Here is a 66,330-nt window from a genome sequence, read left to right as displayed (position 1 = left end):
ACATCCTTGTGCCCTGCTTCCTTGAGAGCAGCTGTTAGTTCCTCATCAGATATGTCCTCTCCAAATGGCCCAATGACTCCAGAACACATTGTCTGGTTCAAAGGAAGACGACACTTCACACTCCATGAGCCAAGTTTATTTACACGTAGAAGTTGATTCAGATCATTAGGGGCATCCTCTTTCACAGTCACCACAAGGAGCTGGCGTCTGGAGTTCTTAGTAAAGTGGCTAATGCCCACTTGACCAAATGGTGATTTAGCCAGAGCTGTGCTAATAGCAATATCATTAGAGAAGAACTTACTCAATGGGCGAGCGCCAGGGCCATCAGGATCTGCAACAGGTTCTATGATAATTACTTTATTGTTAGAGTCAGGATGATTTGGGATTGGCATGGATGCGTGTTGCTGAGATTCAAATTTATCATTGGCATTCAGAAGGTTGTTGTTATAGCTTTCCAGCCTAGGTAGGAAGCCCTCAAATGTATCTGTGTCGACAGTGTCGTTAACATGTAAGTCGTCCATGTCATGTACCTCAACCTCTGGCTCTGCACTAGGTAGGACAGTGTCATTGGGGCTGAGAGGCGGCATTTGAGACCAGGTCGGTATTGCACTTCCAGAGAGATTAGGCTTAGAGAGTGATGCAGATTGAGAGTTGGTCTCGGAGCAGTCAGATGATACTGAAGCAGTATCACCCTGTTCCTTTTTCCTGCGTTTGGGCATTTTATCCGTTTTTTGTGTAATTTGACGGATTCAACTATTAATGCAATGAAAAATTCAACTATCAATGCAATAATCTCAATTAACTATTCGTCGTCAGATGTCGATAAATGGGCAGAAAAACTTACACACGTCCGTTGTCGTCCGTAGCTTCAACCGGAATCCTAGGCGAAGTCTCACGCACTCCCGGACAAGCAGCAAAAGCTGGTGCTCTTATTCTATTGCACCGGAAAAATTATAGTTCGCTTGAATATATTGTCTGTTTGATTTTTATTTTTACGTGCTTATTATAATAAATAAATTCAACTTGTTTACGATTGAGCCTCGTCACGGAACAAAACAAGCAGCATATTTCAACACCTGTGTTATAAGCATAATAATTAAAATTTATTGCTTACAGTTTAAAAAAAATAATAATAATTAAAAAGCAAAATTTGTTCAAATTATAATTTGTTATTTTTTATTATTAATTTATTACGCTTGTATTGAATAAATAAATGAAAAATAAATAAACTAATATAGAAATAAAAAACAGTAGGATGCTTTTAAATTAACTAAACTAAGCTCTGATTTAGCAAAATTGAAGGCCAATAGAATACAAATTTAATTAAGGTTCACCTAAATTTGCCAATGGAAAATAAGGTTTGGTTAATATCCCGGATTTTTAATAAAAAATTGAACGACTATTCAACACATCACAATCTGAATTACTTTCCAATATATCATCGTACATCATCATTTGCCCAGTATAATGATTTATCTATTCGCAAATTGCAAATAAAAAATTATTTCCCCGACATCCTGAAATTTCACTGAAGAAATGTCCGTAGTTATGGTCGACCTCCATAATATGTGGTAGATCTGTAGTGGATGAACCTAATAATATGTAATTTGAAATGGATTTAAATGTAAATTAACAGTTTGAATACCGCCTTAATTGTATTCATGCGCTGGAATTTGAACAGTGTAGATCTTTCTGTTTTGAAGATGTTGATAAATTAACTCCATGTCATGCTCTAATGCTCAACGCTTTTTCACAGGCCTTTCTCCTTTTATCTTGTATTCACGAATACCTAATAAACTATTCAAACTCGTCCACTACCTATTATCCTTCATGTAGGGAAGCGTTACCAAGACCTTCGATTGCACACGTAACTCTAGCGTCAAATCATAAGTAAATCTAGCGTCAAATCACACGTAACTCTAGCGTCAAATCATCGACAACCCTCACTCACTGCGTTATTCCGACCCATCCTCGGTACCTACCGCAGATTTAAGAAATCAATGATGAACACTTTTGATTAAGAAATCAATGGCGAACACTTTTAATTAAGAAATCAATGACGAACACTTTTAATTCCACAGTATTCGTTTTGCAAATAACTAGTCACTCATTTACACATCTCCTGTGTCTGTATTAATGTTATATTGAGCTACAACAACCGTAGCATTTAGCGTGTACAACAACTGAACGAATACAAGTAAGTAGGCCTAACGCTGCGGCTATTCTCATAGGTTGTTCAAGTATCTTTAATGAAATCCAAACGAACTTACTTGACAGCACACAAATTGCAAGACTTCGCTCTTCATTAAACTGATCCATGTTTATTTACTTAAGTTAGGATATCTGAATAATTGTCAATTAAATTTCATTTTTGGAAAGCATAACATTAGTCTTTCGATTCTTAAAAATGTATTCAGAGTGAAACTTGTATAAACTTATTGCTTCATAAGTGAAAAAAAAATTCATTAAGATCTTGTCATGAACAAATTGAAGCGCACGGCGCGCCGTTACGACGATTCGAGTGGCAGCTTAATTACAAATATAAGCGATATGAACAGTTTGTGGGTCTCACGATACAACGTGAGGCCTCTCAGTCCGTCCTTTAAATTCAGCAAGGTGTGTCCTCAATCTCGCCAGTCAGTCAGAACTCAGTAGTGAGAACCGTATGACATTCGTCCTAAGCACCTCGACCCAGTAAAATTATTCACCGATTTTCTACTAAAGGCAACACAGTTCATCTGATGATTCGCTAAGAGCTACAGTGTTACAGTTCCAAATCAATCCGAAATAATGTATTTATGGAACAATGCTCTAACTTGTAACGTGTTTTTCGCTCTCGTTTTAATAACCCTCTCAAATCGAATAAAAAACTTGCTTGTGGTCTCAAATCAGAACTATATAACCTAGCCTGAAGAAATCAAAAGTCTTCTCATGTAAAGTTTTATTCGCTAAAGTAAACGATACTGATGGATGCGACTGATTCTATGGAGCAGAGTTGCGGTTAAAATTAAATATATACTTGATTGCTGGTGGAAAGAAATTAGAGGATTGTATGACCAACGATAGATCTACATGAACAAATATGTAAAAATATTACTCAAAAAGTTCAAATGCAGAAGAGGTGTATGTACAAGTCAGCTCCAATTTATCAAATTAGTGATATATGAATTTAATAATAGAATGGAATACCACTTTGGCGTTCTCATAAATTTAACACTTATGACTTCTCGTTAACGAAAGGCATCCAAAATATTTTCATATTGATTATATCATTAATTCGCTGTAATCACAAGCAAACCATAAATATAAAGGTGAAGAACATTCCATAATAAATTTCTTATATTTTCGAAGAAAAGTTTGGTAGACAACTCAATCATTAGTTCATGTATAATCAAGAGACCGACGAAACGTAAACGGAAGATATAGAAACTTACTAGCACAAGTAGCACATGGATAGCCAGATAAAAGGGCGAATAAACGTAAAAAGACCTGTCTATCTGAACAAGTTTTTACAGTCTCAAATTATAACTCAAGTGTAATAAAAACGACTATGTTCAAAAGAGTATTTTCAATGAGTTTCATAATAAATTTTTATAAACAAAACGAACCAAAAAGATAAAAAATGTAACTCAGTACTCTCTGCAGTGAGTGACACAGAGCGCATTTTCTCATCGACGAAAACACGAAGTCACGAACGGACAGACAGACGGACGGATATGGCAAGCACAATAGTGCATTTTTTCATAAATGAAAAAATGCGTTAAAAATTGTCAAGATTTAATATATTAAATAATGTAATTATGATATCGTGCATTTGAAAGTTGATATGGGTTCTTACGCTCTGCTGCACTGAATTTTTCGAAGTCAGCTGGACAGGATTATCAAAATACCGCAAAGTACACGTAGCGACTAACGTGTTTCGTAAGTGCAGCTAAGTGGACGTAACTTGAGACGGAAGGAATATGAAAACATATCCGCGCTTATGCTACGGCCAAGAAGTTGTGCTTATCTTTTTGCCTGCTTTGTGTTTGTGGTTATGCGAGTTACGCACAACTACTGAGTGGGTGAAATGTTTCAATTCATAGATTTAGTAACAACATGCGAATTTGAGAAGAATTCTGATGAATAATTTTACGAATAATATGTGATGGTGCTATAGGTGAACAAATTTCTATAATGTACGTTTGTCCTATGGATTCATTTGCCTCGCATGCGACTTGTAAATTTAAAGCGAATGTTATGCAGCATATGCTAGTACCTTACGATAGTTCACTTCGTTATCGTAAAATATCTCTAAACAATGTCAAATAAAAATTCTATATGACTTGAATAGCGTTTAGCCGACCATTGTTTCTAACTCCAAAGATTAAATTACTCTATGACTCCCATTGATTCACGCACGCGCCTAAACTTAAAAAGGTCTCTAGTTTGGTGTAGCGTTTTGCTGACCGTTTAAGACCAATTTCATGCGTGACAGTTATCAGTTAATCAACTAGCTGATATATTACACCCAGAAACCTTAAATAATTTCAGCTACTGCGCAGATGTAAAAGTCGCAAATATCTCGAGATCTGTGAAGTCCATTTGCGACAGTTTTGGTAAATAAACTATTTCAGAAAAGACTAAACCCACATGACAGAAATAGTTACCGCCACTGCTCGAGTGTAAAATAAACAAATTACTCAAGTGATGTGAAGTTTCCATTCTTCGTTTGCCACAGTTATAGCCTATAGGATAATTTACTAGTCCAGAAACAGCTAAACCTACTTACCTGAAATGACTACAGCCATTGCATAAGTGTTATATGAACAGATTTTTCGAGACCCTATTTAATTTCTGACAATTTTCGGTCAACTAAGTAGTTCAGAAAAAAATGAAACATTCATAACTGAATTTTTATAAAAACAGCAACTGAGTCATAAAGACAGCAACTGCGTAGCTATACAATTAACAAAATTTTCAAGTTATGTGAAGATCAAAGTCCATTTGCGGCAGTTTTCGGTTAAATAAATTATTTGAAATGAATAAACCCAACTACTTTTAATCATATCAGCCATTGCGTAGGTGTAAAATTAACATGTATCTTGAATTTAGTGGATACCACAGCTAGTTTGTATGTGACAGTTATCATTACATTAACTGATTCAGAAACAACTGAACATGTATACCTGCTTTTATTCCGCATGGCACAAGTGTAAAATTAAGATTTTTTCAAGTTGGTGAAGACCTAACTTCATTTGGACAGTTATTGGCTAGTTATTTAATTCAGAAGCAACGAAACCCACACTCCCGAAAATATTACAGCAACTGCGAATGTGTAAAATTAATATTTGTCAAGAGTTTGGTGGACACCCACTTTTATTCCTGACAATTACAGTATCTGCGAATTAAATAATTAAGATATGAATGATCACACCACATACATAAAATTATTGCTACCATGCACATGTGTAATGTTAATTAATTTCTCCAGCTTTGTGGAGACCCAATTTCATTGCTGACAGTTCTCGGTTCGTAATCTTTTCAATAAACTTATAAACCCGTGAAATTATTGAAGAAACTGCGTGTTATAAAATATAACGTATTTCTCGAGTTTGGTGAGTTATTTCTCGAGTTATCGGTTAATTAACAAATTCAGAAGCAGCCAAATCAACATACCTAAAAGTTTTACTGCCACTGCGTAGGGGCAAAATTATTCTCATGTTTGGTGATTATTTGGTGTCACTTACCCACATTCATAAGTGACAGTTATCGGCTAATTATCTAATTCATAAATGACCAAATTTGCATACCTCACACTAATTCAGCCACTGCCCAGGGTGATCCAAGATCAAAGTTGATCCGCGAAAGTTATTGCTGAAGTACCAATTTTTGGGAAGACTGAATACTAAATCATTATCATCACTGCTCTGCGCAGAATTGAACATAATTCTCGGCTTTGGTGGCTTATAACAGTTTTTGGTTATAACATAGGTAATAAATGCCTGGACCCACATTCCAGAAATTATTAGCATAACTGCGTCCATTCAAAATTAACGTTTATCATAAGTAATGCGACCCATCAGCTTAGTTCTCCCTGGCCGCTGGTTGGTGTGGAGAAAGAATGCTCGAACGCTCCTATACGAACTTCGTCTAATTGTAGCATAATTACGGATAATGCTGGGCCATTCCATTCCCAGCTTCTTTGCTGGAGGCTGGTGGTTTTGGCAAAGGATATGTTTTGGTTTGTGTAGGTGCAGCCGCTAGCGGTTAGCGTGATAGACCAGCAGAATTGTTGGAAGATGCGCTATTGGAGGAAGGATTCATGTCACTCCAAGAGGCGTGCGTTGGGCAATGTTGGTCTCCGACAGGCAACCCCTTCTATTTCGTCCGAGGCGTCTCTTCTCATCTCGGAATCATCCCGGGTTTCCACTGAAAGTTTAAAATAGCTTCGATTTTTATTGTTGATCGTAGAACAGCTTCTAGGATAATCTCGTCTGATCTCGAGTAGAAAATATTACGTGTCACAAATACTTATTTTGAACTGATTTTGTAGCTCGAAAAGTTTTCTATGAACAGATAATGAACTTACTTGGCGTTTTCTTGGCTTTCGATTTCATGATAATGTTTCTCTAAATATTGCCACTTACATAAGCTTTTTTTGGAAGATTTGCAAGTGCAACAAACCCAGCACACATGGTGTGCGGTCGTTCATTACTTCACGGCTCTTTTCAAAAATCGATGAGTATTTTCCGACTGCATAAGGCTAAATTTGCACATCCGGTTCCAATTCACGCGCTTAAATTCTGCGGATCGTATGCGTATAAGCAGAATTCTTGACTGTCTTAGAACATACTGCCATATATGCTTTATAAAATTCGTTATAAATGTACTTTAAAGGCTCAATTAATGAGTTTTTCGACTACTTTTTCTCGCGATAGCGAATTCATAATATCTTAGAAATCTAAATAAATATTTAATATAAAATTACTTCATTTTCGAATGAGCATCGCTGTAAATATTTTACGGTGAAAAATACACCAAACAGAGACCCAGGTATCAAGATCCGTTCGCGACAATGGCCTGCGTGATGGAATCATTTGTGAGAAGGGATCAATTTTTCCGATGCTGGCCGCCGGGGACGCTCTGCCCCGCCGCGTTTGGCTCGTTTAGTCGTAGCTCATGCGAGGTGCAGAGCGCACAAGAGCTTGTAAACCAACAAGAGCTCGTGGTTTGCGTCAAGTAAACAAGCCTGTAGATTGAACAGCTTTGGCTGCAGTCAGTGTCGTTTTAGTGCCAAGTGATAGCAGACGATTCCCAAACACACCCCAGGATTAGAGGCCCAGAAAACGAAGGGATTTCCCAAATATTCGTTGGCGCTCGAATAGAATGGTACGGCATGCTCATGCATGCTGGTAAACTTGCATAGATTCAACTCAAAGTTAAGAACAATGTGTGTGAAATCGATGTTTTTAGTAAAAAAATTACGCTTTAATTTAGTCCAACGGAATACATTTTAAGCACTCATGAGTAATTTTAAATGAGTTGTTTATTGGTTACAATTGCAGGGATTTATGAAATAGAACAATAGAATCGAGGCAACTTCATTCAGAAGGTTCTACTAAAAATATAACCTTGAATTTATGAAATATTATGAAAATTTTATACTTCAGTGTGTCCAGGAAGTTTCATCATATGCTGCAATAGATTCAATCGAAGAAGCGCGCTGCAGTTGGAGATTGTATGAGTGTCAGTGATGTGCTGGACAGGGTGAGCAACATAACGCAACGATGTTGGCGTCGTTCAATGCTTGATGAACTCGATATTTCTTGTTGAAAAATTTGCCAAATAATATTTTTACGAAGCAGAGGAGTTATTTTTTGCAGATTGTTCTTTCCTGTGGTGATGGTGATGCACTCTTTCCCTATTTTATGCTCGAAATCTCTTTCGCTCATTCCGTGATTTTGGTGAACTTTCGTTTAATTTGTTAATGCATATCTGTAAATGATCTTATCGTATTTTGGTTTTGAGTCCCGTCTCTCTCAGGGAATTCCTCGTTAGAATGATTTACTCTGATCGCTTCCAGTCACCTGTCCAGAATGACAGAGCGACCGTTCACGAATGATGAACGAACGACTTGCTCTCTGTTGTCGGGCGGATTACAACAATTTATAAATACTAAATATTCGAAGTTAGAGTGTGAAAGATTTTCCCTATAAATAAATGTTCGACTCTAATTAAATTTGTATAAACTTCTTGGTCGAGTATTAAAATAATTTTTGGTTGCAAAACTTTCTTCTAATTAAACTACCTCATGAAGCAACTCTAAATCTGTTGTATTATCACATCGGTCCTCGCCTGCGACTCCCCACAGGCGAGGTTCGGACCTAATCCGAACCCACAAGCAGAAGTATGAACAAAGTAATGTTTTCGCGCCTGTTGGGAGTCGCAGGCGAGGACTGATGTGATAATACAACAGATTTAGAGTTGCTTCATGAGGTAGTTTAATTAGAAGAAAGTTTTGCAACCAAAACGCATTTAAATACTCGACCAAGAAGCTTATACAAATTTAATTAGAGTCGAACAGGAAAAATCTTTCACACTCTGACTTCAAATATTTAGTATTTATAAATTGCTGTAATCCGACCGACAACAGAGAGCAAGCTAGATGGTCGTTCATCATTCGTGAACGGGCGCTCTGTGTGGGTTCGGACCGAATTTTCTCATTACAATTGTGAAACTTTTATTGATTTCCCTTATTTCATCCACATTTTTCGTGTCATTTCCAAAATCGTCATTCGTACTTCTGTTTCAGCCTGCTTAAACAATATCGTTGCATTACAAATAATCATTAAAAGTTTTTAACAGTCGATTCACAACAACTTAAATACTGGTTTTGTTTTGAAAATCAAGTACGAGTACTTAACTACAGTTAGGTTCACAAGAAAAATGTGATACACAAAAATTTGAGGATAGATATTCTGGCATACCTACTAATTTGTGATCAATTCTTCGGCATTTGTTGCTCGCAGCTCACTAGTTATGTTTACTCGCCCGAAGACTTACGATCTCACGATGTTTGCAGGAGCTTGCCCGCCTTACATCGTGTAGCTTTGGCCGCATCATGCAGCACAGACCAAGTGATTTTCTTTTTTAGAATTTTCGACATCAGCGTTGGTTGAACAGCTTAATTTGCATGCTGTAGACTTTCCGTCTCTCTCTCTCTTCATTTGGTATTTTTACTTCATAGCTGGTTGTGTGGCGTTGGAAATGTTCTCTTCAGATTGACCTTATGATGCTGTCTATACGGCGTTGCAGATGTACTCTCATTTTAGATTTGTTATCAATTGTGTAATAGTACATTTTTAAGAGAAAACGGAGTCACCTCCTTTCTTAGAGAGAATTTTGTATTACTTAAAGAAATTGTCCGAATATGCTGCTGCCGCACAGTTATATGCTGATAAAGAACATGCATTTCTTAAATGCAGATTATTGTCAATCATCCCTTATAATCGAGGTCAACTTTCGTTTTTGACATGTGCAGACTCCTTTGCCAATTCCATTTACTGTCAACGGGAAAATTTACATCGTCATTAACAATTCTCATTCATACGTTCGGTAATATCATTCATTTCATAATGTTAGGATGTTGCCACAACATAAGCCGCGATAATTCTACTTCATTTTTATGATATATACGATCTGCAAAAATTAAATTACATCGAAGCTCGGAAATTCATTAGCTTCTCTGTTTAATTAAGATTGACGCATGCGTCCAACCTGCTTTTGTCTTTTACAGTTCGCCTCGCTATGAAAAAAATGCACTCCATTGTAAAATTAGTCACGCGTCGCAGCCGTGTTTGTATAACTCGTCTAAAAACTAGGTAACACTTGGAGAGTGTCGACATGTTCGTCATAAAAACTAGATGGCACGTGGAGAGTGTCGACACGTTCGTCAAGACGGCCCTTATGAAAGTGCTCGTAAGAATAGAATGACGATGAAGGTTGCGTTGGACATGCCAAGGACTCGAAATGTGCATAACCGAAAACCGATTTCAGAATCATGACAGTGATTGCGTTGAGGTATGAGATGTGACCTGGGAAATCCAGATTACGTTTAGTGGCTGTTGCCTACACATATCGAACGACGAAACTTTTCATCGTTATTGTGTCGGTAAAATAAGATGAACTTTTTAATCTATTAGCATTAACGTCGAAAATAACAACAGTACTTCTGTCAAAATTTAATGAAAAATTTTTGTTGTTAAAAAGAATTGAATTAATTTGATGCCCTTTATGAAGCTAAAAAATAACACTGATGAAAAATTCCTTCTGACTCGATTTACTACTTTTTTTGAGAGGACAAAGATTCTATTGTATATAATTACTTTTAGTCTGTATATTTGCAAGATTCGGACGTTACATGTACAGGAATTATTACATGAAGGCTCAAAGATAATGATTTATGATGCGTGAAATAATTTTACTCGCTTGGATCAGAATGATAATGTTTACTCTTTTCCATACATATGTTGAAATAATAGAAGTTATTGCTAGAAGCACACTCTGATAATTTTTTGTTCATGTTTTCGTTATGGTTGCCTTTGAGTCTGTCCTAAAATGAAAAGACTACTATCACGAAAACTTGCGAATGTACCAACATATTTGCTTATATGCCCTAGGAGCTAATTCATCAATTTGAAAACATTTTGATCTAAATTCACAAATTGAAAAAGTGAAAACATATAGGGATTAATAAAGAATGTTTTCCACAATTATCACGTTCGTTTCAATAAAGTCATTTATTCATGAGAAAGGTTATCACCACAAAATTCAAAACAGAGCAGTGAACTTTCCCTTGATGATTTATCAAGAAAAAGTTCACTGCTCTTCTTGACGCTTCATCACCACCAACAGCGATGGAAAGGAGGACTTTTAGGATAAATCTGGTCGTGTTGTTCTTTCTTGAATTGAGCTGTGGAGCTTTGACAGGAATACAATAGCAACATTGTGGCGACCATCGCATTGTTGCAGCTCAATAGGTGAGACTCCATCATACTTTATAGCAACTCGACGAGATTTGCTCGCTCGACGAGAACAAATTTTTATGGCGAACTGGCGCTCTAAGTTGTTTGCAGTGAAACACCTTTGAGTATAATTTATAATAATTGTTTTTTTTTAATTGGCACGCTTGAATAGTGTTTTTCTTAATAAATTTTATAAAATGTAAGATAAAAAATGCTCGTGGGCCAAAACGAAAAAAGTTTTGACCAATTTGGAATGTTGTTGTTGTTGTTGTAGCAACGTCAACCACTAGTCCGTCCCGAGGCCGATGAAGCGCGCCACATCGATTGGCTGCGTCCAAAGATCGAGTGCCGAAAGTTGTGTCGGTTTGGCCGGGCAGTTGAACAAATGTTGTACGTCGTGTGGGCCGATTCCACAATCCGGACATACGTTGTTGACATTGGTGTCGATTCGGCTCATATAGCTGTTGAGCAGGTGGCACCATCCCGACCGTAGCTGGGCCAAAGTGGTCCTGGTTGCGCGCGGTAACCGACGTTCCTCCGCGGCGATGGGTGGTGGGTAGCCTCCGAGCATAACGTTCGGCTTGTAACCGGCTATTCCGTCTGCTACTGCTCGCCTGTGTATGTTCATCAGGCATTGTTTGTATTGTGTGTGATCGGCGTTGAGTACTTATATGTATTGACCAATTTCGTACAAGTATGATGTTACATCTTTCCTGATATTTCTTGGCGGTCGCGGTTGTGTGACGATGTTCCGATTCGGGTGTTGGGGTTGATGGCACGCTAATAGGTATTGACGGGACAGGAGGTCGTTGTGTTGTTTGACGGGTAGTAGTTTCGTTTCCGCATGCAGGTGATCTACGTCGGACATGAGGTGACAACCGGTGACGACTCGCAGCGCGGTGTTCTGCGCTGATTGTAGAGTTGTCCAATTCGACGAGCTCAACTGTGGCGTCCAAACAGGCGCAGCATAGTTGCGAATCTTAATTAGAAGCAAATATTCAACAAACCTCACAATTACGCCGTTGAAGATGCGTCGCGGTGAAGACTCCCTTTTCAAAGGCGGCAAGCACTGAACAATTTTTAGCGAAAGCCGCACAATAATTAAGTCTGCGCCGCCCTGAAGCCTTGTCTGTCCTGAAGCCTTGTCTGTCCTGAAGCCTTGTCTGTCCTGAAGCCTTGTCTGTCCTGAAGCCTTGTCTGTCCTGAAGCCTTGTCTGCCATTATTGCAAGATTTGCGCGTATTGTTCGTTTGTCGCCACACTGGCGTTCGTAATTGCAGGTCATCTGTGACAGGTAGCATTGCTGGGGCTCTCCTCATTTGATTTCGGTGCATTTAAAAATTTCTGAGGTCGGTGGCGCTTAAACGGGAAACTTTGAAGTTAAAATTTGTTAAAAAGTTGTTTGAGGGAAAAATTTTTGACTTCTCTTAAGCAGAGATATGTCGCACAATATTCCTGCAAATTTTAGTGCGCCGTATTTGGTGGGTTGAATTATTGTAATATTATGATGCCGCGCTCCTCTGCTCTTCATATGATACAAATAATTTTGATTGTGCCAATAAAGGAATGTAAAATAATCTATAAATTTCTCAAATGAAAAACCTGTTTATAATAATTAAATATGTATATGGAAATTTCATATTTATATTTTCATCATCTTTTTCATTTTTCTCGTCGTTTCGTTTGGTTTAGAGTTCCTCTGATTATAAGCAACAGTGGAAATACTTCACTTTCATTTAAACTCTTTGGTATTCCTCCCAGTAAATATCATTTAATAATCTTATTTCCTCATAAAGGCGGTTCACTTTATAATACTCTGACTAATCTCCCAGTAAATATCATTTAATTATCTAATTTCTTCATTAAGGCCTTTCATTTAATACTCCCCTCAGTAAATCCTCCCAAAAAACGAAATGAGGCATCTCGGGCTCTTCCATTAGAGCCCACTTCTGTCACACAACGCAATTGCTATTGCCAGCCACAACAATAAAGACAATTGCAAATGTTGTGAACGCAACATTCGCTTCAGATTCCATTAGTGTTCTGTCAACTGAAGAGTCGACATCTGAGCTAGCAGAAGGAAAATTTTTTGGTGAGATTCTTAGTTATCGTGTTTGAAGATTTGTCTGTATTAGTAAATGACCTTTGTACATATTTGTAATGCTATTATTTATGAAAATTACTGAAAAATTTTATAATTGTATTTTGAAAATACATACCTACTTTTTTTATTTATGAAAATTACTGAAAATTTTATTAATTGTATTGTGAAAATACATACTACATTTTTACCGGCTTCCTTACAGAAACTATATTGTACTATAGAATACAGAGATCAAAGAACACCCTGGATGACATGCGTTTCGAATATACCTCGAGTAGATAATAATCGCGCTTTGAAGCTACAAGTACGCAACAAAGTACCGGGCGCACAATTACAAAATTCATGCATGTATTTGCAAGCAATTGATGGGCCAGACATTTGCACATTATTGAAGGTGCCAGCACTACATTTGCCCGCAGTTGCGGGAGTCGGCACTACATTTACAGGCGATTGCAAGGACACAACATTTACACGCAGCCGTAAGTGCAGGACACACCTTTTACTAGTTGCATGTGTGGGACGCACATATTCTTAACCCTCCTGTAGTCTTGTCTTTCTTATTTTCCTCCCGTCAAAAAGACCCAAATTTCCTACCCTGAACCCAGAGGGCATAGGGCGTATACGGGAAATAAAGACAACATGAAGGGTCAAGCTTAACCGATAAGTTGTCATAACGTGACACGGATGCCGCCTGTCAATGTGAATGGGAGACGGATGTTGCGAAACAATAACATTAAATATGCAAGTAAGTCTTATAGTGTACTATTATCACCATTACTATTTTCATACACATAGTAATCGCCTAAGAGAAGACGAAAGATATAAGGTTGGGCATGATATTACACACGCTATAGCAATATTATAAGGAGACAACTATATAGGGACTATCAGGAGCAGCAGCAAGAGCACTAGTGCGAAGGGTGATCGAGGCAGGCGAGGGTGCCGTTTAGGCCGCAGCTCATTTCCTGAAGGATTTTTTTACCGTTCTTTAGATTATTTTGTGTATATTTGTCGTTGGAAAAACTAAGACAATGTGTGCGAAATCTGCCGAGAAACGAAATACTTCACATGATGATTTCGAAGAACTCAATTGTGAAATGAAAACTGCAGGTCTAACCCTTGCAATTCCCTCATAAAAATAATCGGTGCGTCTCTGCTCTAAAATTTTGTATACGTACGCAATATTTATCCTGTCCTAAGACTTTTTGCTGTAGGAAATATAACGGATAATGGACCAGTAGATAGAGTTGGAAAACGCAACTTCGAAAAATATCATTGCTGCATCAGATCAAAAGTTGTCCTGGAATGACTGAGCAATGATTTCGTCCGTGTTTTTTATTCAAAGCAGAAATATTCAATTGTAAACAAACTACGAAGCAATATAAATACACAATTATAAACATGCAACGTGGAATTCGCCTTGGCTGGTGCGTCTTTCTGATGAGGCGTTGGGATGGCCATGTTTATTCACCAAATTTTTTCCTCATAATTTACCTCGCTTTTGGTGAGGATATGTTCAACATAATATCGTGTAATTCATTATTTAGCCAACATTGATAAACGCCGAATATGCAGTTTTTAATTAAGCTGCATGGTTGCTTCCCATTAACCCCAATTCGACGATCACAGACAAAAAAAAAAATTAGCTTCACTCTCCCCAAACAAAATGAGTTAGCAGGAACCTCATTGCGGTTTATCTTCACGCACTCTTAATTCTTCTCTTTTTAGTTGGGAAATCCGAGGATTGGTTGATCGACTTGACGACAGCCAGGGCTAAAAATACCTCGAGACCATTCCCAGGAAAAGTCACACTCTTTTCAAAACCAGTGACTCAAATGGTCATGTATTTCTTTTTTTCAGCGGCACTCTTTCAAAAATTTTATTAAGCAATTAAAAAATCTTGGTTCTATTAAAGGGCTTTCAGGCCGAAATTTCAGGCACGAAGGGGCAGAGCAGTCAGGCAGAGAATAGGACACTCAAGTTCAGGCCACCGCGCGGCCAAGCCACAACTCTGATTCGCTCCAAGTTCTTTTGAAGATCTATTATTTTTTGTGGGTATAAAAGCTGCAAATTTAAGGGGTGGTTTAATGAAGCTAGTTTGAAGTGAAATATAATATTATAAATTTCTACTGACAGAATGGTTATTCAATTAGCTTGTGTGGTTTGGAAATTAGTGATTGTTATATTAAAGCAGAAAATTCCTGGAGACGCTCTCATAAGCGTGAAAGAGTGCTGTGAGAGTGCAAGAACTCGAGGTTCTCATTATTTCCTCGTTTGGGAAGATGATAACTGTTTTTAGTTTACGAGTTTCGGATACAACGCCTGGTATTTGAATTTTTAATTACACAAAATACATTATTACAAAAAAAACATAAAATTATAAAATTATTCAAATGTTTTTATTTTATCTCTATGTTCAATCACGTCTGTAAACGTACGTATTTATAATACAGTTATCATACATTTTTAAGTGATTCAGATGTTCCATACAGTTGGGGAAAGATGGGGCTTAACACAATCGTTGCATACTCATATATAGCTAAGAAACTAAATTTTTGTATAACCAAATAAGCAGAAATAAATGAATTTCGCATCATCTTTTAGTGTGAATTAAAGTATTTATTTCTTTTATTATTTACCTTTGACTAGATAATATGTTGCCCAAACAATCAATTAAAGGGTTCCAGAATGATTTTATTACGGCAAGAACAAAGATCGCCTTAGGAGGCTATCATTATGAATCACAGTTAATTCCTTCACCTCTCGAATTGGTAAACATTAAAGTAGAAAGTCAATAATTTCAGAGCATTTCTGATGCTTCGATAATTTGCGATACCTAAATTGTCGGAAGAAAATATATTGTTTTAGCTACGAGTACTTTCCATGGAAGAAAACCCAGCAAGCGAGGCCATCCAACGTTCCGAGTACATGACCTTATCTCCGAGGCTATCGCGACCCGAGGCCACGACGCCAAGAATATTAGCGGGTCTGAGCTAATATTGGTCGAGAGTAAATATAAGCAGCGTTCTACGTTTGCCGTGCTAGACGTGATGAAATAACGTCAATGCAGCTCGCAACACGACAAAGCTTTCGACATGGCAGGAGCCGAAGAAAAAATCGAGGTTGGGAATTCCATGTTGCTTTGACATTAGAGGTCACTTCGGTCAGTCAATTCTCCGAAATCTGGCGGTCACTAAGACACGTGAAAAAACGTAAACGAGCGTAAATTCTAAAACTGTATTTGAATTTACATTTATAGCCGAGTAAAACCACGTAGCTTTATTGAATGAACAGGACAATTTTAGGGCTCGAGCTCTAACGTTCGAAAATAAACGCCAATTTGTTATATCTTTCATTCCTAGGGCCCGCGTGCACCTCAAGTAACAAAGAAAAAGTTGCCCTCCTTACTGGGAGTAGGCCACAAGCTAGGAAAAGAACAGTGACTGTACGCACGAAGCTTGTGAACGGGAATTTCCGGGTACAAAAAAAGACGAAACTTGTGACATCAGCCTCCATTAGTGACATTTTTAAGGCAAATGACCGCAGATTGCCTTCGCGTTGTAGGACCCACGAAGATTGAATAAAAGTTAACGTTTCCTTTGATGATTTTGCTGAAGGTCTTGTGTAGTTTGGGAGCCATTCATTTGCCGAGATGACTCGCTAAATTCCAGGCGGCGTTGTCCTTATTCTTCCTGTACCGTGTCTGAAGAGTTCCCAGTTAACTAACAGGACATGAGAGTAATTAATGTTAAGGAATTCTGATTAGAAACTTATGATATATGCTTTACGGGTATAATATCTCTGGGCCAAAAAATGCTAATTTATAGATTTGACATCAAATGACATTATAGGAACAAAATATTTATGCAGAAACATTGAGGGCTTTTTTTAGTCATAGATTCTGTGTCATAGTCAAAACATAATCTATTTCCAGATCATAATTATCCAGAAACAGTTCTTATGTTGTGTAAATCTATATGCTATAACATGGGATTTTGTTGAAGCGATGTAACGCACCGAAATTCTTGGTTTTCGTTACTTAAGTTAACATAGAGATACAATTTTTCATTCTCTTTCATTTCATTTCATTTCATTCATCTTATATGCCATAACTTTTGTGCTGTGCATCATGCGTGCATGCATGCATGCGATACCGTCATGCATGCATGGACACATACCATTTTTCAGACTGGACATTCTTGATCGAGAATCATGTGATTGATGGTAATTGAGTAGATGTTAAACTCTTTTAATTAAAATTTTTTCTGTTAAATTCTATATATCTCTCGACGCCATCGCGGCAAAACGAATTCTCGAAGCAGCTCGGTTGTAAAATCAACCTAATACATCAATCTGTTGATAGGAAGTAGCTCAACAAATTATAAAACAATGATAAATAGGAGAGAAATGCAAGATATAACGGTGCTCTTTACTTATATTTATACGATTAAAATGGTTTCATGTTATATGGTGCGAATACTTGAAATACTTGAATACTTGAAATACGGATAAAGAAGAGTAGTTTTGCACGAACGAGTTTATCATTATAACGAAAATAGGGCAACGCACTGCATTTAAAATCACTTTGCTTTACTGAATGCTTTGGGCTGGTGCATGAGATATTTTTTGCACGACTCCGTAATTATACCTACAGATGACCACAGACAACTTAATTGCAAAGACGAGAAATTATTGCCAAACCAACGAATTCGGTTGGGACCGAAAATTTCTACTCGAAGCATTTATTTTATATAACTAGATGAACTTCTCACTTTCGTGTCTAGTGAAAAGGAAAATAAATAAATTATATCTTGAGAGGCTCGATGCACTGAAATTTTTTCGCTTGATGCTGACTAGATATCTTGAAGATCAAGATCGTTACCAAAAGAATCTTTGATCAAGCCTCATGTTCTTTTCAATAGTTTTCTTTGCTCTTCTCTATGAAGGTCTCGGCACGAGGACATTGCGTATTTGAATGATGCAATCAGGAACAGCTGAAGGTGTTCCAATGCTAACGGTGGTCAGTTGGTGCAACAGCAATGGTGCAGTTACAGGACCTTGTGAACTTAATTAAGTGTCTTATTTACTGTCCGCAGAAACCTTGCCTCGTATTGTTTCAAATCGTGAAAGAAATGTTGCCGAACTTTCAAAATTTTGAGAAAAAATTGCGCAAGAAGTATCTATTAAATTCATTTATGTCAGAAGTTTTCAAACAACAATCTTCTATATGTTTTACAACCTTTGGCAAATACTAAACTTATCACAACAAATAACAAAAAAATTTTCAATTTATTAATATTTCGAGTGGATAAGTTTGTGGCAAAATTGGAATCAAAACCAGTACGTAGGTGTTCGGTGATTTTAATGAGGATTGATGTGCAAAAACAATTGACTATAGGCCAATCCATGATCCACGTACTTGTATACAGTCAAGTTTGCAGAATTTGTAAAATTCTACCGTTTTAGTGACAGTGTAAGTAGGAAATGAGCTTCTATCTACATAATTCTCATTTATTTTTAGAAAATTATTTGTTTGCGATTATTATCCTTATATGATTTTAATCGTTTTCATGAAACCACGTTCCCTTCAACCATTAAAGTTTATTTCCAATACGAAATTTTTTGCGTGCAGAGCTGCTTCCCTTATCTTCCCGTAGCATGAAATGTGTGAATAATCTTGAATTTTTAGAGGCTAAGTTATATCTCCGTCTTAATGTTCGGTCTTTGGCTTCGTTTCACTTCTTGGCAGTACGTACCGTATGCAAAAGATATGAAATCAGTTCTCGTCCACGCATATTTGTAGTATCGCTTACCGCGAGTTAAATAGTCATAAGAAGTAATATCTGAGACTCACAAGTCCACTGACAAAGTCCGCGTTGGCTACGCCTGGTATATGACGTCTGCACATTCACATTCATCGCCATGCAATGCTGGATAATGGATAAGTTACTTTGCTCCTGCTCGCTTTTGACTAAGTTTGGATAATGACGTGAATTACGTGTTTATTATAAAAGTTGACAGGCCGAGACTGCATACTTCAAAACGACTTGCCAGAGGAAGATCGTATAAAAATAAAATGAAACCCTGCCCTATGATCTTATTTCGGGCAGGACCAGGGGTCGTAAAATGATCCTTTCGTAAAGCAAACCTATTTATTATACCATTGGTATTAGTAGAAAGGACTTCGATCTGTGTCGACTGTCGGGTTTCAATAAAAGTCATTCCTTTCACGATTATACTGTACTTCGCTAAGTCGGCAACCCGCGTGCATGCAGGGAGCGTGTCTTGATGTTTCTTCTCTCATCATCTATAGATTTTTATGCGAATTCACTACGTTTTTGCAGTGCTCAGGTCATACATCAAACCACAGTCGCACGACAAAGCGCATTTTCTCATTTATGGAAAAAAGGCGCTATTGTGCTCGTCATGTCCTTCCGTCCGTCTGTCCGTGACTTCACGGACGGACGAGAAAATACGCTCACTGTCACTGCAGTGAGTACTGATCTAATTTTTTCAAATCTGACGGTTAGCAAGTTGGTTTGATCATAAGGCAGGACGTCCGTAACTCGTGGCTCCGGTGTACGTACGAAATTTTACTCATTTCACTAACTCTGCTTGTATTTTTTCAGCATAAAAGACTTCATTATATACTTATAGCAATGAACTCTGTCTTTTTACATTGAAAAGTGAGCGTCCCCTAGCATTCGACGGCACGCATGATAATAAAATGTATATGTAGCGTAGCGGTATGTATAACCAATGAACAAGCTAAAGATAAATACTACGTGTAGATATTATCACATACGTTAAGGCATTTTTTCCTCAAAGAAATAGATTCATAGATAATTATGGCATTTATGAGCAAGTTCCTAGAGAGCTGAGCCAGTCGGAGCCTGAGCAGGGCGCGAGCGGCATCATAATTTGAGTTGCGGACGAGTTTACGTTAGGGCTAATGAAGATTACAGAAATATATTGACGTAAATAATATTCTATGGCCTAAATCTCAACGAACATGGGCTTAAACCTACATGATTTATGAATCGGTGATTTATGAGCGGAAACTGATGGCAGTATTGTTTTCTCGTAATTCCATCAATGATTTAAGAGGTAGGAAAATGAATTAATCTGATTGATGGTTTTCGCAAGTAGGGATGCAAGAAGAGCAGCATGGGCTGGAGCAGGAGCCAGAGGCTGAGATTTAGTGTCCATCACGAGACTTACGAGGGTCTCACGAGACATCATTATCAGCGATTACGGCGCACCTGGCAGCTTATCATAAATTGAACAAATTTACTTAGGACATGAAAAACGGAAGGGTACGGACGCCACGTACATGAATTATAATTTTGTTAATAGTTTCCGGAGCTGCTGTATCATCAGACATGTATCATTTATAAATGATGACATGGTATGTATTCACATGCATCCCCTGAGTTGACGTTCTATTCACGCGTCATAATTTTTTACAGAAGGAGAAGCTTAGGTCAACGTATTGGGCCACACCTATTTTTTCCGCATCGAAATCATTTGCTTGGAATCTATGAAATTCTCGAAAGTTCCACTGATGCATCCAATAGCAGAATTTATTTCTAATAAATTATTTTCTCTCATTTTTCCTTGGAAAGTGAACTACGGTGATATCAGGTAGTTAGCGAGCGATCTCTAGAAAACAGAGCTCGTTAGAAACCATAAGAAGTCAGTCCATGCACTCGGTTGGTCGCTTTCCTTTCCATTTATTTGGGCACGCTTGTTTGATCCACTTATTTGATGAATCGCACGAAATAATTGCATTTGACACCGGCAATGTGTTAAACAAAGCTAGTTGACAAATTGTGAACATTTGTACAGAGGTTTCGAGGAGATGAGTTATAAAGGTACTTCAAAGGGGACACTTTTTGAATGAAGTTTACATTTACATTTCAATACACGGTATCTGCAAGGTCGAGAAGGTCACCTTGTTTTAGTTCAACCATAAATATACTGACCTCGTAGGCTCGTGTGCAAGTTACTATGTGGTTCCGGTGCTGACATGCACCCGTCAAAAACTTGTTTGTCTATCCAAGATTGTGCGGCAAAAATGCATTGCAGTGAGTTTTATATTGGAAAATTTCCCAGTTTAAGCAATAAGAGAACACTTCAGCGCGAGAGTTTGGAAGTATGTTGAACTCGATTGTCTTCTCCGACTATGAATTTTCTTGAGGATTTTTCATATGTCAGAATTGTTCATTTGCAAATAAGATAATTTTTCTATGTTCCAGGAATTCATAAAATGATGTAAAAATGCTGGTGAGAATTGATTCTTAACTTGATTATGAACTTGTTATTGCTCCAAGAAACCCCACTTGTCAATCATCAAGACAGCTCATTCAGAAAAGAATGAAACATGATGGCTTCCAACAATTGGTTCGTATTTATGTAATATCCGCGAAATTACACCCGGTCCCACAATAATGGTTCATGAAAAATGCTACCTGTTCTTTGTTTTCATATTCTGCCGCATTCACCTAAGCTCATTATCACAAAAGGATATCAACTCCGCCACGCACACGACAGCATTTCTGCACCGGCTGCTGTACGATGTTAAGCAAAAGCCGCAGGACGTTCCTGCATGGAAGCTGGAGCAGGAGTCGCCGTTCGGCAGGACCTGGAATCTAGTTACCGGCGAGAAGCATGACTTGCAGGACGGAAGACAGTGGCAGCTGGAAGACAGCGAGGGCTCCTCAATCAGCACTCTGGATGTGCGCTGGAGAGACGTTAGGTCGGCGGCCCCGGAGGAAGCTCTCCCGAAGACAATTTCTTCTTCTCTTTTTTGCCCTCTTAACTCCTGTGAGGCCAGGTCGCCAGCGACCACGTCTGAAAGGTGAGGTTTCATGCATTTAAGTGCTTGTTTAATAATTTTTATTGCTAATTCATATTAAATTCAACCTTTAACAATTAAATTCAGCGTGAACTCGAAAAATTACGTCAATCGATTTCCATTATTAACGAAAGCCAATTGGAAGCATGCCGACTATAGCTGCGGATTAATTGTTCACTGACTCAACCTCCCATCTCCACTCTCTCTTAACGTCCTATTGAATAGCAAACGCGCATCAATTTATTCGATCAAATTAACTTTCTGTAGTTTGTTGCGTGGATACCAGAGGCGATCAGGTTCTGCCGTCGCTTACATGCATGTGAAGCAAGCTTAAGATTCAGAATAAGAAATCATTACAATCTCTTATTACTTAAAAAACGTTGGTATGGTATTTTTTGGAAATTTCCATCATGGATTTCCATCCCATACACGAAAAAATTATTCAACCCTGTGAACTAATAAAAAATAAAAACTGCGACACGAATTTGAAAGTGTAGATTGTGCAAAATTAATTCAAATGCATGAAGTACAAGTCGACGGAATAAAACATTATATTTTGCATGAGAGTGAAAGAAAAGGTTGACTAAAAGAATTAAAATGGCAACAAAGTCCAATGGTCGTACACTCGGGTATTGCTTCACGAGATGGCAATCAAGTCTGCGGAAAGACTGCGTATTAAAAATCCCATTTAAGTTGACTCGCATTTGGAAACTTTATGCATTGATTGCTTAGTAAAATTGCCGTGATTTTTGTATTATATGACAGACAGTTCGGTTCTTTCAAATAATGCTTATTCTGCTGCAGTTTTAGACGTTCGAAGAAATATCCTCAGTAACTGCCTCATCTGTACAGTTCGATTAATGGTTTAGTTCTGACGACTCACATCAGTGGGTCCAGCTCTCACCTTCACAAACGAGCATGAAATTTAGCAATTCAATTAATTCCTAAAACGATGAAATTGGTCTCTATTCAATCAGTAACGGTATTATATACACTGTATGTGTTATCTGGTAGTATCACACACGTGCATTAATGATCGGTCAAGCACTGGACTCACATTTTTCTCTGTGAGCGTAGGGGTCATGATCAATCATACATGGCATTAGGTGCGGTTATCCTCGCATTTCACCATCCTACGATACATATTTGACAACTGAACTGAACGATACATCAACGTTGCATTTGTGTTCCTCTCAGAGCGATACATCAATTCAAGATAACATTATTTTCTAGTCAATTTTATCCCAGCAGCCTTATAGTAAACTAATGATCACAAGTGTGTTGATGATGGTACCTAACTTATTGTTCACAGCGTTGCGTGCAAGTGTGACCCTCTATGTTCCTACTACGGAGACTGTTGCGAAGACTCAAAGTTCAGGGACCGAGGCGCGCTACGCCATCCCGACGCGGAGGACCGGGAGACGGAGCTGGGGCTCCCTCCGCCCCCGGACACTTGGTTGTGCCTGGAGTCGACGGGGGCCACGCTGCCCTATGAGGTTTATTGATGCATATATGAGTCGGAGAAAATATATGTTTATAGTATATTGTATAGAAAATATTATATGCATGTATGTATGTTGTATACGTTTCCATGCAAATGCGTATACGATTGATGAGGTTGAATGATTCGTATTTGCGGAAGTTGGTTCCGCTGGTGAGAGTAGAATTTCCGAAAGAGCGAGAAGGTTTGGGCTCATTCCCAAAAAACAATACTCGAGTTCTGAACTTCGAATAAGTAAAAAACATAACGCACCTAAAAACGTCTATTTATAGAATTCTTGTAACATTTGTTCAGTAACACTAATTTTGGCATTTGTTGAAGCAATTTGTTTTTTAAGTAATCGATTTGTATTACTTCCATATTAATTCAACCTGAAGAGTGTTGGTAAAACGTAATTTATTAACCTTGAAATTTAATAAATTACTAATTTAAATAATATGATATTTTAGTATACATATAATATATAACAATTTAAAACCATCTAAAAATAAGAAATAACCTACAGGGCGTGTACGCCGTGGACTCTTGTCCCGCTGAATCTTACCTGGAGGACGCGATGAGGTGTGAGCTGAACGTGGCGCCGGAGCAGTACAGCCCCGTCATGGACATCCCAGTGGCGTCAGCATCTGCCCACAACTTGGTCTACCGCAACGCCTTTTGTGCTCGCTGCCATAACGAAAACGTGTACTCTAGTCGCTTCGCAACGGTTGTCTGCTCGTACCCACTGAGAAACCGGCAGAATTTGTCTACAATGACGTATTTAAAAGGTCGCAGAATGTGGACTGGAGTCGTTAATACTTCTGACATACTTGAATGGGTTCCCTCAAATAACGTTAATGTAACTTGCGCGCTTGTGGCAAGACCGAAAGAAAAGATTGGCAGGTCTTGCGTCAGAAATGTCATCAATGTTTGTAAAAATTCAATCGAGTGTCCAAAATATCTCGGTATTGTGATGGACGCCAATGGCACCAAATTCAAGAACCGGGATTGCGCGATATGTAACGGCGTTCAGCTAAGTGACATTACGTGTCCTTTTACTGCAAACGTGGCGCGTTCAGTATCGCCGTATTATGGGTGGCATAGGCTAGTAGGTTTTGAGATGGAGCAAGGAGATTGTTCTAACACCGAAAACGTGAGTGATGATCAAAGTTTCTGTTCCACCGTTCAGTGCAATCCTGCTCAAGTGAACAACAGTTGCGACGTAGAAGTTATCAGAATAAAGTTACCTAAGCACGCTCCTTCTCACATCAGTTTCTACTGCCTCGCCATCACATACAGTATCAACAACGTGACGATACTCCTCAACAACCGCCTCTACGTCAACGAAACTAATGAAGAGTATCGCTATGGCGAGTACGAAGTGGCCGACGACGGGTACGTGAGAGTATGCCGATTCTCGGACCGTTGGACCACTTCCATGAAAATCTCCTTCCGCTGCTTCGTTTCCTTGTCCTCATTGGGGTTAATTTTACACATCTTCATATTTATTGCTTTACCTAAGCGCCGAAACACTCCAAGTAAAAATCTATGCTCTTTAAGCATTGCCCTTTTTGTTTCATACATTCTACTTGCTGCAGTATTTCCCTTAAATGATAACAGAGTCCTTTGCTATGCCTCATCTGTATTTTTGTATTATTCACTAATTAGTGTGTGTTTTTGGATGAACGTTCTAAGCATTGACATTTGCTGCACATTCCGGGCAACGCTGTTTACTGTGAAGTCGCACAGACTTTTCATCAAGTATTCTTTGTATGCATGGATCATGCCGCTGATCTTTGCGAGCACTGCTATCGCTGTGGATTTGCTCACGCCCAGACACTACTACTTGAGACCAGAGTTTGGAACTCTACATTGCTGGTTTAATAATAAGTGGGGCTTCTTCGTCTTTTATGTGCTCCCTTCGACGATCATTATGATCGTCAACATGGTCTTATACATAATTTCAGTGAGCAATATTTATCGGCAACACAGGGCGGGTTTAGCAGCTGCATCTACAATACAAAAACCTCAAGGTAAGGATGTGAAATCTAAAGTAACACGGACATACCCTCAGAAGCTTATAATCCCACCGCTGGAGCCTCCCGATAAAAGTCAACATCCAAACTTCGAATTCAAGCAATCAGTACTGGAACTTTTGAAATGTGATTCTCAAATCGCGTTAGACAAGTTCAAAGACAAGATGCAAAAGGGAATGGCTTCCCGCCGAGAGCTAAAAATCCGTCTTTTGCTCTATTGTAAATTAGCCTTGATAATGGGCATGACTTGGCTTGTGAGCTTCGTCGCCATAGCCATGAAATCCTCAATGGCCGAGCATATATTCATAATCATGAACGGACTGCAAGGCACTTCAATATTTTTAGCTTTCGATTGCAAGTGGAAGGTATGGAATGATCTCGTGAATAAGTTCTGCCTTGGTGATAAAAATGACCGCAGCAGTGCTGGAAGTTCTGTCAATTTCGCCAGCGTTATCGTTCAGAATACTTCTAATGTATCTAGGAACGTTTTACCTGCTCACGTACAAGACCTTTCTGGTGCAGGCGCAGAGGACACAGTCTTGTAATGAGCCTTACAGTTTCTTCAGTGTCTCAATTCGGAGCATGTAATGTCTCTCATTCACTCAATACGAAGACACCGAGAGATAGAACTATTCAGAAACTTATAGATTACTCACATTAGAATTAAAGTAATCAATTAGAAATAAATTAACCAATCTAATCCTTTTGTTGGTTGCAACATTACCAGTTCGATCAACGTTGAAACTCGTGAGCCTTTGTGCTATAGCTCACTGCATTGATATTTAGCGAGAAATCATTTAACCTTAAGTTTATTGATGCATATACCGTCGCAATCGCTATTCGCCTGCCAGTGCCCAATCTTTGTTACTAGAGTCACTGGACAAAAGGTTAAATTATAATTTCCTTTCATGATTTTCTAATTCTCGATGAGCCAATTAGCATTTACCTTGTCTTCGGGCGCTACAACAGATGGAAATGAACAAGTGACCAACCACGGAAGTCCTTGTGAATAAAGGAACTTATAATAAGGAGGATTTTACCAAAGCCCATGTCTAGGAGTCTGCCTTTATGTGTTGTTTTTTTCTACACAACTTTTACTTACGGAAAGAGTATAAGCATATGCATGATGAAGATGGGAATAATGCACAAGAAAGATGAGAGCGTGTTACTATAGACCATGACAATAACATAAGAAATTGTGTATATATTTATTAGAGAATGCATGTACTTGGTCGTTATTTCCTGGTATCTAAAATACGTGACGAACATTTAATCTACGACATGAGGAAAACTTTTACCCACTAAATTTTGAAGCAGTTCAGTGTTAGTTAACACTACAACATTTTTATAATTAAACGACTTCATAAATCAGAATCCCAATTAAATGTTGTCTCCGTTATTTAGTTAGCTTGGTTGCATGCCACTATCAAACATGAGCCACAACGTGGATGTATCAATCTCTGAAAATTGTTTGTGCAAAATTGTAATTCTCTGAGTGAAATTAGACGCCAAGTGTTATCTGAGATTAAATGTGAACGGGAGTATCGTATAACATCTCGTAAGTAAATAATAGCCATGGAAGCATTAAAATCTTTACAGCCATTGAAATGTGTCATTGAAGAAACATGATCTCCAGTTAAAATTACTGAAATGATGCTGCGTTTTATTCATTTCACCTATGAGGCATGCCATTAATTTGCTTCAGGCTTTGCGATTGACATTTATTTCAGCTTAATAACATCAAGAGAAGAACTGATTTTCCGCGTTACAATTTCTTACTCCCATCATCGATCTATTACCACGTTTTTCTTAGCTCGCTTTCGTGTCTGTGATGATCAAATCTTGCAATCGATATTTCACCAACTTAAAAATTTCCCATTAGCTAGCGCTCTAAAACTTTTAGGCAAGCTCAGCTCCCGATAACAATACAATAATCAATAATTTGTTGCACGTTTCCAGGCGTATAAACTCTAAAGGAACTCACAAGCAGGGGTTGGAACCTTTAATGCACGTCATCCTCGAGAGGATATTCGTGTTTAGACTGCGTATATCGATGATACGCTTCGTATCATCGATACGTACATCAAGTCAAGTAAATTGGCTCGCAACAACGTGTTTCGTGTGTAGCAACGGACTAAAAATGAGAAAATAAAATACTTAAAAAACTAAAAAGTAGAAAATAAAATGTCTAAAAAAAATTTTTAAATACCACGTTTTTCACGTGGACTCAAAAGTAGAAAATAATTTTTCGGCAGCTACTGATCTCTGTTTGCTTTCATTCTCTTGGTCTTTTGTATTTCAGTTAAAATATTTTACATCTAAAACGAAAAACGTGGGGCGCATCTTCATTTAGGCATGCCTTAATTTCAATTTTGAATTCAACCACTATTTCTAATTATATCAGCAATACACTTATCAAATGTTCAATGAACCATCATATTCATCATATCAAGTAATCACCAAACAATTATATGCGCCCCACGTTTTTCGTTTTAGATGTTGCAAAATATTTTAACTGAAGTACAAAAGACCAAGAGAATGAAAGCAAACAGAGATCAGTAGCTGCCGAAAAATTATTTTCTACTTTTGAGTCCACATGAAAAACGTGGTCTTTAAAAATTTTTTTTAGACATTTTATTTTAGTTTAACGATAATATGTTATAAATTAACAAATGAAATTCCATTCATATTACAAAGATTTAGTAATTACTTTTATGTTCACAACTAAAAATTTTACACCAACTAGCGCGCATAATTTTTACGTAAAAATGAGAATCAATTTGCTGAATGTGCACTAATGCAAAACTCTTCAGAAAATGTCGTGTGTGCCGGGCAGGACCTCTGGGTACGAAGTACATAAGTGCAAGTCTTGCTGCTGGACGTCGAGAAATAAGAAGGGTTACGTTGGATTGGATAAATTTGTGGGGTTAAATATCAGCAGAGTAATAATTTTTGTCCATTATAGATGCCGGGCGATTATAAACAGTGGGGCTCGCTGCTTTAGGTGGGCGCGGTCTTCCTGTTCCAATTGTTCTGGTGTTTTTGCTAAACCTTACACCCTAAAAATCGAGGGCATTCTTCGTCGAATAAACCGTACATTCATGCTTTACTAGATCAAGTTAAGCCTCCATACTTTTCGTATCACCTGGTAGCGAAATGAATCACAAGCATAACCAATGCTTTCAAAATTAGTCATAACGACATCATCATATACTGAACGAATTCATCCTTGATAATTGCTTTGGGAACATCTTTATTTTTTATATCTTTAGGCGAAATACATAGGAAGGCGTTTCATCAAAATCTCCTAAATGGGTCAGCGACTAGTGGCTCCTGCATTGATGAACTATATAACTCCTCCCGTGAGCTGCTGGTGAAGGAGTCAGGGTAGATAAAGTTTAGGAGATTGTGCCTAGTATTTGCTTACTAGTAATAACTCAACTATTATTATAGTACTAATAGTAGAAGTAGCCTACCTACAAGTTCTAACATCTCAACTCGTGAAGAAATCGGGCGCTGCGAAGAGTACCAAAATGCGGACTCAGTTCTGGGCAAAAGGCATGGCTGTTGATTCCAGGCTGCGGTAGAAGACTACTAAAACACGTGTTCTGTTTAATAAGAGGCAAAACCTATTGAAAGTGGTTTATTTACGTCGCGACCGGTAAGGCCTAACGGTGACTAAATTTAAATTCAATGATTTATGAAAGTATTGCGATGTTCAGAAACTTCTTATCCACTTCTCGTCAAGTCGATCATGTCCTGTGTCGTTTGTTTGAATATTTATACCACATATACGCATTAAAGTACATATTTTCTAAGAATAAAATAACTTGTCGCAATTTGGTTTGTAACTGGTGAAACAGAATGAGCTTTAGACTTGTAGCATTTGTTCAATGTTTCTATAGTATCCCGTTTTTTTAATTTGCCTATCACAAATCTTTTATTTCTTTAACAAGTTTTACACGAAAACAATTGAAGGAATTCTACACTCACAAAAAATTTCGTTCAAATTAGACGCAAAATTTAGTGTGAATCTCATTTTTGTAATAGAATTTAGAGCCGTTCTGATTCCAGTGTGATTACTAATATATTATTACCGTTTCCTCTGTTAAAGTTCTGATTAAAATATATCACAAGGTTTAAATTGAAAGATTGAACATAAAACTATTCAGTGACAGCATATCAGCGGAAAACATCAAGCAATACTCTGGAAAGATTAAAGTTTTGCTGCAATCAAATCGGATGTAATTTAGACTGGCCTTATGAATGAATAACGCTCAACTAGCAGGAATGCTGCCTTATATTTTTAAGATTTCTAAAGTATAAACTTGGTATTTCGTAAGTTTTCAAGGGAGACAACTGGACTCTCAATTATTCATGCACGACAGATACACGGTGATTGCATATCAGCATAATGTCGTAGATAATAAGCGATAGAGCACAAGGAACGAGCTGTGTGCATGTCGTGCGTTCAGTTGGGTCTCAAATTTTACGTTGAACGATCGTGGGTGCCTGGCTGGTGATAGGATGAGTTTATAATATTTGTGAACCCTTTAAAATGATGAACAACGATAGGCGATCATAACGATCAAGCGATAACGATAAGTAACTTTGGAATCAGTTCAAAGGAATTTATTTCCATAGCGTGACCAACTGCCCCAAACACCACAAATGACCTAATTACGCCTCGCTTACTTCCGAGGCTTACAGCAAATTCTTATTGACCGGAATGTGTGACGCACGCGAGTTTTGTTGTCGTGCGACAGGATGAGTAAGATATTTTTCCTGCCCTTGGTGGCACAAGTTCTAGTGATAGGTGAGTATATTTTATTCATGTATAGTATATACATATACGGCTAGAAAACATCGTAGCCTGTGAGCTGACGCAACCATTCATTGCTATTGTAACGATCCGTCTTCTTGGAGGTATCGCACATTTCAGCAGTAAAGCAACCTGACAGAAATGTTGTGAAAGCAATAGTACTCCTGGCATCCAGTCCCGTATCAATATTTCACGAATCTAATTATTTGTTCTGTTCGAATATTTGGAAGTCGGTGTGCATAAATAAATTGATGAAATTTTTTACCGATACTTGAGATGTAATGCCAACTATCTTATTTTTATTATCGTAAATGGTGCTGATAATTACTTGGATGATTTATCGAAGTGGCCTCAGTAAGTAATCTTAGAGATTACAGTGATGCAATGGTTGAACTTTCGCTAACCATTTATATTATAATAAATATGTCATTAGATAACAGTAATTAAATACTTTCATACCGAGGTGTTATATAGCACCTGGCTTATGATTCTTTGGCTTGATGGTGCCCACGAAACGAGCGTCTTGAGAATATTTGTCACGATATTTTTCATTGACGGCGGCTAATTTTGCTTTTGAGAGAGATCAATTTACCAAATTAATTGAAATTTTACTCTGTTGCGCTATTTGATGTTTCCGAAAGGAAAGCTCCTATCAATTAAAGCTGAATGGCATCAAACATCTTCTTTCCTAGCATATCATGCGATTGAAATTTGATTTTGACGCATTTAACCACTACCGATTCCTAAGCAAGCAATTCATTCCAGCTCCTAGATAATTTTATTTGTCGACTAGAATGCGTCGAAATTTTGATAATTTAAAGGATTTTTATACGAATTACTTCCTGAAGAGGCTACGTGAGAGAAATTGTGAGACAGACTAACAATCTATAACTACGTTTCATACGAATTGATGACTCGATGGATTTTGCAAACGGTGTTCATCTCAAACGGTGATGCATGGTGTTCATCTCAAAACAAACATTATTTCTAAAATAATTTACAACTGAATAAATCATGCAAAAAATTTGTGGTCAACCCACGGATAGTGTTAATGCTGATCCCGTGTAGTCAGGATACTAGAATTAGATCAATCGTTCCAGTAAATTGTACACTCTTTATCATTTCAAATAATGTTAGGCTTACAAAGGCACACAAAATAAAACACATTAATTTGCAAACTTTAGTCTGGGCAATGAGTTCTGACAGTTTTCAATACAACTTAAATTTTCTCATTAATATTAGTACATTTATATACACAATCGGTATAACATTACCATATAGTGACGGAAAACTCCCCAATAGAGTAAAATTCTGTTGGAGAAAGAACTAATGTGTCTCAAAAGGTTGCAATGAACGGCAATTTATCGGGAAAATAATTCCAGGAAAATACGCTTCTGAATGTATTAATGGATAAGTTCGAGATTTCTTCAGATTTCTTGAAAGTCTTCTCTGCATACTTCCAATTTGAAGTAATCTAAAGAAACGATTACAGCTAATTGAATTGTTCAGGGAATCTGGCTAGAAATTTAACTGTCAGACAATAGCAACTTAGTATTTTACCGATGATTCACACACTCAGCCATTTTGTATATTATGAAATTTCATTATTTTTCATTCTCAAGATTGCCAGATCGAGTTTAAGTTTGAAATTGTAGCCGTCCTTTAATTTCTGGGTAAACTCCAATTAATTGTTGTTTAAAATTCTTTCCCGTAGATACCGTAGCACACAGTCAAGAGCTCTTCTTGGGATTGGTAATATATTTGCGCGATGGTAACAACGATGCTATAAGATGTTGGAAGCAGGTGAAAAAACACTCAACTTTAGAGGTTCATGAAAAATTTGAGTGAATAAAAATAATAATTTTTGTAAATCAGTTTCGTATGCTCCACGACTGTCCAATTATTTTATCGGGATATTTGGAGTCAAATAGCGCAGGAAACTAAATTGGCGAACTCGCCCGGATTGCGAATTGAAATCGGGTACATCCGGTATTACAACCCTAGTTTCCACAAATATCATGTCAAAATGATGCGAGTTTACCAGGCCATTAGAAGACATTACTAAAGGAAAACATGCAGATTAAACGAAACGGTAGACTCCGCTAACGGCAATGAAAGTTAGAAATTTTAGATAATCCAATTGTTCTCAGTAAGAATAAGAATACAGAAATAAGCAAAATCAATATAGACAAGGACAAGCCACAGCGAAAGGCAAGACATAGAAATAACATCGGTGTCTTCCTTCTTCTCATTGATGTTCAAGCAATCAAGCACTTATAACATTAGGACGGATAATTATAAGTGGGAGTGATCATTAAAAAAATAGGAAGGAATTGCTTCTTATACTCTAACTTTACCCCGACGTCTTAAATTCAAAAATCTCAATTTAGGGTCTCTTCCTGCTAATAATTATAAGAAGAGCTATAATTGAAGTAATATGTACGGCACGGCCGGCTAAAATAATAAGAATTTGTCAAAAAACCCAAAATATAATCCAACGTGGTAGCTACGCGTTAACGCTTTTTTTTAGTTACCCTAACAAAGAAATCTGTGCTCATTCCAGAAAGATTAGCGTGCGTCACAGCTTTCTATGAATAATTCAATGCAATCAACGCTTGATATGAGCTGCCTTTATTCAAACTAAACACTTGAGATGAATATTTTCTTACACAAGTTACCATTATGACGGACCTGCCCAGAACCCACACACTACACGTAAACATTTTGAATTGACCATCAAGTGATTAAGGAATAGGAACGGATAATGTAATAGAAAAACTAGACTATGTTTTTCGATACTTGTCCAAAATTTCACAGATCCGGATTCTCCTTGAAACCTGACACGTCGTAATTACTTTCTTTGTTCCAACAGACAGATGCCAGTAACGTCGAAACAATGGTGGTTGTAGGATTAACTCAGGAAAAGACGGCACAGCCATAGAGGTGGTGGCAGTACTGGATATTAGTTAGATTTATAAAGTTCACAGAGCTCTTTTAGCTTAATGAAACTAGGAAGTGATTGGCCACTCGCCATCACATGGCGAAAGTCACGAACAATTGGTTAGTTTTCAAGCTATAATCAGCACATGGCGAGTGTGAGTGAACATTAATGCATGAAATGACAAAACGTCTTAGTCTCGCTTGTCCTACTTTCGTAACTTGGATTTATTTTTAATTTCAGTTATGTGTGGATGACGTCACGTACGTATTTATTGCGCATACGTTTCTAGCTTGGTGAAAATATTTCGGCAAGAATACCTACCTTCAAACCTACCATTAATTATGTGCATTTTGTCTAGTTTGCCTGTACTCTTATGTGGTCTCAGCTCTATGACTCTTGGCCTCGAGTTCAACAATCGTAGGCATAAATTGAGAAATAAGAATAGCTTCGAATCAAGGAACGTCAGATTTACGCTCAGTTTCTGTGTGATATATATGGGCCATGTTGAAAAATAGTTGCATATTTAGTCTGTTCATTTCTTACTAAACAGTGACGTGATGAGTGACTTGATTGTGTAAAATCTATTGGAAAACCCTAGTGCTTAGATTTCATCTCGCACACCAGTTCATGAATCATTTTTTCTATTCATGCCTAAATCATTTTTTTAGAAGAGTGTAAATTCATATCCTAACTATGAGAGGTTTAACCTGAAGTTAAATGTAAAGACAATCCGGTATTGTGGGAACCCGGCGTCTAACCGGGGGACCATGCGAGAATAAATCTCGCATGGATTTGCTAGAATGAACGCCGGCAAAATATTTACCTTACGAGGAACAAAGGGTTGTCTCGTTACTACTAGGCTAGACAGCCAAGGCAAGATCAGCGCGATCATTCGGCCTGAAGGCATTCATAAATCGGAATAGAGCCTTTTACTGAAATTCACACATATGAGTAAATTCTCTACCATATAGAGAGAGTACTGTATTTATTGGAAACATGCCTGAATATTCCAATACCTTTTTCTGAAATTCTCCGCGTTCGACAAGGTTTGTGGGATGAGGTTAGGCTAAGTTTCAATCGGTTTATTCCTTTCTTAGGAGGCACTTTACACATCAGAACGCACGCAAACGAGAACAACTGTCTGGAGTTATATTGTTTACAATAATTTTCAAGTAATGACTGACGCCTTCACCTAATATTCACAAATTTTATAGCGCATGAACTTAGCCCGTAAGAGAAAAAGCAGAAAATTAAAATGTTCTCACTCCACCCCCGTATACGACCAGAAATCCTAACCTCCGTTTCCGGCGTCAAGAATGCGCCAGGGTAAGGAATAACGAAACTGTTTCCAGCCGATGTATACTTGTCTTGTAAAGGTCAAGGTTTTGATGGCAAGTCAGATATTAAACTGTGGAGCAGTTGTTTCCGGATTGAGGTACGTAGACCTCTATTAAGCGCGAGGTCTTTATGGCGATTTTCATGCAAACGCTTCTGGTTTCATGAAATGTTAGTTAGTGATTTTACTTCCCTGAATTGTTAACTGCCTCACACGGCGACGATTTATTAACTGTCAAATAACCACCTGTCTCAGCAGCCGTCGACTGTATTCGAAAGCTTATGAGCTCGGAAGTAAGTTAAATGGTTATACGAATTTACTGCTTTTATTCAGTATTAGTTGAACGAACCGTGGACGAATACCTCGAAATAATCATAGCAATTGCATCAACAGACCTCAAAAAGTTGGAGGACTGCTTCTCTAATGCCTATACCCTGCTCATTCAGTTTACAGTGAAAAAAGTAAATGTCGTTTTTAACGTTAATCCTATTTGAAACGGAGAGCCTGTAACACGTTTTATTAAAAATTTGATGTAGTTTATTATATCATGTTCAATCAGAAATGCTTATTGGCTCTGTGAGTATCGTGAAGTCTCGGAAAATGTTGAACCTCGTTTAAAATTTAAAAACCCTTGTAGAAGTCTTTAAACGATGAAAGCCAATCTCTAGCTGTTCAAGCCACGCATTACATTCTTTGTTAACTTTTGTTTCTAAACTAGAGGGACATTTCCATTTTTTATTTTTTTCCAGAACTTTTCTATTTGTGCATATATTGGAGTCAAATTAGGCCTCAAGTATGTCTGGAGATGATTTTCATGACGGCTTTAACTTCGCCAAAATCGTAAATGAAATCATTAGAGGAGATTCGGGAGAAGATGACTTGGCCTGCGAACATAAATTCATGTGGAGTTCCAACGAAATGACTGCCAACTCGTACGATCGGGACAAATTTCAAAGCAAACCTGATGACTGGAACGAATCTGAAAACTCGAGCCAAAAATTCAACCAAGATTGGCAAACAGTTGATGCTTCCCAAATCGGCGAAACCAATCAACGTGGCGAGCTCCCTCCTCCTGGCTTCATTGGCCATCGCGAAGCTTCTGGAAATACCGCTGACATGACTGCACAAAAGCTTGAGATTTTTCAGCCCACCAACTCAGAAGGTGATGGAATCACCATGAGAACTACAACTAACTTGAACGAGCTGTACGACGATATCAATGCTACCTTTTCCACTAACCTAGCCCATCATGTCGTCAACAGAAAATCACTCAAGGATGTCTATGAGCATCACGAAGTGGATGAGGGGCAGCAAGAATGCGTTGATCAAGTGGACGGCGAGAGTAAACTGAAACCCATCGATACGCGTAGACGCTTTCCTTGCCCACACTGCGACCTCATCCTAACCACCCGCCCCAACCGTCGCAAGCACATCATGATCCACACCGGAGAGCGGCCCTTCGTGTGCGACGTTTGCGGTGTCGGCAAAATAACGCGAACGGAACTCAAGCGCCACACGATCACACACACACGCCGAAAGGAGCATTTCTGTGGTGTCTGCGGTAACGCTTACTTCTGTCTAAATACAGTCAAGAGACACGTATTAGGTGTCCACAAGATTTCACCTGATAACGTGCAACTATACAGGGTTAAAAACTTCCAAGACAAAACAACTGGCCAAGAAATGATCAAGATAAAAGTCGTTAAACGCGGGAAAAATTACAATAGCTGTTTCAGGGTATTCTGATTTCTTTTTGGTAAGGATGCGGGATTGTGCCCCATGTTGGTATTCTAACTTCTAAGTGAGAAGCGCGGTTGCCGACTTGACATTCCGTTCCCACGGAGAACAACATTCCGTCCACATGGAGTCCACACCTGTTGATGAATATTCAATTCTGCTGCATGTAGCTAATAGCCATGCCGCTACTCCTTATAACACGTCCAACGATCATGAAAAAATGCCTCGTTTATTAAATGAGTTTTGTCATAATTCGTATTCATTTGTCATCCATTAATGACACCTCTTCTTTATGGAACCTCAATAAAAATAGTGAGACAATGAAATGAATGTTAGAGGTATGTTGACAATTTCCCTGGAAGAGATACGTGTATATAACAGAATGTAGACAGCCTACCGGTTGAACAGGCCCGCGCCTTTCTTTCATATTCTTTCATGCGCGGACCACATTCCTTATTAATGCCCTCTGCGATGGATTATTTTAGTTATTTCGTATTTTTATTTAACCCATTGAAGGCTAGTTTGTTATGTCATTTATATAGGAATTTGGTAGGTTGTTGGTTATTTTCATGGATGTTGTCGATTTGATAATTGTCAACATTGACGAAAATTTCATTCAGCTATTGAAACGTTAGTACAATGTCACTAAAAATGAAGCGGCAAATTCGCATTTCTCTGTATCAAGGACTCGCTGAAAACTAAGCACCATTTCCGTACGTGAAAACGTTCTAATAAGCAAACTTTGAACGTTCCTGACATCGGGTAGAGAATTGTCAGCACGCCAGCTTACGAGAAAGCGTGGCTCCTTTTACAAGAATTGAAACTCTTATCAGAGGAGATGAATGTCGCCTGTAAGCCTCTGATGACTTCAAACCATGCAACTTTCTATGAAGTAATTAGTTTGATATGGAGTATTACTATCTATACGGCATAACTTTTTATTCAATTCTTTCTATAACTGCCGCACACTGGCCTGGAAAAAGCTTGCCGAGGATTTTGCATGTTCGTACGAAAAATGTTCTAAATATAAGTCATTTCGATATTCTTACACCAAATCTGACTTGAATTTAATTAGATTGGTTGAATTATATTTATGATGTATAGAAATGCATAACTTCTTGAGAAGCACGCGTGTCGTGCAAAACAAATCCGTCATTCTAATTTGATAAATTTTATGAATGAACAATAATTTACTGGTTTCATTCCAAAATTACTTGAGCAGCCGCTAGATTTTTTTTTCGTCGATATCTGAAAAGTAAATTCGTTGGTGGCGATACGATCAAATAGTGTAAGAGTATTGACGCTGAAAGAAGTCCAATATTGGTCTCTCACAAATTTTTTAATGTTCATGACTAAAAAAACAGCGCTGCACTTCTGCACGCGACAAAATTTCTTCTCGCTTCGAATCACCGACATGTGGAACAGCCTTCCCGATGACATCGTTGACGCTCCGAGTATGAACGCTTTCAAGAACAGACTAGATAAAGCTATGGAAAAATATATGTTCAGATTTGAAATGCCTAGCACCATATCGAACCCGGTGGAAGTCGAGTAGCTATTTAAAACTTTTGTCAGTCGTGAAAATATCCGGTCAAATGACACGATTTTAGATCTTCTGTGAACAAGGCATGAAAAGGAAAAGAATCGGCGACAGGCCACATCAGGCCTACACTGCAGCGCCGAGATCACTATGTTATGTTATGACTTGTCTCCTGTAGAACTGACTATCTTTACGAACAGTCTATCCAAAACTGGCGTTGAGGCTAAGTGTAGCTGCTGTCCTGCTGATAATTGCCCAGGTTGTGAGTTGGGAGGCACTACCGCACTACTATTGTCGTAAGGCATGCCTCTGCATAGCTTTATCTCGACGTTTTTTGAAAGTCAAATATTGAGTCATATTTTCTCACATATTAATATTATATTACTACTTCTTGCTTACATATAGTTTAGAAACTCCCGAGTTGAGAACCAGTCCCTAAATGTGACTTGAATACACTCAAACGAACCAATCACACAACTATCACGTCAGCTTCATGAGGTCACGTCAGCAAGCGTCGCATTTTGTCTTGAATTTTGAACGCAGAGAATGAAATAATATGGTACCTATGGGCTGTGGAGATAAAATATCTAAACTTAGTAAACATTTCTTTGTTAGAGAGCCGGAAATATTATAGAATTTACACTAAACTGTAACTATACCTAACTTAGCGTGGTGAAGTAATTTCGGATTATTTATGGTGTTCACGTTTGAACAGTTCATACTCTAAATGTTGAAGCGGAATAATCGAAATAATTGAATTTTTTTGTGCATAATTTGTCGTGATTTGAAACGGGCCACGCATTCAACTTATCATGAATAGAACGTCGTTAACACGTCTTGTTATTACTATCGCACATTTAATGACCATCCAAAACTCCTGGTTAGTTTTTTTATAACACCATAGTTCACTTGATGATCATCGAATACTCCATTTGCACGTTTTTGTGAACACTCATGATCACCTTGACACCTCACCCTTGCTTCCTACGACCCATAATGTATATTGAGCATGTCACATAGCATTGAGAGTCGCATGTATATTGAGCATTGACAGCCACGGTCACTGCACGATAATTCTGCTCTCGCATTTCTTACGGCAGGAACTAGGCCGGGATGTGGGGAGCCCTCTGTGTACAGTGACTGCTCCTTCTCCCCGAGATGCTCGGACCGACCAAAGGCCTATGGAGGAGGAGACTCTTCATACGTACCGTGAGCATACGTCTACTCTAGTACAATGATGGTATAACTGTATTTTTTCTCTCAGTGTTTCTCAAGTTTCATCTGTGTGCTATTCTTTGTTTCATAAATAATTTAGTTCCAGTTACAAAATAAATACCATAATAGGATGAACCTATATTAATTTTGCTTCTTACGAAAGAATCGAGTCAATTCGTTCTTTAAGTTGTTCGGCTATGCGTGCATTATCTCTTGAATAGGCTACAGATCACTTGTATACTCGAATTAAACAGAACAAGTTTTTCATACTGAAAAATCATGTTTTTTAGAATACTTTCCTAATACTATTATTATTCAATGGATAGCCGCGAGCCGTGCCGCTGCGACCACGAGTGTCACCTGTACGGCGACTGCTGCCCTGACGCTCCCGAACACAACTTCTCTGCACTCGAGAACAGGCTCCTCAGGGACGCTCCAGAGGCGCCCTTTGCCTGCCTACCGCTCCAGCCACCAGCCCTACTTCCTTCCTCTTTAGTACGGGCAAATTATGATTAATATATTGCAGATAGTAAATCTTTATATCTGGTCATTGCCTTATTGGAGACATGAGGTCAGATTTAGCCGCTAATTTTGTGTATTTAATTTGAACTTGGAAACAAGATTAAGAGTTTCTCAGTATAACAATTGAGACAGGAACCGATTTCTCAAGTCACGAGCGCCCAAGTATATTTTTACAACCTACATCTACTTAATTAATAGAATATTCTTGAGGCCCTGGTATTTCAGCTGGTGTCATGATTTCCTGTGCTTAAATCAATATTTGTTTCGACTATTTTGGTATCATGCTATCACTTCTATGTTTCTTCAGAAAGTCTTCATGGTGGACTGGTGCCCCAAGGGAACCAACTCGCTGCTCGACGACAAGTGCCGCAAAGACACTACCAAAGGATCATTCAATTATACGTACCTGATGGACGTGCCCGTAGTGTCTTCAAATTCTGGTATAATTTACCAGAACATTTTCTGCGGCACCTGCAACAGGGAGTACTACTTCGACGGGTACAGCTACAGCCTGTCGTGCGACTGCGAGGTCGATTCTATGGATGTTGTCATGAACATGCAATATCAGGCAGGGAATCTGACCTGGTCCGCCCCTCGTTCCAAGGACGTTCATTGTATAGACTACGACAGAGTCACATGTTTCTTACTTATCGAGTTTCCTATCGATGTCGTCCACGTGTGTGAAGATAAGGTAATTAGTTCCTGTACACCAGGTGCTGGAGGAATGTACCACGACATCATAGAGCAGCGATGCCTAGAAGGCGATAACTACTTTCTACAGGACAAAGAAGCAAACGTCTACAAAAATAATCATTGTGCATTGTGTAATGGAGTACAATTGGGTAACATCATTTGCCTCCAGCCGTTCGACATTTCTTCAGGAAGTGCAGTGGCACGAAACGACTTATGGACGATCTCAGACCTTTTCGACTTTGATCAGAACTGCGAATCAAACTACGTCAAAGATCCTGTATTCGGGGAATGCGATTTGATCGAGAATCCAGAAAATATTCTCGAGAACGGCACCGACGTTGACAGCTGGTTGAACGAAACTGTTATTGAACAAGTGAACGCTGATGCGTCCGCTGAGTCAATAGTCTTCACGGTTTTCATGTCCATATCTATAGTGTGTTTATTACTACACATGCTTATTTTCCTCATTCTTTTCCAAAATCGCAAACTTCATAGCTTAAATTTATTCTCGATGTCATGCGCGCTGTTTTTTGCAGAAACGTTTTTTGTATTCGGAGCAAACTTGTGCCGCACGGTTGGAGGGTGTTACACCCTGAGTGCGGTTGTCTACTACTTCTTTATGGCAGCCTTCTTTTGGATGAATGTAATAAGCTTCGACATTTGTAAAACTTTCCATACACGAGGACTGCGGAGCCACGAATTGAGAAGCTTTACGAGGTATAGTTTATACGCATGGGGTCTACCGGCCGTAATGCTCTTATGTGCCATCACCGTGGACATGGCAGCCGAAGACTCAATAGTTGCCCCAGCCTTTGCTGCTTACGGGTTTTGGTTCGGAACCTTAGGAGGGCTTCTGTTATTCTTTGTTGTTCCTGTCGAAATTATATTTTTCCTAAACGTAGTCATGCTCATTATGTCTGCAAGTAAAATTCGAAAACAAAAAAAGATGGGGAAAATGGCAGCAGTTTCTTCAAAAAGAGGCAAGTATAAACCTGAAAAAACTCTAGAAACTGATGAGAAAGAAAGCCGTAAAATTTATCACTTGATCACCGGGAAGATGAAGAAAACCGTTGGCGACCAAGAAGAGAACATTAAAAAATTAAAATTGTATGCCAGTTTAGCGGTTCTAATGGGTGTCCCATGGATATTTGCAACGCTCGTCAGTTTCTCAGTTGTTTTCGATTATCTTTTCAACATCATAACTTCCCTACAAGGCGTTTTCATTTTCTTGGCTTTCGACTGCAAGAAGGTGGTGTGGAGAAACTTGAATGCTCGGTTATCAGGTCACACAATCGTTTCGGGCACGTCGTCTGGAGGATACACCCGGAGTACCAGCAGTTCGAGGACCAACAGCTCCAGCAGCGGCAACCGCAAGACAAAACACAAGCGTGGTGAGTCGACTATATCCAAGGCTACAGTGGACACGACATTCAGTTCTGGCAACGAGAATAGCCGTCGCCAGTCTCGCACAAGCTCCGACCATGGTGAGAAGTATTCCTTGAAGAATTACACAGCCGACGGGCGACAAGAAGAACGCAGAGTTAGAAATTCGGAGCGATCTTTGACGAATGGATACCACGAAGAAACTGAGTCTCAAAATGGTTTTAAAAATGACCTACCGAAGCACGATGAAACTCTCCTTATGAATTACTATCACGAAGAGCAAACGGATCAAGAGAACAAGGCCTTCGCCTTTATGGGGAATAGAACCGTTTTGTCCAATGTACGAGAATCGGAAGTTTCTTCAGAACGAAGCGACGATGATCATTATTACCAACTGCAGCCACCAGCACAATCGCCAATCAAAGTAACCAAGAAGCGGAAGGACAGAAGAGCACACGACAGAAGTCCTCAAAGTGGCAGAAAAGATAGCAGAAACTACAGTTTACGAAAGGCTTGCCATAGCTCCTCCACATCGTCAGAAGATGAAGATTCAGAAGACGTGGTTGATGTGTAACCACTCAATCGGCTTTGTCAAACTTTCTTTACCATTTCTAAGTAGATAGAAGTGGCAATTTCCAAAAATGTAAGACGCACGCTGTAACATGATTGCTCGCATCAACTTGCAGTAGAAATCAAAGTTAGGTGGCGATGGATGATGAGGAAAAAATTCGCTTCTAAACCTGCTAAGAAATAGAAGGACAACTTGTAAATGACGTCCGAAAATCCCTCGGGAAAGTTTTGTGTTAACTCGAAATCTGAATTTGCTAGTGTACTCTGGATTTTTTGCTTTATAAGCACAAATTTTATCATTACGGTTTCGCTGCCATCCAAAGCGAGCTTTGCGATGACTTACTCAATTTATTTGATTTCAATAATATACATTTTTTGTCCACTCAGCCGCAAGTGTCGTATACATCGCTCTCTACATTGCGTTTACGGGAAATTGGCTCTCGCTTCACTAATTTGCATTCGAAACGAATTGGTTGACAACGAATTCATTGTAATTACCGTTATTTCTAGTAAAAACCGCTAGGGAACCTCGAAATACAAGTTATGCAATATATCTAAGAGTAGAGAAATTCTTACTCTCGGTTACAATTAAGAGAAGTCCTTGATCAATATAAGTTAATTATTCTAGCCGCGTTAGAGTGAAGTCAGAGATGCATAATGTGATCTGCAACTTAATAAATTGTCTGCAAGTAATTACACACGATGCTATGCCATGTATTGGCAGTAATGCCATCCAACAATGTTTTCGTCAAGCGATTAATGAGCAAAACGAGAAGACAATCGGAGAATGTCGTCTCTACTTCTAATTACTGCCACGAGGTTAAATGAGCGAGGCAAATTGAGTTCAGCTCTCTGTAATAAGTATCTTCGATAGCCCAATAATTTTAAATGTATTGTCATATATATAAGGAGCCAGATTGATGAGCTCAATTCGAAAAAATATTGAGAATATAATATTAAAGATATTATACTCTCAATGTTTATTTCGAATTGAGAAACATATACTATGATATAAATATTGAAAATATTCTATTCTATAGAATGATTTGAAATGGAGAATATATTTAAATAAAATATTGAAAATATATTCTCCATTTCTAATCACTACCCGAGTGGTTAAATGAGCGAGTCCAATTGAGTTCAGCTCTCTCTGTAATAAGTCTCTCCAATAACCAAATAAATAAAATGTATTGCCAGATAATTGAAAAGCTAGCTTGATGAGCTCAATTCGAAGTTGATTTATGAAATAAAAAAATGGCATGGGTATAATTAAATAGAGCTAGGAGGAAAGAGAATCTACATTTCCCAATATTCAGTGCAAAAATATTCAGTACGGCATTCATGTTTCACTTGATAACTGTAGAAATCAAAATAGTGGAACCAAATTTAATTTGGATTTTTTTTTTACTATGCTCTTTCAACAATAAAACCTTTACCTCTCATGTGGAAACCTCAATCAAAATGTGAAGTCCAGTGGAATGCAAATCTATGGAGAAATACGCAAAAAATAGGCAATTTAAGCAAGCGACGCGCGCCGAACTCGAGTTTAACCTAAAGGAGGGAACTGCAAATTTCTCCATCCCAGCCTGGTAATACAAGGGAGTGTGTGACTTGCTTTTTATATAGCCTGGAGATCAGACTGCCTGAACAAGTGGAGGTAGCACTACCACCAGCCACAAATTTGCAACCAAACACAATTCCCATTTGCATTCTACGTTTTGAAGGTGGCAAAATAGGAACCATAGCATATTATATGAAATCGATGAACTGTAAGAAAGAGATTGTGTTTCCAACTTATTGATATTTTCATGACCTCCAAGTTGCTAATTATTCAGAGAACTTCCGATGAAACCATTTTCAGTAGAATTCAAAACACCAACACATAGAGTTAACGTTAGCATCCTCGTGCATCAATTTACTGCTAGAACGAGCCAGTTTATATGAAAATACTTACAACCCTCAACAAAAGAAACAATTATCACTAGTTAACAATGAACTTAACATTAAAACCTGATCTCCCGCATTGCCAGCACGGCGTGTATGAGGAACGGAACGCTCCGCAATACGCGTTTCGAAAACCACAACACATGATCGTCTACATCGTATTTAATGGGAGAGTAGAACAACATTCAAATTTGAGCTACGGCCAGACTAAATGTATACATTATTTAAAAATTAAAAGTACGGGAATACTTTAGACGTACGGAAGTGGCTATGCCAAGTAACGCGCCGGCTCTGCCGGCATATAATTTTTTCGTTCAAGTAGAAAGTTGACAAAGAATTTATTCGTAATACGTAACTCTTTAGAAACGCTGCGTAAAATTACCGCGCTATATGTATAAATTATTGGCCAAAAAACCTTAGTAGCTTGCAACGGTAGTCAAGGCTGGCCATTCCACCAGAAGTAAGTAGAAAAGATAGGAAATTTATAAGGTTAAATTAAAGATTAGGCTTGGAGACAGGCAAGCATGTGCCATGAGAATGTGAAAATAAAATAATGAGACGAAGTCGTGAGGCGGTAAACACTGAGAGCTGAACTTAGTTCCTTAAAGACAGACCAATACCAATCAATACCATTAATCATCAAGTTCAGAAAACCATCATAAATAAGAACGGCGTATTCACTTTCGGCGAATTGGTTAAAACTAATGATTTATAATCAATGAATAATAACTACGCATTGTAATAATAATAATAACTATGTGATAATAATTACTGAAATTTGGCGTAACAAGAAACAGGAAGACGAAAGATTCGTATGCACAAATATTGCTGCACGTGAATTTAATATAATTCAGTGCCGTATGAACATAGCTATCGCATATACGAGGATGAGTGATGGGCAAGAATTTGGCAAGAAGATATCTGGCGAACAGAGTCAAGAAAGGAGGAAATTTTAATTTCCTATAGATGCCCCCTCCTCCAACGGCTCAAAATAAATATACTAACAACAAAACTTAAAACTATGGACGGAATGTTGTAGTAAATAAGTGAGAATCATAGAGACGCATTTTATCAGAACTAGAAGATAAGAGGGCTTTCAAGAAAGAAGTACAAGCGGAAAAGTAGAAATTATAGGGGATGCCAAATAATGGCATTGACAAGTGGCGTCGCTAAAAATGTCCGGGGTAAAAGGAAATCCTTACGTATGCCATTAAATTACCTCTTCGGAACTGTAGCCTTCTTACGCATGATTATAAATTGATTAATCTGTCGAAAAATATCACTGTAAACACATCAGATTTTCAACGCTATTTCATTATAACCCTGATAATCTCTGGAAAGCCAAATAGTTCTCTATGAACATCTTATTCGGTCGACGCTCATCAACAACCGAGGTTCTGGAGGTCTGTCTTCGTCATGTTAGTTGGCGACGAAACGGATCACGATGCGAGGCGACGCCAGCGCAGCAGGAAGCGGTGCAGGGCGCTGTTGACGGCGTCAGGCGCGTCCGTCATGAGGTCGTGGCCGCACGAACCAAGCACCTCCAGGAACGCACGAGGGATCGTCTGCACACGCAGTACAAAATCAGTTACAGTCGCATTTTATGAACATCGTTTTCAGACTTTAAAAAAAAATTAGTTTTTTGGGGGTTATCTCTGACTAAACTCTGGGTAAGTTAATTTTTTTTAATTTCTCAATCTTGGACTACCGCTAATAGTGAGTCATTTTCCCCAAGTCTCATGTGGTCTTGAACGCCTTAATCATAAGTCACACAATAACATGCCCCATATTTCAATTTACTAGAAGAATTTATATTGCCATCTTGACACAAGAACACACTATGTTAACATTAGGACCACAAAAGGACAAAACTCTTCCATGTGGAGAGAACAAGAAGACCCATGACGCATCTCCGCCACCTGTCCCATGAGCCTCACCTTCTCCATCTCGCACATGTGCAGGAGTGGCACGGTGGTGTCCCTGAGACCGTGCAGCAGTAGCACGGGTGCCGTGATGCGCCTGTGGAAGGTGACATCTCCCTCGAGCCAGCGCTGCCCCTGCACCATATGGCGCACCACGTACGCAGGCGTGGCCGTGGCCCCAGCGTGACGCAGCGCACCGTCGCTCAACTGCTTGCCACGACCCTGGTGGCTCGTCTCACTCCTGCGCCACACAACGAGGGATTCACAACCAGGGATAACACGAGACTGCTAGGGGCTTCATATTGAAGCGGCCTGACAACCGTAGTGAAGCTCTATATTGATAACGGTTCATTAAAGCAGTACGCGAAAAGGCTCCAACAGAGCAGATGAGAAAAGCTGTAGCAGAGCACTGGCTACACCAGACAAAAAGGTGCAACGGAGCAGATGGGAAAGGCTGCAACAAAGAACTGCCAGGTGCGGAAAGGCTGCAAAAGAGCAATGAGATCAAAATGCCTCAGTGAAGAGTCGAGAAGCAGAAGGATGTCAGAGGAAGCCACATGAAAATCCTTGTAGCAAAAAAGGCAGATAAAAAGTTTTCTTGAAGTCCTATGAACACAGTCACAGTCTTAGAGCCGTCTTATGGAAAAAGTGTCCATAATGCAGTTGGATTAATAAGGCTTAAGGCAGCACTGAAGTGATCTGTTAAATGTCTGTCACAAGACAGGGATAATTTAGCAAAGTTTTAAACAAAAGTAAAAGATTACAGCAGAGCTCCGGCGGCCAGTAAGACAATTAGCCTACGTTTACACAGCTAAATTGTAAACAGAAAAAGGAATAGAATATATAGAAAGCAACTTATTGAAGGCATTCTCGTCAATGAGATAGAAGCAAAGACTCTAAAGAACTTTTGTAATGCAGAATAAGAGGCAAAGTTGACTCACTTGGCACAGAGACAAGGCACACAGCAAGCGAGCCAGCAGGCTGTAGACAGGACGAGTCTGCACGCAGGCCAGCAGGCGGACAGGCCGCCGTCCTGCAGCATGGCCAGTCCCTCGCAGCACTGGTTGAGTTCCTCAGATAAGACGTCGCGGCACCACGAGCGCCCGGACAAATTAAAGTAGGGCGAGTACAATGCATCTTCTGTGCTCTCTGCAGGTGTACATCACGAATCAAGCTACACATCATAATTATCAGACATTACACCGTGTACAACCTTACAACGTAGATGTTGCAATACTTGGGTTTTTGACTGGGACGAACTGGCAAGCGTTAAACTAGACAGTATAATAACATGCAGGTATAAAAATGACAATTTCATTAAGAATATATGCTACAATTTAAAATAGTTCAGTAACTGAAGGCCAGGGCATAAATCAATGAAAAGCGATTAATATCCGATAAAGTGCAATAAGCTTCTTTCTAGTGCAACAAAGGATATTTATCATAGACGTAGGTAGGTACATTACGGACAATCCACAGACACAGAAAATATAATCATGATGCTCAATAATTTGTACTAGCGATGACAAAAAATAACAAGTTACATGGGTTCACATGATTCAGCAACTACTGAAGATGAGCAATGCAGTATAGGCACACAACACAAACAAACAAACACACACACACACACTGCTGAGCGAATCCCCACACATATTTTGACTGGAATGTTCAGCTCCAGCAGAATACAAACAATATCATAACATCTAGACCAGTGGTTCCCAAACTTTTTCAGGCTAGCGCCCCCTTTGGCTCCCTAGTGAATTTCTAGTGCCCCCCACAGACACATATACATATAAAATCATGCGCCTCTTACTATAACATTTAGTTCGCTGCAATTTTAAAAGATAAAGGTTAAACACAAATGTGTATTTCACAAATAGGATCCCTTTTAGTGAAACAATGTGTTTTTCAGCTGTTTTAAGGGTTTCAGCACTAGAAACCTAGGACGTCTCGGGCAAATTTACGGCCGGACTCGTGGCCGGTCTCACGACCAATCTCCAAATTCAGTTATCAAGGAATATCTCCCAAACTAATGAACGAGTTCAATAAAACTCCGGAACATGTATTCATTAGAACTTAACGGTGACGTTTAGCTTGCGAAAATTTTTTAAATATCACCTTCATTCGTGAGTTATATTGCGATACAGGCCGAAATTCGCAGTGATCAAAGAATTTCTTCCAAACTACCGAACAGATTTGAACGAAATTCTGAATATACATTCCTAACTACCAAATGTGTTTTTAGATGAAAAAAATTTTATTTTACCGTCGTTTGCGAGATTTTTTTCATTTTACCGTCATTCTTGATTTCACACTTCCTTATTCGCTTTCGTTCGCAAGTTATACAGATATAGGAGAAACGATCGGCTTTTCTAACGGCTGGTTTAACAAAGAGCCGTTTACGTATAGCCGTATAACTCACAAACGAAGGCAAACTGTTCAGTAGTTTGCAAGAAATCTGTTCAGTATATAGTTTGCAATAAATTTCTTGATTACTGCGAATTTAAGCACGTATTGCTGTTTAAATCACGAATGAAACTCGTGAACGAAGGCACAATCGAAAAAATTTTCACGAGCTAAACATCACCTTTCGGTAGTTAAGACTGTAAATTCAAAATTTCGTTCGAATCTGTTCAGTAATTTTGAAGAAATTCCTTGATCACTGTGCATTCGGCCCGTATTGCCATATAAGTATGGCAAAAACAATTGAAGGCAAAATTCAAAAATTTTTCACTGGACATGGCGAGCACAATAGTGCATTTTTTCCATAAATGAGTAAATGCGCTAAAAACAGATCTGGGTTAAAAAACCATCGCTGGGAGTCATGTGCTGCACGTGTTGTGTACAAATCGTCAAACAAACGTTCGAACTTCTGACTTCGACTTTGGACTACCGCCCCCCAAAATCTTTCCATCGCCCCTAGGGGGCGATATCGCCCACTTTGGGAACCACTGATCTAGACTATCTGCAGCTGTGGTGCGAGGCAGGGTCTCTTGTGACCATCGTGTGCAGAACAGGCGTCCTGACGCCGGTCCTGAGGCCACACGTCAAGTAACAGTAATTAATAAAGAAAGTTTCCACGTGCTTCAAGAAATTGTAGTCTATTTTTTATCGAAGATGATGCAAATATTAAACTAAATCCAGACACAGGCGGCTGCAGGTCCCGGGGCTTAGTCCAGTTGAGGCAGGTGATCGAATCCAATGACAATATTGTTCCTAATGCGTAAGTACATCGTTGTCCAAGTGAGCAAGTAAAAGTACTGACAAGAAACCGTGAAACGAGAGATACTAGTTTTATTCACTATAAACATCAAACGGAAAAGGCGGTTCAATTCCAGATAAATAGAACGTTAACAGGTACTTGGCATCAATTAGTAAGTAATACAAATCGGCAACTCGATAGCACTGGGCTCGGGGTCGAGTAGTGAAGAGTTTGGGATCAGGAATGAAACTAACAATAATTTTACAAAATCAGGTTATTGGAATATTATTTCTTTGCTGCAGTGAAGTCTTGAATGAATTACAAAGCTATGATAATCTAAAATGTACAGCAAAACACGGAAATTGCTTTCATGGATCAAAACCAGCTACAGGCTTCATGTAACAATTCAAGCACTGCCCAACTGAAAATTCAAATGCGCATATATGTTGTATATACATACCGCCTTGAACTGGTTTTCGAAAGAAATTTATTTTAAATTATACAAGCAGCCGCGACAGTGTCTCTCGCACGTATACAATAGAACTGCTGTGACCGTACGCAAGGAAGGGCCGTAAGCGATTAATGAATGAGCAGCTCTCAGCGACCAGCGGTCACTACAAAACTTTCAAACACAAAACGCACTTTAAAATAAATTAATCATAACTAAAAATTCAGAACTGCTACAAATAATCGTTACAGGTGAACAAAACATCCCGGATTTTTAAATAATATGAGTTTGAAGCCTAATCGGCAGGCCTTACGAGGAAAAATGTAATCATCATCAGACACGACATAAAAACCAACACAGACATGAACATGCCAGCAACAAAAGCATGCACGTGCCTGAAGAAGTCTTTGCTCACCCGTTACCAAACGACCGCTGCAAGTGAGAAATAAGTTGTCAATAGGTATCTTTATAGGCAAGGAACTAAACAACCGCATTGTTAGAACATTATTTAATAACACTAGCAGCTCGAGATGCAAGTAAGCCACGAACATTTTATGTATCATTAGCTACTAAATTAGATCAAATTAACAAATAGTCTTCCAAATTTGCAGGAATTATTTCAATGATTTGCATCGAATTTTAAACAAACCGGGAAATATTTGCTAGCGGGAACGTGTTCGCTAATGCTTTAACGCAAGTCTTAACTAACAGGTAACTGAGATCTGTCCTCGACTTAAGAACAATAAAAACGTTTAAATTAATGAAACGTTTAAATTATCGTGTTCTCTGATATTTGGGTAAGATCAGATAGACCGAAAAAAAGAACTCCAGCAAATCGTTGCACTTGTCTGGAATTTTGAACAATATTTGTGTCAGACTGGCAATCGATCGTACAAGTTCTTAACAGAGGGAAATCAATGACATAACAAACGAGAGAGTCATTGTTTTCCATCAAATTTAGCAATGAAACGTCTTGTATAGAACTCGAGTTCACCAATGAATAATGAAAGATTTATTTTATACCTTTTAATAACAAGCTTATTATCCCTGCAGGAAATGCTGCCACGCTTGACAACATAAGACAAAAAATTCGTTGATAATTTGTATAGTAAAACAGTCGTTGACTATTTGAGGAAAAAAAAATGTAAGACTCACTGGAGACGGCAGGAGGCGGGGGCATGAGGGGCGCCGGTCCCCCACAGGAGGCAAGGACCAGCAGGGGGGCGCTGGAGGGGCGGTAGCGCAACAGCGCAGCAGCCAGTGCACATCTTACGAGAAATATAGCACCAGTCAAAAAGTAATATATCAAATATAAGAATACAATTTATCCGAAGTTAAAATAATATGAAACTAAAATCCGTAACTCTAATGAAAGCAGAAGCAAAGAAGTCAGTACAAAATAAAACAATAGCTTATTTTCGAATATCAAGATAAATTAAAGTGCCCGGCACATCGTGTCCAGAGAGAATAAATTCATGATCCTTGCGTAAGGTTACCAGCAGCTGATCAGACACAAGCTGTAGTAGTAGGAGAGTTTGATAGCGCTTCAGGTATCAAGCCATTTCGCGCCGAAGGTCAAAAATTAACATTGCCAGCAAGGCTGAATGTCTCAATTATTGAAAACTTCTCAAATCATTCATCACCCACAAGGGGTGGAAGGTCTCAATTTTCCAGCCCGCTGAAGCTGGCTCGAAGGAAGCAGCGTTAGCATCTCAAAGAGACGAAGTGACGAGGAGGGACAGGTGAAAAGCAACAGAAACGAAGACACTCGAACAAGATACCTACATAATAACTTAATGTAAGGAACCCTGCCTACATAATAACTTAACCCCACAACTGAGACATGCAGTCAGACACCGCGATAGTTGTGGGGCGCTCAGGAACAGTGCCCCTAGGAACGCGAAATCCCATAGAACTTCTGACGAGCACAAACACGCATCAGAAGATCCGTCAGAAAGGAGAGCCAGAAACAAGCTACGATTAAAGCACCACGGAACCAGTTAGCAGGTATATTTCAGAGCACGCAGCTTGGCTCGGATACGTACCCGTATCCATGTCCCACAAGGACACACTTGCGGCCCTTAGGTACGAAGAGGTCGTAGAGGAGTCTGAGCTGCTCGAGGAGGCGCGGGAAGCGGTAGCAGGCAGCGCTGTCGGGAGCAGAGCTCAGGCCGTGTCCTAACAGGTCGGGGGCAACCACCTGCAATCCAGAGACAACTTTAGTGACAGCTCTGCTGCCGCCTGCCATATGGGGCGGGTGAGGCTAAGGGAGGCGGGATGAGTTAGGAGGGATGGGAGAGGCTGGGTAGGTGACTCGGGATAATTGAGGCCGGGTAGGTGGGACTGGACGAAGGGATGGGTTAAGGGGAGCGTCTGCCCCAAATTTTATCTCACGTATGTAAAGCACGAATGTAAAACGGAATTTCAAGACTTTTTTGTTCGTGTGAACTTTTCAAAAAAATGAAAGGAAACGTGAAATTCTTAGAAAACGGACACAAAGGGGGGTACTGTAGAAATCTATCTCCTCCTAGGTTTCAAGCTACAACATCGACACATATCAGTCGATGCGTAAAGACCATATCTAAAACTGATGCAGACGGTATTTTGAAATTCTCATTTTTGTGGGTGTGGGAGCATTTTTCATGAATTTTTCGGAAATTTTTCCATTTTACCACCGCCACCGGTGGTAAAATGTTAATTCAATCCAAGTCGGCATGAGCTGTGGAGTCAGCTCAGTTAATCCCATAATCCCTTTTGCAGAATAAAATCCAAACTATAACGAAATTTGAAAAAAACGTCTGCATCATTTGTAGATCTTTTATTTGCGAATCGAACGGTATATCTCTGATTGCTATAGCTTAAAAACTCTAGGAGGAGATAGATTTTCAGTGACAATAAGTATGAATGTTCAGTAGAGCGCGACAAAGTCCCGAGCGCCTCAAAATAGGCATTCAAGGTGGCAAGAATGCAAGACTAGACGTTACTGGAGCTTAAATTCAGTCAAGGATGGTGTGAACGACTGCATGAACACCATCCCGCACGACAGCAGCCGGATAACTAGAGAGCAGCGTCTTCAGACCGTCTCTTTATGCTCGGCAGCGAATTTTCGCCTATCTTAAATGTGAAAGAACTCCGCCACCCCTAACCCATTCGCGATCTGTCGTGAACGCATAAATCAACATACAGAGATGGTTTTGGCACCGTTAGATGCGTCAGAATGTAAGTTTTAAGATGAGTATAAAAACCAGAAAAGTCAAATTTTTCGATTTTGGGGCAGATGCTCCTCATAAAAGGGATGGGTTAAAAAGGATGGGTTAGAAGGGATGGGTTAGAAGGGATGGGTTAGAAGGGATGGGTTAGAAGGGATGGGCTAGAAGGGATGGGTTAGAAGGGATAGGTTAGATGGGATGGGTGAAGCTGGATATGTGAGGTGGGAGAGGCGAGGAGGGAGAGGTGAGACCGGTCGGAAAACTGGAGCCAATTGCTCATTAACAACTACATCACCACCTTAGTGTCATTAGTATGGAGTCTACAGTTTACTAGCGCCTTAACAACAATTTCTCACAATGAGTAAGCTATCAATCATCAATGCTTTCCTAAAAAATAACTAAAATCCAAAATGAGCAGAAGCCGAAAAAAAAAACAAGAAGAGATAAGTGAACAAAGACACTCAAACAATAAGTCGAGTACATGGGACGTCGGCCGCCTGCGTGGAAGTGATGATGGAGGAGACTGCAGGGAACTTTAAATAACATAACTTAAACGAACACCCGCGACTCGCAACTACCAGCTCTGCAGTGTGCGAATCCTAAGGAAACATTTTCCCGAGGAAAGCGAAGATTATGGCAGCAAGAGGGCTCTATGAGTGGCAACACCTATGGAGACGCGTTACGCTTGCATTCGGCATTCGGTATGAATGCGGACGGCTGACTATCACGATCTCGCGATGCAGGACGAGTGAATGCTTCTCTAATAGAAATGTAGCAAATTATAGTGTTTTTATTCATAATGGCACCTGACACTAACGTAGCCAGCTGACACGCACCTCGTAGCCAGCTGACACGCACCTCGTAGCCAGCTGACACGCACCTCGTAGCCAGCTGACACGCACCTCGTAGCCAGCTGACACGAAGTACCACAGCTGGTGGTGCCAGTCATCAGAGCTTCCCCCGACTCCATGTATGAACATCAGGAGCGGCAGTCGCTGCCCAGGTTAGCAAGTAATTAGCACGGGCAGTCGGACAAGTAAGAACATAGGCAGAAATTACGTGATAGCACGAGATTGATACTCTTAATTTACTTCATGACATCAATAGTTAACAAGCGTCTCACTCGCAATTGATGATGAGCACCACACCGAGGCATAAAAAGAGATAAAGTTGCTAGAATGTATGATGCTCCTAGTGTTGAATATAACACAATAAACAATAAATAACTTTTCAGTAAAAGTTAAAGATATTAGTTGAATACACCAATGAATCCAATTGCAATTGAATATATTATCTGTATCCAAAAATTATGTATCCAATTGCACCTTGGCAGCACATTCGCCTCGCCGGCTGCAATATTCGCCGTCTGTTCCGTTGTCAGCTTCAAACTCTTGCGCTTGTTTCCACCAATAGACCAGCGCCCGGGCTTCTGTAAGGTTAGCGCCAACTTCTTCCTCGATGTCCTGGGGTGGAGGGGGCGGAAGGGGCGGCTGAAAGCCTTCCTTACGAACGAACTGGCCGCTGCGAGGGAACGTGTTACAAGACGCGCCTTTCTTACCGGATTCAGCAGCACTGAGCTGCTTCTGCGTCCCCATCAGCAGCTGCTGAAATTGTTGTATTTGCTGTTGCTGTTCCAAGTCGGCATGAGCTGTGGAGTCAGCTCGCTTCAGAGTGTTTCTCGTGAGTTCATTTGTGGCACCAGTTGAATTATTTATCTTGAAAACATCAGGCGGGGCAATAAGAGAGTTCGATTTCAGGCTTTCATTTTGTAGGGCTAATGAGTTATTGGTAGGCAGGATTTCATTTTGAGTAATTGAAGTGTCCAGCTTGGAGCCTTGAACTAACAAAGTCTTCTTTGGCTTGAGTTGTGCAGCGCTGCGGCCCTCAAGGTTCAGTGGGAGACCAGCGGAAGGGCGCTGTTGTAGTGAAGAAAGTGTGGGTCCATCCATGACTCTGATGCGGAGGGCAGATGGCGAGCAGGGTGCTGTGGATGCGGCAGAAGTAATGCTTGACTGCATCATAATTGAAGAGCCACAGGAAGATCTTGAATCAGAAAGCTCGTTTGAAAGTGTAGTAGAAGACAGAGTATTTATATCGTTAGAGGACGGGGTATCATCTACTGGAGACGTAGATTGGAAACTCGTCAAAACAGAAACATCAAAGCCTTGGGCATGTTGGTCAGGGGATTTTAGATAGCCTATCGACATGCCATGAATAGGTGAAGGTACTTTGCCTTCCTCATCGCGACCGTCGTCGCTGGGAGTAGGAAACGCGTTGTAGTGATGGACTTCGTCATGTGCATCAGAACTTTCACTTTGCCCATCAAATCCCAAATTAATGAAGCCGTCTCTCATGCCCACTGGAGTCGCACACAGCCTTTCAGGAGTTTCATTGAGCATGACGCTGCGGCAGTCTCTAGCATTCGGGATAAGATCTGGCAGATAGAAATGGTCGATGGAGGGAATGCAAACCTCTTCATCAGGCGCATTTGCGTCTGAAGGGCCCTCAGAAAGCTCCAGATGCCACTGCACGGATGGACTTTCTTCTTCCGCCACAGGTTCTTCATTGTGGTGACTCATGGCTATTCTGGAAAGTTTCAGTGCAGGCAGGGAATGACTCACTTGAATTGGTTGCTTGAAATTGTTTCCATGATTCGAAGCTTCTTCGCTCATTTCTTCCTCAGATAGAATACTTGAGCCATCCTCCTCATCTATTGAGCAATAGCTGCGTCGCTTGCGCAACACTAAGCTGTTGTGTAATGAGCTGTTCTTAGAAGCATTGCTTCTGAGGGAACTGGATGCCTGCCTGTGCATTGCCAGTAGAGAACCACTCAGAGAGAATTTATTGCTGTGATAGTGCACAGATTGACGCTGGCTTGAGCCCTTCAACTCTGGATGCTTTTGCAAGGTGCGGGCGGCGGTCTTGGGGCTGCATGGGCAGGAGCGACTGCGCCAAGGAGACCCGACATCGGGCAAGACCGCACCTTGGGTGACGGCGACTGAGGCCGCTGTCCCGCCACCGTCCGTGCGGTCTCCCCAGTCCGGCTCGTCATCGGCCAGGAAGAGGGAGCTGTCCGTGCGCATCTCGTGCTGCAGTACGCGCTCCACTGCAGACAGATGCTCTTCGCTGCTACTCAATCGGCTGCACACAAACACAACAATTCATCAACTGCTGTAAGCTAGGAAACTTAGCATAAATCACTACTCTTACAGGAGATTCTAGCTTCTCAACACTTTGACTGCGACTCGCAAAATAGCCTGTTGGCTCGTGGTGCGACATGTTTAAACCTGGATAACTTCAGTTCTAGAGATGACAGCGAAGTGGGAGGTTGTGCGCCGCTCTGCTAAAAGTGAGTTCTACAAGATTCTGACATAAAAACAGTGAGCCTCATTTGGTACACGTCGCTTGTAATATTAACTGCTATCTTTGGGGGCATCGTGCGCCATATAGCGTCACGATGTTCGTGCACCAATAGTGGCTCACGTTGCCTGTAATTGAACTTTCATGCATATGGAGCATCGTGCGCCATTTGAGGTACACGACGTTTTTTAGCCGACTGCGGTGAAAAATATCCATTATAGAAGTTTTGATGTATGGAACAACCTAGTCTAAGCTTATATCAATATTTTAGGCATCATTTTAATCATTTTATTTTTTATGCAGACCCATGGATCCACCATCAATTTACGGTACTCAGCGCCATCGACCAGAGGAGGACAATTCTGGCTCTAACTGCAGTTCATCAAGTAGCGACATCAATCCAAATGCCTCGGAAGAAGATTCTTCAGCGAGTTCTGAGAGCGACTCGCCAGATGATGTTGAAAGTGAGGCTGAAGATTATGAAACAGAAATGGATAACTATGAAGTAAATGCAGACAGTCCGTGGACTCCAATTGTTGCATCACAGCGAACTTTCACATTTACAGGAAAGGAGCAGCTTTTGAAGAAGCCAACGCCAAGCGGAGAGAATAATTCGGTATTGCCATTGGATTTATATTCGCTCTTTGTTACCGATGAAACTATTACTGCTATTGTGAATGAAACAAACAGGTACGCCACTCAAATTCTTCAGTCAAAGATTGTGACAAGGAAATCGAGGCTATCCAAATGGATCCACAGATGCAAGTGAAATTAGAAAGTTTCTTGGGATTGTTATGTGCATGGGTCTAGTTCGAGCACCAAAAATTGAGCACTTCTGGTCCAAAAAAGAGATATACAATTATTCTTTCATTCGAAATCACATGTCTAGAGACAGATTTCAGTTGCTACTGAATATGCTTCATTTTAATGACAATGAAGTGATTGACCGACAGAACAGGTTGCATAAAATCCAGCCACTGATTGACAGTGTTTCTCAGAGCTGCAAGTCAGTCTACACTCCAGGATCAAGTGTTGTCATTGATGAGTCTGTCATTTCAGAGGGAGAGTAAACATTAGACAATATATTCCTGGAAAAGCCCATAAATATGGAATAAAGCTATATAAGCTCTGCACACCCAGCTCATACACTTGGAACTTTCAGATATATTGCGGCAACATGGCCAAAGAACCAACATTTATGCATTCGGAGTCTGTTGTCCTGCAGCTTTCAAGGCCCCTTCTTCTGCAGGGATTAACTATTTATGCAGATAACTTCTATTCGTCCATTCCCTTGGCCGAAAAACTCTTACAGGAAAAAACGTACTACTGTGAAACTATGTGGAAAAATCAAAAAGCATTGCCTCTCAGCGTTACGAAGGCAAAGCTGAAGAGAGGAGAAATTTCAGGTTTGATGAACAGCAAAGGAGTTAAAGTTTGCAACTGGAAAGATAAAAGGAACGTGCTAATGTTGTCAACCGTGCCTGAACATTCAGGCAATCTTCAACCCTCAGGGAAAAATACTCGGCATGGTACCGAGATACTCAAACCACAAAGTGTTATGGACTACAATACTGCTAAATGCGGGGTTGATAAATCAGATCAGATGACATCTTACAATACTGCACTCAGAAGAAGCATGAAGTGGTACCGTACATTGGCCATTGAGTTGTTAACAGGAATTGCTGTAGTAAATGCATGGGCACTGTTTAATCAATTTTACAGCCAACAAAAGACAATGGGTGTAACCAAATTCAAAGAATGTCTAGTATGTCACTCGTTACAGGAAAAGTGAATAAAGAAATGCTTCCAGGACCAAAGCATTCTGATATTGCAGGCCTGCGTTCCAGCCATACATTAGTTGAAGCTAAAGGACCAAAACTAAAAACAAGAAAACGCTGCAGGTCCTGCTATGAAATTATCGCTAACAATGAAGGCAGTTCAGAAGCGAGACAAAAAGCAAGAAGAGTGACTACCTTTTGTGATTCCTGTGATGGAAAGCCATTTCTCAGCGTAACTTGCTTCTCATTGAGGCATTCACCTCGAGTTTAGTACTTTCAGATGCCCAGTGTTTATTGTTTCTGCTATAATAGTTCATTATTGAACAAACAATACATTTTCAGCTTGGAATACCGGACGCCTTTCAGTTCTTGCATTTTTATCTTTTATACGCACTGAACAACTTGTGCTTGATTTGTACTACTTATATTGTTCTGATTAAATTTTATAACATTATTATATGCTTTTATAATCCTTTTTCTCTATACTCTATCAAGCTTACATAAGGATATGACCATGGTTTACGTCATATATGTTTTTTTTTTTAAAGTTTCATTTTTTAATGAATGTACCATATACCGTATGGCGCACGTTGCAGTTTTGGACATGCATGCGTATACCATATATGGCGCACGTCGCAGTCAAAGTGTTAACCACTTATTAATAGGTTCTTAAAAATATTAAGACTTGATCAATTATAATGGGACTTGAAGCCCCAGGGAAATTCAATTTGAGATAAACATTTGTCTGATATCTGCCAATCTAACCAAGCTATAAAAATTGTCATCTGATCCACTTAAAGTAAATTTGAACTGTTTCACCAATAAATAAAATAGTTGATTCAGATGCTTCATTGAATTTCTTAATTCACCAGATACAAGTAAGCACACAACCAGACGAAAACAGCACACAAATACCCAGAGAGTTGATGGTTGTCTGAAGAAGTATCAGACTCTAGTGTTGACCCCAACATGAAGGGCGGCTGTTGTGTAGCACGAAGAGGACTAATGTTGCTGCTGGCAGAGTTGATCTTGAGGCGCGGTCGTCGTGTGGACGGTAGATGAGCTAGAACTGGCGACTCGGCAGGCTCTTCCAGCGCCATCGAGGACGCTGGCTCAGAAGATGCAACCTGCATATATATATATACATTAAACTTTACTTACTGATCATAAATTCAGGCAGTCATCACAACTAAAACTTAAAACTTTCACTAGTAAAAAGGGAAAAAAACATGGCAAAATGGAAGTCCTCCCTACTTATGCAGCAATCAACGAATTTATTTGTTGACACATTCTAGCTAATTTTCTATTACCTATATAACCTGCAAGCTAACACAAGTCAGCTAGTAGATTCAGCACATAGCAATGTCGCTATAGGCCGAGTACCTAGTGGTACAATATGAAAATGATGTGTTAACCACTAATTATGACAATGACATATATCACACACTACTAGGTACATGATTGTTACAGCTATGGTCAAATCTCAATTATTTTTTTGCTGACAAGGAAAAATCTATTAGTCCACAAATGATATTAACAAAGAATTACAAATGTCACGAGAAAATATTTAGTATGACATTTGAGCAAATATTCAATATGCAACTGTTCAGAGATTATTTTGTTGAGTACATTAAAATTTTGGATAAAGCACTAGAAGATTTTATACAAAAATGACAGTTTGTATAGCCCATGTCAGTTGGACATCTTCCTGCAGTTTGAAAGTAAACCATATCTTTACCACAACATAACAATTAGCAAATGTAAAACATTGACATGATATTTGCTCGACAATTCTGATTATATTTTTTGGTCATATTGTTATTGGACACCATAACCATTTTTGTGGTCACATTTGTAACACACTTCTCCATTGCAACACCAGCAACACGTTTCACTATTGTTGCAGCACCTGCAACACACTTCACTATTGCAACACCTGCAACACACTTCACTATTGTTGCAACACACTTCACTATTGTTGCAACACCTGCAGCACACTTCACCATTGCAACACCTGCAGCACACTTCACCATTGCAACACCTGCAGCACACTTCACTATTGCAACACCTGCAACACACTTCACTATTGCAACACCTGCAACACACTTCACTGTTGCAGCACCTGCAACACACTTCACTATTGCAGCACCTGCAACACACTTCACTATTGCAACACACCTTCTTGTTGCAGGTGTTGCAGCGGAAGGATGCGCGTTGCACGGCACTGATGGCCTGGCTGCTGGGCTCAGGGCAGATGTCAGGACCTTGCCAGTGGTTGAACCAAAAATCTTCTTCAGATTCCAATGACACCTGTAAAAAATATTAATAAATATCTAGGTAAATTCTCACTTATCAATGGGTATTGGATATTAAAAATTAAAACTTAAAGAATTGTGAGTCAAACATGGATAGAAAAAGAAAGTGTTTAAGGAAATCTCAATGTGACTCTTCCATGTTTTGATCCATTATAATTTGAAAAGCTAGAAAGTCGGTAGGTTTGTTTCAATTCAATGATACTTTGCTGTGCTGCTCACATGCCAATCATACATTTATTAACTGCACTCAGTTTGTCTGATCCGACTAAGCTGTTTGTCCCACAAGTATTCAGGGGATGAGGGTGGGTGATTGCAACTGCGTGACTATAGTACACCAATTTCTTTTTCTGGGAGCACCTATGCCGAAATCTCAAAATATAGATGAATAAAAACATCAAAATCCATATAAATAAATCAGTTAAGAACAATCTTATGAGTGGTGTGCAATACCCACCAGCACTATGTCTTCTCTTCTTAATTAAGCAGTTTTTCACTGTAGATTTTCCCTAAATTAGGCGTGAATTGCCTCTTACTCTCTAACCTTCCTTTTCCTTCAGCTCTAACAGTTAATATAGAGTGTTATCTTCTCCCTCCCAATTCATAGGTATAAAGCCCCATAGTTATTCTGATGACTGATATGCTATTCACTTTATTCATTTCAGCCAATGATGAGATTCCTCATAACATTTACCTAATGAAAAATAAAAAATAACTTCTCTTACTTATTACCTGAAAGATTCATTCATAAAAATATCAATCAGAAAATTACCAGAAGCCTATTTTTATTTAATTTTTTATAGGTAGGTAGTCTTCCTAATTAAATTTTTACATTTGGATAAATAAACCAACAGTTGACAGCAATTATTGTAATAAATAGAAATTAAAATGTAAAGCCATGAAGTAAGGCAGTGAATCATCTAAATCAGTGGTTCCCAAACTTTTTCAGGCTGGCGCCCCCTTTGGCTCCCTAGTGAACTTCTAGCGCCCCCCACAGACACATATAAAAACATACGTCTCTTTATTGAAATTTAGTACGCTGCAATTTTAATAGATAAATGTTATTGACAAATGTGTATTTCACAAATTGAACCCCATTTAGTGAACCAAAATGTTTTTAGGCTGTTTTAACTGTTTCAGCGCTAGAAGTAGAAACCTAGGACGTCTCGGGCGAATTTACGGTCGGACTCGTGGCCAGTCGCACGACCAATCTACAAATTCAATTATCAAGTAATATCTCCCAAACTAATGAACGCAGCTCAAGGAAACTTGGAACATATATTCATCAGAACCTAACGTTGATTTTTAGCTCGTAAAAATTTTTAAATTTCACCTTCATTCGCAGTGATCAAAGAATTTCTTCTTAACTACTGAACAGATTTGAACGAAATTTTGAATATACATTCCTAACTACCAAGCGTTGATTTTTTGGCTTTTAAAAATTTTCGATTTTACCTTCGTTTGCGTTTTTTTTTTTCATTTCACAGTCATTCTTGATTTCACACTTCCTTATATTCGGCCCGTATCGCCGGATAATTTGTCGCTTAAATTCGCGACGATCAAGAAATTTCTTCTAAACTACTGAACAGATTTCAACGAAACTTTGTATATAAATACCTAACCTCTCAACGGTGATGTTTAGCTTGCGACAATTTTTCTATTTGTTTTCGTTCGCGAGTTATACAGATATAGGAGGAACGACCGGCTTTTCTACCGGCCGGTTTAACCAAGAGCCGTTTACATAAATCCGTATAAGTATAGCCGTATAACTCGCAAACGAAGGCAAAACGAAAAAATTGTAGCAAGCTAAACATCACCGTTGCTGAGGTCAGGTATTTAAATACTAAGTTTCGTTCAAATCCATTCAGTAGTTTTGGAAGGAATTTCTTGATTACTGCGAATTTAAGCACGTATTGCTGTTTAAGTCACGAATGAAGGCGAAATGGAAAAAAACTCGCGAACAAAGGCACAATCGAATAAATTTTCTGGAGCTGAACATTAACGTTATGTAGTTAGGACTGTAAATTCAAAATTTCGTTCGAATCTGCTCCGTAGCTTGGAAAAAATTTCTTGATTATCCGGTTCTGTGAATGTTGGCCCGTATTGCCATATAACTATGGCAAAAACAAATGAAGGCGAAATTTAAAAAAAATTCACAAGCTTAACATTATTGTTAGGTCCAAATGAATACGTGTACCAAGTTTCATCAAGTTAAGTTCATTAGTTTGGGAGATATTACTTGCACATTGAATTGGAAATTGCCGTGAGATCGGCCGCTAGTCCGGCCGTTAATTTGCCCGAGACGTAAACCCAGGAGAGGTTAAAAAAACAAATCTGGGTGAAAAAACCATCGCTGGGAGTCATTATGTGCTGCACGTGTTGTGTACAAATCGTCAAACAAACGTTCGGACTTCTGACTTCGACTTCGGACTACCGCCCCCCTATCGCCCCCCAAACGCCCTCTGCTTCCTTACCGCCCCCCAAAATCTTTCCACCGCCCCTAGGGGGGCGATATCGCCCACTTTGGGAACCACTGATCTAAATCATAAGAGAAGTTTTTACCTTGTCTTCAGACAAGTCCACACTCTGGCTGCCATGCTTGAGCCTGTAAGCCTGTAATGCAGGGGCTATGACAGGATTCTCAGGGTGCAGGTGAGCCACTCGCAGCTTGAGGCCTTCCTTCTGCCTGCCGCTGCCACAGCTTCCCACCTCAACCCACACACGCCCTTCACTCTCAACAACATTTGAGTGGCAGACTCCCACACGGTTAGCACCACTGAAACATCAATGAAATTATTCAAGTTGATTCAACTTTTAGCAGGACAAGGTTTTTTCTACATTCTTTTACTTTCAGTTAAGATAGTTTTTCTAATATCATCAATTACAAGTCTAAGAAAATTGATCAATAAAATTGCTTACACATTAAACATATATAACAAGTATACTGGAAAAATTAAGATGGTAAGTATATTTATAAGACCAAAATCCAAATTATATCATACTTTGATCAAATCCATGAAAAAAGGATATATCTACATATCAACTTATATACATACCTACTTGGCAAAGACTCAATACAATGAAAAAATCATGCTTAACATTAGCAATGTGCATTTACTGAGTGGTCATTTATGTATATACATCACATTTTAAAATCACTGAGAGCTATCAAGGAGCAAAGTAACAAATGAGAAAATATTCTCCATAATATATGGTAGTCAAAAATGCATGTAACAGTAGGACTACTCGAGTAAGTCCTTCTTTAGCACCAATAATATAGGAGTGTCCATGCTGCCAGTTGCCACTGTAATGAACTGATATCTTCCAATATAAGACACAAAACTGATTACGTATATACGTACCGTAAAATGGGGTAACTTAGACCACTTTTTCTTTTATAAATGATGCCATTTTTTTACTAGCTAAATTATACTTGAATTGAAACATGCAAAATACAGGTCTATACTCTAGCTTCACTCACCATAAATTGCTGGCTCCTGCCTCTCATCGTCTTTATGTAATTTAAAAAAAATTATGGTCTTTGTTACCCCAGCTCTTGGGGTACCACTTAGACCGGGTGGTAAAATCAATTATATTTTTTGGTAAAATAACTCCAAATAACTCCAGGTTTTGGTGCATTGTTTTGTCATTTGCATATGTAACTAGAAGAGTTCTACTACAATGCATCAAAACCTGGAGTTATATAACCAAAAAATAAAAAAATTAGAGGGGGTACTCTGACAGGCTTTAAATAATAGGTAGCTTTTTTTCATGGGTCACATTTTTAGTTTTTTAACCTATTAGATATGCAAACTTTTCAAATCTTTCTATTGTGTTATGTAGCCTCAGTATTAGGCCTTTAATGCCCATTGACAAAATTTTTCTATGTCAAATAGTTTCTGAGTTGTGGGGGTTTTTGTTAAAAAAACGAAAAGTGGTCTAAGTTACCCCGCCGGTCTAAGTTACCCCATTTTACGGTATGCCTACTCTTGTAGTATTGAATCAGAATGTTCTTCTTCAATTCCATTTATAAGGTACATTAGTTTTATTGGAGGAGGTGATAGACTGTAGAAACAGCCTGTCTTTATTGAACTAAATTCAATCATTACAAAACTAGGCACAATGTCATTGACTTGAAATAAGGAAAATTTTCTAGTGCCTGAATGAGTTTGCCAAAATACCAATTCAAATTAGTTACACAATTCTACTTTGATAGTACAGTATATATACTTCAAGTACAGCAATCCCTTGATTAGCACAGTTTTGAATACCGCGGTTTTGATTAACGTGAAAAAAAAAATTTGCGCCCTACCCTCAATCTACGCAGTGCCAGTTTTGATTAGCATGACTTTTTTTCACAACGCATCATTTTCCCCCTCTAGCCAGAGGTGTTACGTTTGTAACAAAAGTGTTACTTTTTGCTTATTAGATCTTATGTTGTTACTTTTGTTACGACTTTTGGAAAAATTTGCCAAATGTTGTTACTTTATGAATTTCAGCCAATAATTCTTTAAAAAAGGTCCTGTTCCGTAGGCACTCGTGCTGACTACAGAGTCAGTTTAACCGCGCCTTGTCTCGTTCATAACTCGAATGGTAGAGTTTGGCAATGTTCGCCGGTAAGTGCGCCATGCTGGTGCTCTAGTTACTCGTTAGCCTTCAATTGGTCAAGATCGCTGCCATATCTACTGCTCACTTTTATCAAACTAGATAATTTTCCTTGATAAATTACTGTCATAATTACGGACAAAAAGGGAACGCTTAAACGTAAAAATATCACTTTGGAGACTAAGCTTGAATGATAAATTGAACTAAGCAAAATATGATGAATTTTAGTGGAAAAAAAACTATTATGTAACTTTGCTATTTTTGAGGATTCATTATAATTATTCCCATATATTCTTAAGTTTGATTAGCACGGTTTTGCTTAACACGGTAAAACTCGGGGATTTATTAACCGCGTTAATCAAGGGATTGCTGTACACATAAGTATATTCTTCCTACAAATGAGAAAGCTTGAGTTGCTAACATAAGTTATATTAATTTACAGTAAATGAAGGGATATGATAGAAGACTTATACATCTACTAACACCATGACATATTGAAAAATGAAAAATTAGTGAGGAGTTGATGATTTTTCTTATTTACATTTAGTTTTTTTTCTTAGAAATACTAAAATTCACATGTAAGAGTAAATTAGATCTGGTTCCTCTGTCATTTCAGTTTGCTAAAACTCTTTTATCCATTAGCAACACAAGATTTCAAAATCCAAAATAAAAAACTTGAGGAGTCTTAAGCTGATCATTTTACACTAAAACTACTTAAATAAAAAATTATTAATTGAATAAGTAATTGAAATTAATTAATACTAATTAATTATTATTAATTGAGTAAAAAATTATTAATTGATTAAGTAGGAAATTAGGCTTAACTTAATTACTCACTTCAGGCAGAAGATGGAACTAAAAAAACTCATCAGACTTTCCACAAAGGTCTCAATTACAATTGCAAACACTGACTTGATTGTTAAGTGGCTCTATAAATGAAATGTCTACATTACAACAATATAGGTACTTCATTGGACCAGAAACTTCTAGAACAAAGAAGATACAAAATAACTAAATATGATAAAATTTTAAAAATTTGCCATTCATCTGTTGGATGCATAAAAAATATATGTATATATTTAGGTGGAATACTTTCAAAGTGAACATCATACTACAAGGAATTTAAAAGCAAAGAAAACGCCAAGAAAATTCACCATATCGATATTGAAAACGCCAAGAAAATTCACCATATCGATATTGAAAACGTTTCGGAGTCCAGCTCCATCATCAGTTCGACTAAACTAAAAATGAATAAAATCACTTTAAAAGTCAAAATTCAAAGACAGACATAAAACCTAAACAAGACCTA

The 66,330-nt window shown here is 39.0% G+C and overlaps 3 protein-coding genes across 4 annotated transcripts; 2 read left to right on the top strand and 1 right to left on the bottom strand.

The window, feature by feature from the left end:
• The first annotated feature begins 21,367 nt into the window (after window positions 1-21,367).
• LOC108680175 lies at window positions 21,368-27,212 on the top strand. The gene is made up of 3 exons (XM_018168947.2): window positions 21,368-21,969; window positions 23,279-23,462; window positions 23,973-27,212. Exons 1-3 carry the CDS (start codon window positions 21,560-21,562, stop codon window positions 26,025-26,027), a joined length of 2,649 nt encoding a protein of 882 aa, XP_018024436.1. The 5' UTR covers window positions 21,368-21,559; the 3' UTR covers window positions 26,028-27,212.
• A 2,748-nt stretch (window positions 27,213-29,960) lies between these two features.
• LOC108680181 lies at window positions 29,961-43,683 on the top strand. Its single transcript, XM_018168954.2, has 4 exons — window positions 29,961-30,298; window positions 38,959-39,067; window positions 39,400-39,568; window positions 39,903-43,683. The coding sequence occupies exons 1-4, from the start codon at window positions 30,250-30,252 to the stop codon at window positions 42,243-42,245; spliced, it is 2,670 nt and encodes an 889-aa protein (XP_018024443.1). The 5' UTR covers window positions 29,961-30,249; the 3' UTR covers window positions 42,246-43,683.
• LOC108680180 lies at window positions 43,494-66,066 on the bottom strand. 2 transcript variants are annotated; one of them, XM_018168953.2, is made up of 11 exons: window positions 65,859-66,066; window positions 62,979-63,192; window positions 60,283-60,414; window positions 59,020-59,231; window positions 54,292-56,107; window positions 53,869-53,961; window positions 51,803-51,957; window positions 50,913-51,025; window positions 47,049-47,256; window positions 46,123-46,348; window positions 43,494-45,750 (listed from the first exon to the last, which is right to left on the bottom strand). In XM_018168953.2, the coding sequence occupies exons 1-11, from the start codon at window positions 65,888-65,890 to the stop codon at window positions 45,625-45,627; spliced, it is 3,327 nt and encodes a 1,108-aa protein (XP_018024442.1). In that variant the 5' UTR covers window positions 65,891-66,066; the 3' UTR covers window positions 43,494-45,624. The 2 variants fall into 2 exon arrangements, with proteins under 2 accessions (XP_018024442.1, XP_047738715.1); XM_047882759.1 differs by lacking the exons at window positions 43,494-45,750; window positions 46,123-46,348 and adding an exon at window positions 50,173-50,189 and having other exon boundaries at window positions 47,196-47,256.
• Between the last annotated feature and the right edge of the window lie 264 nt (window positions 66,067-66,330).

This window comes from Hyalella azteca, unplaced genomic scaffold, assembly GCF_000764305.2.
Source record: "Hyalella azteca isolate HAZT.00-mixed unplaced genomic scaffold, Hazt_2.0.2 contig11259, whole genome shotgun sequence".
Classification (NCBI taxonomy): Eukaryota; Metazoa; Arthropoda; class Malacostraca; order Amphipoda; family Hyalellidae; genus Hyalella; species Hyalella azteca.
The sequence above is the reverse complement of the archived record's forward strand: the minus strand, read 5'-3'. Positions and strand labels throughout refer to the sequence as shown.

Coding starts and splice junctions, on each gene's coding strand:
- LOC108680181 (XM_018168954.2), top strand. CDS start 30,250: ATGAGTAAGATATTTTTCCTGCCCTTGGTGGCACAAGTTCTAGTGATA. Junction 30,299..38,958: donor GGCACAAGTTCTAGTGATAG/GTGAGTATATTT, acceptor TTCTTACGGCAG/GAACTAGGCCGGGATGTGGG. Junction 39,569..39,902: donor CCCTACTTCCTTCCTCTTTA/GTACGGGCAAAT, acceptor ATGTTTCTTCAG/AAAGTCTTCATGGTGGACTG.
- LOC108680180 (XM_018168953.2), bottom strand. CDS start 65,890: ATGAGTTTTTTTAGTTCCATCTTCTGCCTGAA. Junction 47,257..50,912: donor CCCGCCTCCTGCCGTCTCCA/GTGAGTCTTACA, acceptor GTACACCTGCAG/AGAGCACAGAAGATGCATTG. Junction 45,751..46,122: donor ACATGTGCGAGATGGAGAAG/GTGAGGCTCATG, acceptor CTGCGTGTGCAG/ACGATCCCTCGTGCGTTCCT.
- LOC108680175 (XM_018168947.2), top strand. CDS start 21,560: ATGGTTCATGAAAAATGCTACCTGTTCTTTGTTTTCATATTCTGCCGC. Junction 21,970..23,278: donor CCAGCGACCACGTCTGAAAG/GTGAGGTTTCAT, acceptor TATTGTTCACAG/CGTTGCGTGCAAGTGTGACC. Junction 23,463..23,972: donor GGGCCACGCTGCCCTATGAG/GTTTATTGATGC, acceptor AATAACCTACAG/GGCGTGTACGCCGTGGACTC.